Genomic DNA, 59,762 nt, shown 5'->3' on the forward strand with positions numbered 1-59,762 from the left:
AGACATTGGAGTAATTCATTAAAAAACTCTCGATAAATATATAGAATCAGCTCATTTAATCATTTATAACAAATACACATACAAACACATATATTTTACAAGTACTCAAACATATTGATTTGCATACTTCTGTCTATTGTGACCAATCTCACCACATATACTGCACTTATGACATAGCATCCTTTGGTGTTGTTTTTCATCTATTTACCTTAGGTCACCATGGTTTACACATCACTTTTTGTAGATAGACTGAAATAAAAGTCAATGGAGGGTTGTGTGGACATTATCCACCATTGGTATGATATGCAGGTATACACAAATCAACTTTGAAGTATTTGCTGCAATAATCTTCAGGTAGCTTGCTCTCATATAGAATGCACACAATTATATATTCGCATAGAATCTCGCTCACTTGTCACTCATTACATTAGCATTTCCCTTCTCAAGATCAATGCTGCAACCATAACATCAGTCTTGGGCCTTGTACCCCACCTCGATGGCAATGTATGACAACCACACATAGTTTTTGTATATTTTTTAGTGACTTTACCTTTTCTTTATCTCAAACACAACAACACCTGACATTTTATGCTCGATATTTTTTCTTTTCTTAATCAATGTCATCAACATGATACAAAACCTCTCAAGAAGAGGCGCTAGATGCTTGTCATGTATTGGAAGAGAATTTACAAATTGAAGCTCTATGTTAAACACTTATATATTTTTCCTAAAAAGTGAGATGTTGCCCAAAACTTTGGTTGCACGTCGGTGACAATATAATCATATGTGGTTTGATTTTTATTTAAAAAAAAATTAAGAAAATATTTACACTATTGATGTGTTGTTGCTCGAGTTGTGCTTCACCAAAGTGCACTAAGTTCTGTAACTTTTTAGCAAAGTTATATGTCAAGTACTTCATGCAATATCTAATATGACATTTACGCAATGTATGGAAGACAATATACAAGAGCCTTGGGTATTTGTTTGAGATAATTGTCAATTGTCTTATTTCTCTAAACTCATTATAGTGCATGAGTTCTTGCTTCATATTATCTAGAAACCATACCCATGACTTCTTAGGCTCTTTATCTATAATTATAAATGCTACAAGAAACATCTTACTAGAGGGATTAATACTATGCATTGACAACAATTTATCCATGTATCTTCCTTTTAAGAATGTGTCATCTACCATAAGAACTTGAGAACACCTCCTTAAAAAGTCATCAATGCATTGACTGAAGGATAAGAAAATATACTTAAATTGATCTTTCTTATCAGTCTCAATGACCCCTAGAGTTCTTGGGTTTGTCTTTATCAAATGATCCAAATAGGCAGAAAGCATCTTGAAAGACTCTTCATACGTACCATATAACACTTGCTTCATGGGTTTCTATCTACACCATGCTTGTTTGTAACTAATCTTCATAATTTTTTTTGTAAACAATGTCATTAATGAATTTTCTTGTAGCCATCTTCAAGTTATCATGCAGGAGTTTGTAAATAACACTTGCAATCTATGAGAAAGACACTTTTTCATTCAAAGGTTGCCCAATGAACCATCACATATATGCTATCTTTCATATATTTTTATTTGAAACAACACTATTTCACACACCTTTATGTAATGAATCTTTTAGAGGCAATCAATTATAGTATGCGAATTTTTTCTCGTGCAAACTGTCATTTTATTATTATAGTTCTTCAAGAATTTTGATTTATAGTGATGCTTGATTATATGATCTTTCAAAAATTGACAACAATGCTCTAGATTATTAAACCTTTGGCCTATAACAACGTCTCTACCATTTGAGTCTGTTGTTAGCCACCGAAAAGATTCTTGGTTATTATATTTTTCGTTACACAACTCATCACTCATTTTAGATGCCTTCGCTTCAATGATTTTCAATTGCTTTTCATTATTTGAGAATCTAGTGAATAAAAACCTATTTAACCATGTCTCATTGGTAGAAAAAATAAGTATACTAACCAATAAATGGTCATATAGCGTAAACAACATACCAAGGGTTCAACTTTTTAATCGCCATCTTTGCATTATTTGCATTCACCATTAATTGTCTCAGGTCATCTGTGCCTTAGTCCTCTCCTACCTTTGAGAGTCACCCTCATCCGACATGATATAGTTATTATCATTATTCAATTCTTTGTTGTGTGCATGGTTGTTGCTACCACTAATTGGTTGTTCAGATGCACAAACTAAATCATAATGCATCATATTTATCTTTTCATTTTCTTACATAGATGCATTATTCCTGTATTTTTTAAATTTCATTATTAACCATAAAATAACACTTACATTATAACACCTAAATCTAAAGCATAGATTACACAATCCAATATCGTGTACATCGTTATGTTATCTGCCTTATAAAATTGGATGTTATCCGTATGATTGCAGTGAACATCAATAGCACTGGTTTGCTGATGTAGCTGCACATTCTCTGATAATGTATAACATTAATTATTTATGCAAGTTGTTTATCGCCTACACATATGACATCTATATCCCTAATTGGTTAGGGCAACTGCATGCCCTCCACATGCATGTTATGAACATCTATATTGCTAATTATTTGAGGAAGTTGGATGTTCACCACATGACTACCCTCAACTGATATTGCCTAATATAAATACACATTTTTCATAGGTTTCTCATAATCTTTTGAAGCATTGCTTCTTTTGTGGCTAATTTGTTCATCAATTGCTTCTTGAAAATCACTTTCAACTATTTATTGTTTAACTTTGTCATGTAGTATGATGAAAATAATTAAGTAAACATCACTACTACATGACATAGAGTCTACAACATCATCATCCAATACAAGTATAGTTATCTTTTGGCTTTCCATGTTTGCAAAATAACTATACCAGAAGCTCGTATATTCTTTGATATGTCTAATTTTATGAGACATTAAAGCAATAAATTGTTTAAAGCTACTATTTTTGGACACCATTATAGATCTCCAATGATGACCATCAATGAGACAATAATATACTTTAACCCTTTCTGAGGGCATCATTATCTGCTTGCACTAACCATACAACATATCATGTATTAGATGAAAATAACATGTAACTAAAGGCCATCTATATAGCCTTCATACATTCAATCAACACAATTGTCTATACTGACTACAATTGTTGTCTTACATTTAAAACCAATCAATTCAACTTTAAGCTCATTACCTTAATTGAATACTTGTGCACAGTCAACCCTAACCCTATTATCCCAAAATAAAACAACCATAAATATATATAATCCAGTGCCAAATATTAAATAAAATATAAGCAAACAAACATAAATCATCTATGGCAACAACTAAACACAAATATTATAAGACTACCAAATATATCTATAAAAAAACTTAATTCAACAAGAAAAGATATGAAACTCACTTTTTGTCTTAAGTTTTTAAGGGTTAGAAAATAGAAAAGGTTGACAAAAAAATTTTCGTAACCTCGGCAGAATGTTGTAAGATAAAATTTTCAGGAATCAGCATAAGGAAAAAAAAAAGGGTTAGGGTTTTAAATAAAAAAAGGCTAGGGCTCTAAAGAAAAACAAAAAGCCAAAAAAAAACACCAATGACTTTATATATGAATTAGAAAGCATGCAAAGGTAAACACATTTACAAAATAACATTCACATGTTAAAATAGGTTAACATATAATATTATATAAATTTACGCCATACATTTATGGACATCATGCCTTTATACGATTTTAGTTCAAGGTGGTTTGCATGTTATCTGTGCGAAGGTTAGGTTATCCACAAATGTATGACATGAACCCGCTGAGTTTAAATTAGAAAACATGCAAAGGTAAGGACATTCACAATACATATTTGTGAATGTCAGAAACGTTTGTGGATGCAAGTCTAAACTTTATATGAGTTTTTAGTCAAAGGAGGTTTACATGGTATCTGCGTGAAGGTCGTGACATTTGTAAATATATGACGTGAACCTGCCATACTTGAATTAGAAAACATGTGAAGTTACAGACATTCGCAACACACATTTACTTAGTCATACATTTGTGGACGTATATCCTGACTTTAAATAAGTTTTTCATTAAATGAGGTTTGCATGACGTTTGTGTAAATATTAGGACTGCCACAAATATATGGAGCCAACTACCAAGCTCGAACTTTTAAATTCTACAAGGTTCGCATTGAGCTTGAGAATATCAGAAGATTTACCCATTTTAGATGCAAATATCTTGTGTTGCGATTCAAGTTAACTATGTTTGCAAATACTTTATGCAAATTTTATAAGGTTCATGAACTATTCATGTGAATCTCCTTTTTATTGAGATGTTGTGACCTTCGAACGACATATATATCTATATGCAAACATCAACAAGTTCACTTGTGCGAAGGTTAAAAATATCCTACAAAAGTCAAGAATCGAACATTTTGGTTATGAAAAAGATTTCAACAAATTGTGAGGTATTTTCGAAAACACGTTATTTTACAAGAACAATACCATCATTTTCTATTTATATTTACCATTTAAAATTAGTTACCTCCACAAAAAGTTATATGGAACTGTTCAACCATTGGTAATGGTTGAGCTTAAATAGTTCAATCTTGATTCACTCGAGCAACACCAAACTTGCACAAATGAAATCTAATCTGCACTTTGTGTGACGTAAGTGCTGCCGTATATGCCTTCTGATGTGACGTCAGCAGTAACGTATGAGTCAAGGCACGATCTATTTTTTAAATAAGGATGAAATCAATGGGATATTTGATGCTGATCCAAACTGTATCCATCACCCCACATTGTCGGATTTGTGTATGTTAAATTCGAATTCGGGTCAGATCAGGAAGAGACATGGATGAGTCTGGTGAGATTAAGATTGGGATCAGATAGACATGCAAAATTGAGTTCAGAACTAGGTTTGACAGACCCAGTTTCAGTTTTTACATAAAAATCGATAGATTTTATATCCAGGAGCAAGGTTGTTGCATCGCCCCACGGAGCTTACCTGCCTTGTGCTGCTGGCATTATATTTCTATTAGGGTAGGGGAGGGTCAGCTCAGTATGGAGTGCAAGCGGAAGGGAGGTGAGGATGACGGAGGGAGCAAGACGAACCCAACAATCCAACCGTCGGGGAAGATTCAAGAGATATTGTCAGATCCTTCAGGTGATACTTGCTATGTCCAAGATATTTTCTTTCTTTTCTTCTTCCCTTTCTTATTCTTCTTCGTGCATGCTCTCTTAATCTGGTTCTGGATAAAGGTTGTTGTTCGTTAGCGATGGTGATTTTCTGTTGTTATTTGTTGACCGGTAAAGCATTTGTGCGTGAACATGTCATCGACTTTTCATGGACAAGGTTTATGAATTTCTGCTCGTTCCGTTTGTGGGCGTTTGCTTGTCAAAGAGACTAAATCTTCAGAGAAAATAAATCTGCAACGTTTCTAGTTTGTATCGTTTGCTTTGCTCAGGGATTATGAATGCCATGCTTGTTTAGTAAGGGGACAATGGTATCGATAAATATTAGTGTTTGCAAGTGCAGAGAAGAAAAATTTTCAGAGCATGACAAAATTAGATTAAGAACAAATGATAAGAACCCTTCTTGAATAAGAGTGCATCTATTCGTACCCTTATGCAAGTAATTAAATAAAAAATACCGAATCTGCATTTTCTTTCCAAAGCAAACAAAAATAAACTGCCAACATATTTCTGCTAACAAAAATGATGCCAATGAAGGATAAAATTGGCTCATTAGTAAAATTCGTCAAGAGCAAAGGAGTAAACTCAATTTAAAATTCCGAATTTCCCTGCTTCATCACTCTTAAGAAATATGAAATAAATAAATGTGAAGTACTGAATTCCATTAGATTTACACAAAATGGATAACAGCAGCAACTCCACACCTAATCTCACAACTTTTCAGAGATTTGCCACAACGGGCATTCAACTATGATCAACCCAACAAAAGGATTAATAAATTACAAAAAAAGGTTAATCAAGAGAAACAATAAAAGAGAGAAAAATAAATGATCGCTACATCTTGCAATAAATGTGATTGTGCAAGAGCGAGATGAGACATGAAGAAGGGTCAGATTGGAGCTCAGATGGAAGAGAATAAGCCAAGAGGTGGTTGTATTGTTGGATGGAGAGATATTAGGTGTTTAACAGTGTGAGAGGGAAGATGCGATATATGAGACAGGTTTCATGGGAAGAAATAATATGAAAGGGAAAGAAGGAGGTAAGGTGGAAGTGGGGAAACAAGGGACGGGAAAGGGGGTCGATGGGAGGACCATGTGAAGTTGAAATGGCAAGATAGGAAGGAGAGAGGGTAGCTGAGAGAGGTGAGATAGGGCTAGACAGGAGGGAGAGTGCTTGGTGGTGAGGAAAAGAAAAGCACGGAATTGTTTCCCGATGGGGGGAGGACGGGAAGAAAGTCTGTGCATTTTGGGCTCTTCAAACAAATAAAATCCTCCCTTGAAGCAAGGATTTCACTTCATTCATTTGCAGATGATCACAGAAAATGTACTATTTTCTGCTCATTTCCACAGAAAATAAACATTTTCTAAGACAAGCAAACTCCCCCTTGGTGAAAATTTCCCAATTCCTGGCAACTTCTCTAGAGTCAACGTCATCATCATCATCATCTTTGCCATGGAAATCAATAATTTTGTATGATGTATTTAGCTGGAAAAAAGGAATAAATGCAGTATTGGATTCTACTGCATTCAATCATTAGAATTCCAAAAAGTTGGGTTTTTTGGTATACTTTTAGCAGATTGGGCAGATGCACCGATATTGTTAAATAGCTTGTGAGTTTCTTCCTTGATATATTGGAAATGATTGGGTGAAAGAAAATAGGATAGTTTATTTGTGATGCAGAGTAGGTCCGGAACGTCCCCGACGTCACAGACCCAACAGCAGCATGAAGAATGCTCCAGGTCCCAGACCGGACCCGAGACCCGGATCCAACTGAACTCTTTAAATACCCATCCTAGGGTTGCGTGCAGGGGATGGAATTCGGAAAAGAAAAGCTTTATCTGCCATTTTGTTTCAGCCGCACGTTCTTCCTGTTGCTTTATTTCTTTAGCATTATCAATCATTTGTGTAATCCCTGTTAGTCTTTGTTTTTATTTTAATGTTATCATTCTCAACTTGTGAAACGTTATCAAACGTTTAATATATTGTGGCTCGAGGAAGTTGATCCGAGCATTCCTTTCTTCAAGCGTGACCATTGGGTATCATATATTGCACAACCCTGCGTTGGGGAGGGCCATCCCCACATCAGTCCATTAACGGACAGTCGACCTCCGCACTGCACCAACATATCTCCATCAACACCCATTAGGAGAAGGTCAGCCTCGGTCCCCCCCACTGCATCAAAATGGTATCAAAGCCCAACCCCTCTTCCTTGGTCAACGACATGTCGTAAGAAGCGAGGGATGATCCTACGAGCGGGAAGGTGCGAGAGGAGACCGACAACGAAGATCTGATGATGCAGATGATGGACATGTTGACAATGATCCAGGAAGATCTGCTACGCCTAGACAAGGAGGTAGCCGGTATGTCGAAGCGGATGGATGGGATCGAGGCGCGAATGGGCGTTCTTGAATCGTCGGTAGGAGCACCCGCAAAGCCAATAAACCAGTTATGCGAGGGTGCAGTCCATCCAGCGAATACAACAGTTGTCGATCCAACCCAATTGAATGTCCAGCATGCTGCGTGACGTGAGGGCATTGAGGAGGCCCTGCACAGGGATGCAGGTTGCAACAACCTCTCATAACCGGTACCCTTTTCTCACCCAGGCATGCTCGCAGCTATCAATTCCGGAGTGGGGGTCGTCCAGCCGAACCCAGTGTTCGCTGACGGACCCTCCAGCTATGGAGTGAATGCACAGGCCCAACCTCGAGCCACGACCCCAGGTCCGCAGGCCAGACCCGGTCTGTCGGGTTCGAGCGTGGCCCAGGGTCAGGGTGTTGGCACTGCAGCGTCGGCCAGGCTGGGGGTTGATCAGGCCCAATTTCCCGAGACTGCGCGTGGGGGCGCTGCTGCAGCCCACCAGCGCGCAGGGGGTCACGGACCCTTGTGGGGGTCCGAACCCGAGAGGGTCCGGCCCAGAACTAGGTGTAGCGGGGCCCAGACCCGGGTCCCGGGGACCGCCCTTTGGGTCCCCGGGATCGGGTCCTAGCCTCAAACCCCTTCGTCCAACCTACCCAGTTGGGCCCAGTTCGGGGTTTGTCCCGGATCTGGCCCAACCCAACCGTTTTGACCCTAGCATGAGATCCGAGACCAACCCAGGCCTGCATCGGACCTGGATGAAGCTCCCATTTTACTTTGAGCCGGGTCAAAACTAGACCCATAATCATATGGATCGAGTTCAAACCAAGCCTTTTACTTCCTCAACTCGATCCCAGATCCAACCTATCCAAATCTGGGTCCAACGATTACTTTAGGGTCACACCCGATCCAAAACCAATCGGGTTCAAATTCAAATTACAATCAACACCAAATCTAAAACCCCTACCCAAACCCAAATCCAACTCAAATTTGAACCCATTATTCTACCCAAATCCAGACCCCTATTCCAATCCAAAATCCAACCCCTATACCCTATCCACATCTAACCCCAAACTATTATCCGAACCCAAACCCTAACCCAAACCAAACCAAACCTATCATCCAAATCCAAACCCTAACTCTATTACATACCCAGTCTATCCCCCTTTGTTGGGACCACCTCCCCCACCAGAACCTCAGGAGCGATTTCAACCAGTTCATCCTCCTGCTCGGAACCGACTGAGACCGCCTCCAGCAGCAACAGTACTGGTACAGCGTGAGCCGGCACGCCCAGAGCGCCAGCCACAGGGTGATAGAGATCGACGCCCTCAATAGGTCACGAGGCACATGCTGATGATAATAGACAATGAAGAGTTTCATGAACAACAAAAACCACTAACTTTGTAGGATGTCAAGACCTTAATAATCATTTTGAAGGAGGCTTTGTGGCATCTCCTATGGGTGGTTCCTCTAAAGAACTCTACAAGACAAAAATCTACTGCGAATCTTTCCAGTCACAAGTGGCTTCAATAGCTTTCACATCATCTCCTGTAAGAATGATGTCATCCACATATACTACCATAACAACTATGCCAGAGCTAGTTTTCTTTATAAAAAGTGTATGATCTGTTGCTGATCTGTTAAAACCAAAGCTTGACATCACTTCAAACAACTTTTGAAACCATGCACGAGGACTTTGTTTCAAGCCATAAATCGCCTTTCTCAATTTGCACACCTTATGACACTCCCCCTCAACCTCAAAACCTGGAGGTTGTTGCATGTAAACGGTCTCAGAGAGATCCCCATAAAGAAATGCATTTTTCATATCTAATTGACACAAGTTCCAGCCATGCTGAACAACTACTGAGAGAACAAGACGGATGGTACCCATCCGTGCAACAGGAGAAAAAGTTTCAAAGAAGTCAATTCCATATGTCTGGGTATACCCTTTCGCGACTAATCTGGCCTTGTACCTTTCAATAGAACATCAGATTTGTACTTTATTGTATATACCCATTTATAACCAACAATGTCAGCATCTGCTGGGGAATCAACTAGATCCCAGGTATGCTGAGATACCAAAGCTGTCATTTCTTCTTGCATAGCCATCTTCCAGCGATTATCAAGTGCGGCCTGTTGATAGTTCAGAGGAATGGTTTCAGCAGACAAGGCTGAAATAAAAGACTTCATCTGATGTCCAATTCTGGCATGGGAGACAAAATGAGATATGGGATATAAGGTGCATTGTCTTGTCCCTTTTCGTAGAGCAATAGGCCTGTTATCATCATCCTGAAGATCATTATTGTCAGTAGAACTTACCTCAGGAGAAGAAGAAGATGAAGGCTCTTGCGGAAGTGGAGCTCTACGCACATATACCGATGGAGGATTATTAAATCTGGAAGAGGATGGAGTTTGGTTCGGTAAGGAGGGCACAGATTCCAAAGGAAAAGGAGGTATAGGTAATGGAAAAGACTCAGCTGGATCAACCTGCAGCGGAGAACCGGAACTAGAGTAATATGGAGAGGATTCCAGGAAAGATACGTCCGCACTGACATACTCTCGGCGAGAAATAGGATCATAACATCGATAGCCCTTTTGATTTTTTGGATAACCAATAAATATGCATTTTGTAGCTTGAGCGGCTAATTTATCACGGTCAGGGCCAAGTTTGTGGACAAAACAAACACATCCAAATATTTTTGGTGAGAAAGAAAAAAGTGGGGCATTAGGTTTTAGGATATGTAATGGAATTTGATCACCCACAGAAGACGAAGGCATGCGGTTGATCAGATAGCAAGCAGTGGTAATCGCATCACCCCAGTATAACGCAGGAACATTGGATTGAATCATAATGGTCCTGGCAACATCAAGGAGGTACCGATGTTTTCGCTCAGCCACCCCATTTTGTTGAGATGAATAGGCACAGGAAGTTTGGGGTTGGATGCCATGATCTTGGTAAAATTGTAACAGACCTTTTGATTTAAACTCGAGAGCATTATCAGTGCGAACAATCTTGACAATAGATTCAAACTGAGTTTTTATTTCAAGAATTAGGGATTTGATAAGACTTGGAACTTCAGATCGTTCTTTTATTAAAAATACCCATGATAACTTAGAGAAATCATCAACAATAACAAGATAATACCGACACTGAGTCCTAGTAGGAATCTTACTAGGACCCCATACATCTGCATGAAGAAGTTAAAAAACTTTATTAGTAGACTGACTCTGACTCAAAGGGAACGAACTTCGATGATGCTTGCCCAACTGACATGCTTCACACTGAAATGATGTGGTGGAAGGAATCTGAGGAAAGACCGATCGAAGCTTTGACAATGAAGGATGACCAAGACGACGATGCCACTGAACAGGACTGAATGAATGTTCCACTGCAGCATGAACAGAACCCATTGGATGATGTAGGTAATAAATTCCATTTTCTTCATAGCCTCCACCAATCTTCTTCCCCGTCAGCAAATCCTGAAAATGACAACCCATTGGATCAAATATTACTCTACAATTTTATTCTTTTATAAGGCAACTAACAGAAAGTAAACTTTGAGGAAAGTTTGGAGCATGAAGAGCATTTTTCAACTGTAATGAGGAGGATATAGAAATATTTCCCTGACCAACAACCGGGGAGGAGCTCCCATCGGCTAATGAGACTCCAAGTTGAGCCTTAATGACCTTTAGATCTGAAAAAACACGTGAATTTCCACACAAATGTCTGGATGCACCAGAGTCAATAACCCACTTACTATCATTCGGATGGAGATGATTCCCGGTTGAATAGGCAATACCAGCTACAGGAGAAGTGGAACTCAAAGGTCGAAGAGCAATCAACTCATCATATTCCGCACGACTAAGGGTGATACTACTTTCATTTGCAGTGATATTCTCTTGTGCATTTGTTGCCTCAATAGTAGTAACATGAGCTTTAGGGTTATATGACTTTGATGCAGAAGAGATTGGCCGACCATGCTTATCCCAACAACGATCTTTTAAATGTCCAGATTTTCCACAGAATGTACATTGAAGCTTTCCTCTGCCTCCCATACCACGTCCACGTCCTCGTCCTCTGATATTCTGAATATTTCCACGGCCATAACTAGATGGGACAACAAGAGCAGATGTCTGAGTCACAGGTTGAGATTGTGGCAGAGATATCGCAAGTCTACTCAGACGATTGTAAGCGTCAGCAAGAGTGGGAACATCTGAACCAGTCAACATTTGAACTTTTGCAACAGAAAAATCTGAAGAGAAACCTGTAAGAAAACGAGCAACCATGGTTTGTTCTTGATGATCCTTTTGCTTCGAGCAACACAGAGGCCGGTGAGCATTAAGTCTTTCAAACGCAGCTTTGACAGAGGCATAGTACTGGGCCAAGGTCTGATCTCCCTGTTGCAAGTTATATATTTCCTGTTCGACTTATAGGATACGACTCACATTCGTTTCTTGTGAGTATGTATCACGAAGATTGTCCCACATTAGTTTGGCTGTATTATAGTAGATCAATCCATCTGCAATATGGGGTTCGACACTGTTCATGATCCATGACATAACTATGTCATTATCTTCATCCCAAGTAACATATTTTTCCAATTTCTCAATGGGTTCGCCTTCCAACAAAATATGTTTTCGACGATGTCCAGATACCGACATCATAAAAGTTCTGGACCACCTGGCATAGTTGGTTTCATTCAACCTAACAGAAGAGCCATACGAGAAGGGGTTGGCAAACACCTTATACTCCCCAATATGTTCCATTTTGGAATCACCTTTCGACGTTTCAGCCATACTAAAAAAAACTCACTTGAACAACAAGTGTTCAAGAAGAATTTTTTTTTCTTCAACTCAGCAGGAAACCACACCTGCTGTTCCACAAAATAAAGTTCAATCCAGCAGGAAATCACACCTGCTATTTTCCATGACAGAAGAGTAACTTCAGCTTCCGTGCTTCCTTAAAAACAACATTCGACACAACAGGGAGTCACTGAAAAACACATTCTGAAATAAACCAACCCACAAAAAAAAAACTAAATTTCAGTTGCTGTAGATACCACAGAAATCCCGAACATTGCTGCACCCAAACACATCACCACACATGATAGAATGCAGTCGCAAAACACAATGTTCACTAAACCTGCTGTTCTCCAACATATAAGGCATGACATCCAGTAAATATCACACACAATCAGCTTCTGCAAGAACTCAACACTTACGGCCACACAGAAAAAAAATTTTTGTTGCTCCCAAACAGCAGGAACACACCTCGACAAGAATTCAGCACTCACGACAACAGAAAAAAATTCTGTTACTTCCAACCATCAGGAATACCCTTCGACAACTCATGAACCAAAAACAAAACTCGTCATAGCAGCAACAAAACTCGGCACCACCAGGTCGCAACAGGAAATCCAGATCCAGATGAGGAGAACTGATTTAGATTTTCTCCTAAGATCTGAACCGCAATCAAACTCCCAACAACGTAGGTAGTCACGAGGAGAGAAAACAAAAAGAAGGACGAGGAGATACGACACCCACAGCAGGCATCCACGACCAGCAGATGATACGACACCCACAGCAGGCATCCACGACCAGCAACATGCCCAGAAAAAAAAATTTAAATTGCTGACCTGATTAGAAACATTACTCAGCGTGATCGAAGTTTGATCACGATCATGAAAGCCTCCACGATCGACTGTGTTCTGGTAAAACACGATCACGCTCCCACGTCACAGTCGATATCTCGATCACGCTCCCACGTCACAGTCGATCACGTTCCCACGATCGGCTGAGCTTTGATACCATGTAGAAGATGAACCGAACCCTAGAGATAGAGATAGAGAGAGAGAGAGAGAGAGAGAGAGAGAGAGAGAGAGAGAGAGAGAGAGAGAGAGAGAGAGAGAGAGAGAGAGAGCTGAACTTGAAAACAGAAAACTTAATTCATCATTAGGGCTTCTCTCTATATTAAATAGAGAGAGGCAAAATAGAGAAATTACATCTAAGTCCTTATGAAATTAATATTTCAGAAAACCTCTAATAAAGAACAACTTAACCTAAAAACCACCTATTCTCAACAATTTTCATAAATCATTTTGCAATGCATAAACAATTCTAGCACTGGAACAACATATGCTCCTAGCTTACTTAAGCTCACAATGGTTCACACATAACCACTAACACATTCTCAAAAAATGATTCATGCCATTGCAAAATTTTAGTGAACATAAAACACACAAATTCATAATTTATGTTCACAATGCACATTCATAACACAGAAATAATGCACATTTAACCAAACGCATACACATGCATATAGAAAGCTTGCAGACCACACTATTTATGATCAAATTTATGCATATGATTAGTAAACATGCAAATGATCTACACAAGATCAGATTTATGTATATTATCAAAGACATGCAAACGTCTAATTAAAATCATATTCATGCGTATGAACAATAAACTGATCTGTTTAGAATCAGATTTATATACCTAATCGACTGACAATAATTTAGCTGACAAAAAAATATATATTCCGATCATATTCATGTACATGATCATCTGACTGCAGACATGCACATGACCAACTTCATGTACATGAATTGGCTAATACATATAGGTACATAATTCCTGATCAGATTCATGTGTATGATCAGCTGACTACAAACTGTATATGATCAGCTGACTGCAGACATGCACATGACCAACTTCATGTACATGAATCGGCTAACAGATATAGGTACATAATTCCTGATCAGATTCATGTGTATGATCAGTTGACTGCAAACTGTACATAATCAGTTTCATATACATAAATCTGCTGACAAAAATATTTGTGTTCTGGTCAGATTCATGTACATGATCAGCTTCATGTACATGAATCGGCTAACAAAAATATATATGTGCTGATCAAATTCATGTGCATGATCAACCTCATGTACATGAATCGGCTAACAAAAAAATGTATGTGCTCATCAGCTTCATGTACATGAATCGGCTAACAAAAAATATAAATAAGTGCTGATCAAATTCATGTACATGAACAACTTCATATACATGAATCGGCTTACAAAAAATATAAATAAGTGCTGATAAGATTCATGTACATGATCAGCTTCATGTACATGAATCGGTTAATCAAAAATATAAAGTGTGCTGATCAGATTCATGTATATGATCAGCTTCATAGACATGAATCGGCTAATCAGAAAATATGTAAGTGTGCTAATCAGATTCGTGTACATGAATTAACTATCAACAAAAATATGTATATCTACTGATCAGATTCAGAATCAGCTACTCAGAAAATATAAAGTTTGCTGATTAGATTCATGTAGATGATCAACTTCATGTACATGAATAAGCTAATCAGAAAATACGTAAGTGTGCTGATCAGATTAATGTACATGATCATAAGGTATGATCAACAAACAAGTAAAACACGTCTATTCAGATTATGCACATGATCAACAAACATTACTCATGTCTGATCAGGCCCTGTATATGATTGACCGACGTGTAAAACAATCTGTCCAAATCATGTATATGATCAACAGACATGTAATCTGCAGCCTGATATATACATATATTAAATTCAATACATGGTCTAAAATACACACACACACACACACACACATATATATATATATATATAAATCAGATTCATCATTGATCAATAGTCTAGAAATATATGCTTGTACATATATGACTCAAACTGATGAAATTTAAATGCATATAGGATTCATGCTCATGAAATCGATAAACTGAAAAATAATTATACCATGTTTCAGATGCATGAACATGAAATTGGCAGAACTGAAAATAAAAAAAAAATATACTTGAAGCATGCTCATGAAATCGACAATCCATATATGATTAGATTCATGCTCATGAAATTGACAATCCATATATGATCAGATTCATGCTCATAAAATCGACCATTGAAAAGAAACACGTAATTCAGATGCATGAACATGAACTCGGCAAAACTAATATATATATATTTTGTGGATGCATGAACATGAAATCGGCCAATATGAATATATATATATATATATATAAATCTTTGTGATCAGATTTCCCTTTTTCCTCTCTAAACCCATGTAAACCCATGCTCAAATTGATTTACACTAACTTCGTTCCCGTGCGGATTAAGAGAGAAACTCGTACCTGATGATTAAAAAAAACTAGAGGAAGGATGAAATATCGTCAGATGCTTCTCTTCTTTTCCTCTTTTTTTCCTCCCTTTCCCTTTCTCATGATTTTTTTTCTTCCTCTCTCTTTCTTTCTTTCTCACTTCTCTCTCTTTCTCTCTAGAAATCGACTTCTAGAGAGAGGGGTTCTAATATATGTGTGCATGTGTGTATGTATATTTTTTTTATTGTTAGATTGTATTTATGTTTTTTTATTCTTTGTATTTTTATTTTTGTATTAGAGTTATTTTGGTTATTTTGACTAGGCAGCTGTTGGGATCTCCCCAATGGCTATATTGGATCTCTCTCTTCTCTTTACTTTTTATATATATATATATATACCCATTTGTTTAATGCATTGTTTGTGCATTTTATGAATTAATAAAATTATTTTATTTTAATTGAGTGTGTGCTCTTGTGAGTACCCCTTTGTGGGTTTGTGTTTGCGCTCTTATCCTTTGTAGGCATTGTATCTTTGAATCCTTGAGGATTCATTACACCGACACCCAACAATCACTAGGTGAGAAGATCTTACATCCACAATCGAGATTTGAGAAACTGAAAATAAATTTAAATCTAGTTTATGTACTATAACATTTGGAACATTAAAATCTTGGGAGTGTTTGAAAAAATCTTTTAAATTTCCTAAACTTTTAATTTTAAGAGAAGTTCCATCAACAATGGAGACATATGAATCAAGTGAATTAGAATGGCATTCAGATAAGATAAATTCATTTGGGGTCTTATTGAAGGATGCTCACGAATCAATAATCTAAGAGATCTTACTTGGATCAGAATAGGTAGAGATCACGACTTCGGAACGAAAAGATGATTAAGCTTTGATGAGTCGTTGTAGAGCCTCCATTAGTTGGGAAAGAGACATGGATCCAATGGTTTTGGAGCTTTAACCGACACCATTCTTCTCATCATGAGTTGGTCCAACGAACACGACTCTCCTTTCATCCTTTCTTCTCTTGTGACAAAAGGGTTTGATGTGTCTCGGTTTGTTGCATAAGTGACAAATAATCTTTTTTGTTTATTGTCATATTCATTGGCTTGTTTCTTAAAATGTAAAAGTTTGTAAACCCAAGTGTTGGACCCCGACGTAGACATGGCCAACACTGAGTTATCATTCTTGGAGGATTGCTTTAGTTTATTCTCTTCCATGCTTAAGTCCTCTAAAATTTCTACAATATAGGGAATACATCCTCTATGAAGAAGGGCAGCCTTTGTAGTCTCAAAATTGGGTCTCAACTAGAGTTGCCAGGCAGGGAAGCGGGAGTGGGAAGCGAGACACTTTTAAAATTTTAGGAAGCAAAAAGCACAGAACGACTTAGAAGCGAACTAGAATCGATATAGGAAACGAGGGGGAAGCAAAAAAAGAGAAAAAAGTAAGAAAATTAAAAAAATAAGGGGAAGCACGCTTCCCAAAATTTTTGGCACTTCCCTTCATGTTTCAGACGTCATGTTTCGCGCTTCCAAAATGCGCTTTGGGAAAGTGCGCTTCTCTATATTATATGACACTTCCGGTAACTCTGGTTTCAATCCATTAATGAATTGATAAAAATGCTTCGCCTTTATTTGCTTTTCGCAGAGTTCTATATTTAAGGGACAATGCCATTTTGGTTCAAGTAATGCAAGCTTGTCCCAAAGGAAAGATAGATCATTGCGGTATTTCCTAATGCTCATGTCTTCTTGCTTCACGATTCTCATTTTGTCTTGAAGGTTGCACACATGTGCAATATTCTTGAGGGAGTATATATTGCAAAGATAATTTCATGCTTCATTGGCGAGTTCAATTTTGCCAAACTTGAACACTTGTTTATGTCTACACTATTTATGATCCATGACATAATCCTTGAGTGACCCACCTTCCCTTTTCATTCCTTCTCATACTTGGCTATGGCTTTGTTCATCCCTTCTCCTTGTAGAACAACCTTCTTTCCGTTTTCACTCTTGGTGAAGACTAGTTTTTGGCTCCCCACTCCCTTTCGATGCCATCAACTAATTCCCATAATATCTTTTCCCGTATGCTTCACAATTGACACCCACATCACATAGTTAGAATCGTTGAGTTTAACAAGATGGTCTCCTCGTCCTCCATAGAGACAAAGACGTAAAGATAATAGAGGAAGAGAATGAAGAAGGTAGAAGGTGAAGACACTCAAACCTTGAGCACTTGGATAACGAACCCATGCACGATAGACTCACTAGCACTTGAATCTCCAAGAAAATAATTGTCTACGAGTCGAGTCTAATGGCTCTAATACCATTTCATGAAATTGTCCTCAAGAGAATAGTAATCACAATGCCACTAAGGCAAATACACCAAAGCCACTTAAGGGCAATTAGCACACTCGCAAACACAATTAAAAATATTAATTTTTATTAATACAAAATACACAAAATATGCATTAAAGATACAAGCGACATAAGTCCCATTTATGTACAAAAGAGAGGAAGGCTACTAGCCAATGGGAGCTCCCAACGACTAGTCTGATCAAATGACCAGAATGACCTTGAGTGAAAAAATACAAAAAACAATAAAAAACAAAATTACACATCCTAAATACATTCTAAAAAAGGAAAATACCTATATATATGTATATGCTACACATACATACATATGTGTACAGTACACACACACACACACACACACACACATATATATATATATATATATATATAAAGAAAGAAAGAATAGGGTGTAGCTGCCTATCCCCTACTGGAAAACAGCCAGTGGATGCATGTGTATCAAACCGCCCCCGCAAAAAGCCATTTCTTTTTTAACTACAGCAAGTGGATACACGGAAAGCATGCATGTCTGCCCGCTGTTGGTCCACCAGTGGGGTAGGCTGCTACTCCTTGGTGTGTGTGTGTGTGTGTGTGTGTGTGTGTGTGTGTGTGTGTGTGTGTGTGCATATATACATATGTATGGGTTAACATTTGGTTCTATTGAAGGCACAGTCTATAGAGTATAAATCACCTTCTTTTCATATTTTTTAGATTTTTTTATAGATTGGATCCTGTTAATGTGATTTAACAGGTTTGTTTAATAGAGAAAGAGTTTTGAATCATGTGATTGTGACACATAAGCAGGTTTTTTAAGTGCTTCACAAATCAATGACTCAAAATGACTAAAATTTCATGGATTGAAAAATCATATCTTTAGATTGAAATAACATTATCCAAGGTTTGCCCCTTAGCAAATAAACCATGTTGAACACACCAGTGTGGTCAGATTGAGTCAATAAAGCTTGAAACTATGATTTCCAACTTATTAGTTCTGTGCCTTTATATATATATAGATGATGTTTGACAATGGGTTGAGTGGTGATTGTCCTTTCATAAATAGGCTTTTCTATTTTTTTTAATTATATACCTGGCTTTAATGGAGATTTAGATGGATGGGATACATGTTGGGAGCAAGGACTGACACCTTGGGATTTAGGACAGCCAACCCCAGTGATTCTTCATCTTGTCCAGACTGGATCCCTCCCAAAAGGCAGCGCTCTTGTGCCGGGATGTGGTAGGGTAAGTCACTGTTCAACTTTTATCCTTTCAAAAGTTTAATGTGATTTCTTTTTTCAGAAATTTATGTTCTTTATATATTCAATTTTATGGTGCAAGTCATTGGACACTTCTGTGGTGTCATTTGAATTTTAAAATTGTAGACCAGTTGGATATGAATTCTAAAATCTTGCATCTGATTGGTCATGCCTGGTAATCTGCGTGTCTCTTCACAATACCTATACATGTATAAAATAGCCAAAATACCCTTATTAGGTATTTTGGTTTACATGAATAGAATATATATATATATATATATATATATATTAACACCCCCCCTCAAACTTACGATGATATTACCAAAAGTTTGTTAAGAATAAAAATAAACCAAAGTGTAACAAGAGCTTTAGTGAAGAAATATGCAAGCTGGTACTCCTAGTACGTAATGACAATCTTGCATCTGATTGTAGACCAGTTGGATATGAATTCTAAAATCTTGCATCTGATTGGTCATGCCTGGTAATCTGTGTGTCTCTTCACAATACCTATACATGTATAAAATAGCCAAAATACCCTTATTAGGTATTTTGGTTTACATGAATAGAATATATATATATTAACACCCCCCCCTCAAACTTACGATGATATTACCAAAAGTTTGTTAAGAATAAAAATAAACCAAAGTGTAACAAGAGCTTTAGTGAAGAAATATTCTAGCTGGTACTCCTAGTACGTAATGACAATCCATCTCTGTGTGTTTAGTTCACTCATGGAAGGTGTGGTTGCTCGCAATGTAGATTGCACTCTTATTATCGCAACACATCTTTGAAGGATTTGAGATGATCACTCCCATATCTTTAAGAAAACTTCTTAACCACACAAGTTTCATTGTTATCGTGGCCATTGCACAATATTCAGCTTCAGTTGAGGACAAAGATACTTTTTTGTTGCTTTTTGCACCTCCACGAAATTATAGAATATCCTAAGAAAACACAAAAACTAGTAGTTGAGATTCTATCATTAGGGTTTCCTACCCAATCAACATCAGTATGGGCAAGCAAATTTAAAGAGGAAGATGAGGATAAAAAAATACTTTTGCTTATTGAGTTTATTATATATCGAATAATCAATAACATTGCACTCATGTGCATGGTCGTTGGGGCATGTCGAAATTGGCTGACTGCATGGGCTATGTCAGGTCTGGTAATGGATGGGTAGGTGAGGGATCCGATTAACTGTCTATACACTGTAGGATCTTTAAGAAGAGTCACATGTTCAAGTCTTATTTTTGCATTGACAACCTCAGAAGTCTCCACCTTCTTGTTGTCAGAAATACCTGACTTGGCACAAATATCAGCTGCCAGTTTCATTTGTGATAAGATATATTCTCTGGAAGAATAGACAACCTCAATACCTAAGAAATATCTCAAGAAACCCAGGTCAAACATATCAAATATTTCTTTTAAAACAAATTTAATTTCACTAACTCTCTTTTTATCACTTCTTGTAATTATCATGTCGTCAACATACAATAACAATATCACATTATTTGTACTTATATTCTTAACAAAGTGAGTAGTGTTAGTATAACAGGATCGAAAAACCCAAATTTATCATAACATTACTAAAACGGTCATACCAAGCCTTAGGAGCTTGTTTATGACCATATAAAGCCTTTTTTAATTTTAAAAATTTTTCTTGTTTAATCTTAAAACCCGGTAGAGGATTCATGTAGACTTTCTCACTTAGATCCCCATTGAGAAATGCATTTTTCACATCTAGTTGATAAATAGGCCAATTTTGGGTAGATGCAACAACTATGAGAGTTGTAACAATAGTCATTTTGGCTACAGGGGCAAATGTCTCTTCATTGTCAATTCCATATTGTTGTGAATAGCCTTTGGAAACTAACTTAGCTTTGTATCGTTCTAAGGTTCCATCACTTTTAGTTTTAATTTTAAAACCCCATTTGCATCTTATAGATTTCTTTCTAAAAGGTAAATATACAATCTCCCAAGTATGTGCTCTACAAAGTGCTTCAAGTTCTTAGCCTCAATCCAATGAGGACAATCTTTGGTTTCACTATATAATGAGAGGGTTCATGATAGAAATGAATAGTTAGAAGACATGTCTTGTAGTTTGATGAAAAGGATTCGTAGGATACAAACCTATTAGGTGAAATGGAAGTTCTATCGGATTTCTTAAGTGTGGTGTCTCTATTTGACAAATCTTGACCAGGGGTTTCATCTAATGAAAGGTCTTGAGAGTCTCTCATAAACATTTGTTTGGTTTTCTTGACTACGTCGGGTATAAACTTGAATATTTTGAGAGGGGTTCTCAATTAAATTATCATTATTATTATTATGAAATAACTCTAAATTACTATTATTGGGATCTTAATCATATAAGTATCATTCAAAGAGATATCATGAGTCAATTCACACATTTGATTTATGAGAATCAATTTTATGCCATGGCAAAAAATCAAACAAGAAAGCATGGTCTACTTCTTTGTTATTTTCTTTATCAAAACCATTTTCTTTTTCTAAGAAAGTCACATTCTTGGACAAATAAAGTTTGTTATTCTTAGAATCGAAACATCTATATCCCTTTTGCGTTTCTCCATATCCCATAAAGACACATTCAATTTCCTTTGGAGAAAATTTATCATTCTTGTGGAAAAGTACAAAACATTTACCACAAAAAATACGTAATCGTTTGAAATTAGGTGCTATTTTGAATAATTTTTCAAATGGAAAAGTATTTTGCAAAATCGAAGAAGGCATTCTATTTATTAAATATGTTGAAGTTAAGACGACTTCGGCCCAAAACCTTTTGGGAATATTTTTACAAACAAGGTTCTAGTGGTTTCCATGACATGCCTATGTTTTCTTTCCGCCAACTTATTTTGTTGAGGAGTTTTAGGGCACGATCTTTGATGACAAATACCATTTTTCTTTAAATGATTTTGAAACTCATTTGACATGTATTCTCCAACCAAGTCGGATCTAAGGATAGAAATGTTACTTTGAAATTGATTTTTGACGATCATATGAAATTCTTTAAAGAATGAAAAAATATTTAATTTTAAATTAAGTAGACCCCTGCATTTCTTGTGAAGTCATCAATGAAAATAACATAGTAAGAGTAACCACCTTTTCATATGATGGAAGAGGGTCCCCATACATTCGAATGCACCAACTCAGAAGGCCTTTTTGAAATAAAAGTTTTTTGAGGAAAAGTGATAGATTTCATTTTTCCAAAGATATTGTTTTTACAAGTAATATCTTTTTCATTCCAACAAGTCTCCGCAAATGGGAATCTTGGAAAAACTAGGATGTCCAAGTCTTTCATGCAATATTTCAATATCCTTTTTTTGGTCAAAATTACAAAATGACTTAGAAGGAATAGACAAAAACTCCAACAACAACTACGCCTTCATCCCAAAACAATTGGGGTCAGCGATATGAACCAAAAAAGAAATTCATTTTGGGTCTTCCACACGAATCCTTTTCCTCCAATCATTTCTATCCAACGCCATGTCCTCGGTGAGGTTCAAAGCATTCATATCCTTTCCTATCATCTCCATCCAAGTCTTCCTAGGCCTACCCCGACCTCTTTTAACTAATATATTTTCCCATTTCTCCAACCTTCTAACTGGAGCATCATTAGGCCTTCGCCGAATATGTCCAAACCACCGTAAACGATTCTCTCGCATCTTATTTTCAATGGGTGCAACACCTACCTTCTTACGTATCTCTTCGTTCCGAATCTTATCTTTTATTGTATTTCCACACATCCATCTAAGCATCCGCATCTCAGCTACACTCATTTTTTGAATATGATGTCTCTTGGCAGCCCAACATTCCGTACCATATAGTAAAGCGGGTCTAATAGTCGTCCTATAAAACTTTCCCTTCAACCGCAATGGCATTCTACGATCGCACAGCACTCGAGTAGCACTTTTCCATTTCATCCACCCAACCTTTATCCTATGATTTACATCTCCATCAATTTCTCCATACTTTTGAATGATGGATCCCAAATATTTGAAATAATCATTCACCGGTATATCTTGCTCACCAAGCTTCACTACACTCCCATCACTACTTCGTTGCTTACTAAACCGACATTCCATATATTCAGTCTTACTCTTACTCAACTTAAAACCTCTAGCTTCCAATGTCTGTCTCCATAATTCTAACTTAGCATTAACCCCAGCTCTAGACTCATCAATCAAAACAATATCATCAGCAAACAACATACACCACGGTACATTTTCTTGAATTGATCTCGTAAGCTCATCCATCACTATTGCAAATAGGAAAGGGCTTAAAGCAGATCCTTGATGTAACCCAACCGTTATCGGGAAATTGGTTGTCACCCCTCCACAAGTGCGGACATTGGTTACTACTCCTTCATACATATCTTTAATTATACTAATGTACTTGAGAGAAACACCTTTCTTCATCATTGTCCACCAGAGAACGTCCCTAGGTACTCTATCGTATGCCTTCTCTAAATCAATAAAAACCATAATAGACTGCCGGTCCCAAGCCCGGATAAAGGAGGAGGGTTGCGGTAGGCCTGTGACAGCCAGCATAAAAACTTTGTCATATCCTATGAGAATAGACAAAAACTCCATGTAATAAAAATCTCCGCTTCTAGTTCTTTGCCCAATCTGTTTCCCGGGTGTGAGATCCTGCTTGGTGCAACCTTTTAATAAGAAAGAGATTTCACATCCATAATCGAATATTTAAAAAATGAAAAAATGTTTAAATTAAGTTTAGGAACAACTCTTATTTTTGGAACAAAGATTTTTTTTAGAGGGATTTGAATTTAAAGTCCCGATGCTTTTAATTTTTAAAGAGGCCCCATCGGCGGTTGAAACAAACAACAAATTTGTGTTGGTGCATATTTCGAAAAGAGAGTCCTTATTAAGTGGTCATATGAAAAGAGGCTCCTGAATCAAGAACACATACCTGGAGGAGAAAAAGTGGCAATAACGACACTGGATGTAGATGATAATTTGAGTATTTGTTAAAGTGCCTTCGATAGTTGAGAAAGAGAAAATGTGTCTTTAAAGTCTCCTCCTCTTTTGCTTATTTCCTCCCTTTTGGGTATGAATTCTTCAATGAAAGCTACTTTGTTCTTGAAATTATCATTGAGCTTAGGGTAATTAGGCCTTATGTATCCCGACTCATTACAATAGTAGCAAATAGCTTTTCTACCACCATAGTTACCACCACTATAGTTATTATTAGGACTATAATTATTTTGCCTTCCAAAGTGTGGAGGCTTGTAAGACTTCACATGATTGTTGGGCTTTGATACCGCCAACACTTCATTTTCTCCTCTTTTAGACATGCCAAGACGAGTTTCTTTTTGGCATATTTCGACAATGATATCCTCTAGGGGAAGAGGAGTAGATCTATGGAGAAGAGAAGATATCACTTGCTCATATTTGGGTGGAAACCATACAAGAATTGAAAAAATTGCTCTCTTTCCATTTGTTGGCGCCTAAGTTTCACATCTTATATGGCAACCCATTTAGACTCCAAAAGTACCAACTCATCCCATAGAAGGGATAGGGCACTAAAAAAGTCACGAACATTCATGTTCTCTTGCTTGGTAGTTCTTATCTTTGATTGCAAAAAATATTGCTTCACAAGATCTTTTTGGGTATACATACCCTTCATAAATGACCATGCTTCATTGACCTTTCTAAAATTAGTAATTTTGGCATATATTTTTCATGTCAATATTGTTCATAAATCAGACAAGAATTTTTGCATGGTTGCTCTCCCAATCTACTTTGGATTGATAATCACTAATGGCTTTAACACGATCATCTCCTTTAAGAATTTTGACTTGTTCTCCATCTTTCTTGGTGAGCAAAAGTTAAGGTTCGAGAATAGTGCCTATCACGTATCTCTAAAGCTTCTTTCCTTCAAGATTATTTTTCATGGCAGAAGCTCATATCATATAATTTGTACCATTTAATTTCAATGAGAGGTCTATCTTGGAATCATGCTTCATTTTGAATGTGAGGAAGAAGAGAGAAATAACGAAGTAAATATACAATACCTCTCTTTGAATCACCTCAATTACCACGAGTACACAAACACTTGATTACCACTCTCCACAAGTCCAATAACACTATGGCTTTGATACCATGTAATCAAGTATGCGAAGACAAAAAAAAAGTGCACACACACTATTACAAACCCGGGATAATACACAAAGCACAAAGGCATATACAAAACCTCAAAGAGTAAAAAAGATCAACACAATAATGTAAAAAATATATATTTTATTGCACATAACATACTTAAAGAAGCGTAAACAAAAGGGTACAAGTATCCCTATATATACATTACAATAAAGGAAGAGAGAAGAATTCCCAACAGTCATAAGCTCCCAATGGTCACAAATATGACTATTGAGAGCATCTCCCAACAAGTCATATTTTTTACTGTTATGACTGTTGAGAGCATCTCCCAACAGTCACCTTTTTGATTGTTGAGAGTAGCTTCCAACAGTTACAAATATGACTTAGAGGCAGACCCTTTTACATAAATACAAAAAAAGTAAAAAAGAAAAAATATAAAAAACTGTCGCTAGTGGACAGTACCTATTACATGTATGAAATAACCAAAATACCCTTATTAGGTATTTTGGTTTACACGAATAGAATATATATATATATTAATATATATATATATATTAACAACCGTGCATGTATCGACTTTTGAGTAGAGATCAAAAGGGTGTCTGAGAGCACATTTAGAATACACACAAAATTGTCCTCCCACTTTTTGCTTTTTCGATTCTCGACAATATTGTTGTTCTCCTATTCTTCTGGACATGATTCTGTGAGCACGTACACCACATTCACAATTATGAGAAAAATGTGAACCTTGTGCTGACACTTTTTGAAGTTAGTGCCATCGAACTGGGATAGCTTGGGAAGCTCTTGTTTGCCAATCTTAACAGTAGTTGCCATTTTGCAGAATTATTGCTTGAAAATTGTTGAAAAAATTAAACTCAGTAGTTATGACAACTGAACTTGAACCATGTATGCTCTTGATTACCAATCTTAACTGTAGTTGCCATTTTGCAGAATTATTGCTTGAAAATTGTTGGAAAAATTAAACTCAGTGGGTATGATAACTGAGCTTAAACCAAAGTTACCAGAAGCTTCTTAGATAGGTGGGAAGCCCACTTCCTAGAAACTCGCTTCAGAAGCGCAATACTCCTCGCTTTCGAAACTTGATGAAAATCTCGATTCTCCCACGTTTCTCTTATTCTTATGTGTTTTCTCACTCTACTTTTCGTTTTTTTTGTATGTTTTCTCTCACGCTTCTTACTCACTTTCATGTGCTTTCTCTAAATTGGCAATCATCATTTTTATATTTTGTTAAAAATTTAATTCTTACACTAACTAAACATAAAATTTAAGAATAATTACTTTTATTTTATTTTTTATTTGTGTTCCATTTCGATTCCCGTTCAATTCTTATATTGCTTTCTTTTTATTCCTCGCTTCTTGCTTTCACTTCCTGTATTGTTTTCTGCTTCCGCTTCCTAGTTTGGCAACCTTGGCTTGAATCATGTATACTTGGAGGCACACATTAGACTTTCTATCTTTCAAGCGATAGTTTTCCCATTGAGGATTAAGTTCTTGGTGCAATAGGTATTCGTGCAACTTTGCTCTCAAGATACAATTGAGTTTTCGCCTACTTGCGAAGGTCGGCCCATGCCCAACATTTGGTGAGACCGAGCAACTCGATACAAACCACCTTGAATAGCCTCTTGACTCGATTAAGTTGACCCTAGGCTCAACTTAGGCATACCCTTAACTAAGTCAAGGTCTGAACTCATTTGAGAGAGGGGAGAACTCGTATGAGCTAAAGAGCGCAAGGGAGCAGGAAGCCCGTTGGAGAGAGGGGACAACAAGAAGCTCGCGGGAGAGCGAGGAGAAAGTTGAGAAGAGACAAGCACGAGTGATGAGAAGAATGAGAGAGGGCTGGGGTATATATAGGCCCCAACCCAAAAGCTATCAATAAAAGGCCTGGGCTAGCAAACGGTAAGTTATAATGACCCAAACAACTAGTCAAGAAAGGGGTACTGGTTGTACAGTTAATGGACCAAAAGTGTAAAACCCTGATCCAAAAGGACCATAGGAGGGTTAAGAACTATGTCGCATAGGTGCGGGTGCGACACTTTCAAAAAACTTGGGTGAGGGGGTGCGGCAAAAAAAAATTATATATATTATATATATATATATATATTATATATATATATATATATATATAATTTTTAAGTTTTAACAGTTAACAACATTAACACTAATGAAATAAAAAACAATTATCACAATATCATCAAATCAATTCATCATCATGCATGCAATAAATCAAATTAACAATCTACAATTCTATTCTACATCATAAAAACCAACACTACAATTATAAAAACAATCAAACAAGTAAAGCAAAAAAGAAGTAAATTATATAGTATACTAACAAAAGAAACAAAAAATGCATAATTACATACCAAAAGTATATCCTACACAATGTATATGACGATGAGGTAATGAATCCTAATAATTTTCTTCTTCATCATCAAATGCATCGGCAGAAGGAAGACTGGGCTCTGATAAATCCATGTTTATAATGTTGAAATCATGCTCTCTCTAAGTCTCACTCTTCTGGGTTTATATCCTAAAATTTGGATGATCCTTGTCTGCATTACAAATCCAATTTGAAAATGTTAAATACAAGTATATTTAAATGAAAAAACTAAGAAATAGTTAAATAACTAAGAGAGAAAATTAGTACGTGTATTCATCATTGGTTTGCGAAATTAGTCGAAGATTTGAATGAACATATACGAAATCCTCTGCATACTTGCTGGTGAGTTTGTTTCTCTTCATGTTGTGGATTTGAGAATATGTGCTCCAATTTTTTTCACAACATAATGAACTAGCAGGTTGGGATATCAATCTCAATGCAAGACGTTGGAGAAGAGGTGTTTCTGATCCAAATGTTGACCACCATGTAATAAGATTTATATTATCTTCCTCTCTCGCGAGTAATGTTTGTCCATATAATCTCGAATATGCAAATTTTACAAACTCTTGTGTGACTTGATTTAGAATATGTGATTATGGATAAAGTCTTGTCATACACATATTTCTATGCCTTGATAGCTTTGAGTCTAAATTTGGAGGGATACGGCCAATACCACATTCTTGCCACTTTTTTGCATAATATTTTAGATTAAGAGAATGTGTCATGCAATGCAAGGGAGTATTGCTCTTATCCCATCTTTTGACTAAAACTGAATGAATATAGTTAAAAAATTCTGAATCATCCAATCTAGGATTTTTTTCTTTATGCATGAAAACTACAACTTATATTTTTTCAATCATATTATCTCACATTTCATAAACTTTATGAAGGATAGGCTCATTCTTATTAAATTCTCTCAACATTTCCCAAATAGGTTGAGTAAATTGAAGGAAATATACGACCCTGTCCTAAAACTCATCATCAACAATAAATTTCTTAATTTCTTAAGCCTTGACATCATCATCATCACGATACAATGTCCAATTCTCACCAGTCACCATGCTAACCAAAGCATTTTTCAATTCCTTAATCCTCTTCACCATCACAATGATAGATGCAAAACGTGTTTCGGCGACCTTCAATAATTTCAGGTCAGAATGGCTATTAAATATAGCATTAGCATGATGATGGTTGACAACAAAATTCTTAATGCTTTTGACATTTTTTCTAATTCTTCAATCCATGAACATAGAGCATATGTTGGTGAATTTTCTTCTTCTTTGGGGTTGCAGATGCTCTTGAGGGCCAAATTCAAGCTGTGTGCTATACAAGGAGTCCAAAAAATATGAGGATACTCACTCTCCAAACTCAATGTTGCACTTTTACAAACTGGAGTATTGTCTGTGATGATTTATATTACTTTCTTATCACCCACTTCCTATGTCACATGGGTGCGGGTGCAGGTGCGGGTGCGACACGGGTGCGGTGCAATTCCAAAAAATTTGGACACGGGGACTCAGCTATATATATATATATTAAAAAATATATATTATAAATATATATATTTTAAATATATATAATTATATATATATAACAATAAATTAACACATAAAGATTGTAAATTTTAAAGCAAAAATAAAAAAACAATTCTTAACAACACAAACTTACCAAAATATAACACATAAAGAAGCTTGTGAGTGTGATAAACAACAAAACTTATCATAAATCTGCCTCATCGTCTGAATTAGAGGGAAGAACAGGATCGAGGTAGTCTATGTTGAGAGTATATAAATTATGTTTTCCCTCCAAGTCAAAATCTTCTGGATTTACATCCCAATTCTTGGATGGTCCACAACTGCATCAAAAAATGACTATATTAGTATCTAACTTAAAACTTTGAATGCAAATATTTAAATACAAACTTTGAATACAAAAAAAAAGTACCTATACTCTTCTTTGGTGCGGCGAGAAATTAATTGTAGATTTGAGTGAACATAAACCAAATCCTCTGCTCATTTACTAGTGAGTTTGTTTTTTTTAATGTTGTGAATTTGAGCATATGTACTACAATTTCTTTCACAACAAGATGATGTAGGATGTTGGGATAACAACTTCATTGCAAGACGTTGCAGATTTGGTGTCTCTGATCCATATGTTGCCCACCAATTAAGGGGATCTTCCTCGTCCCTTGCCACAAGTGGCTGCTAAAGAATCAAATCTCCCAATAGAAAACTTGCCAAACTCACTATTTATAACCTTAAACATGTGAGGATCATTAAAAAGTCTTCCCAAATATATCATTCTATTTCTTGATATCTCAGGATCTTCATTTGGAGAAACACGACCAACACCTGTTGTCAACCATTTTTTTGCGTAGTATTTTGGATTGAGAGAGTGTGTCATGCAATGCAAAGGTGTATTGTTTTTATCCCATCTTCTCACTAAAACTGAATGCACATGATTGTAAAATTCTGAATCATCAAGTGCAATATCTTTCTTCTCATGTTTAAAAATGATACTTTGAACTTTTTCATTCATATTGTCCCACATTTCATAAATTCTATGAAGCATGGGTACATCTCTGTCAACTTCTCTCAACATTTCTCAAATAGGCTCTGTAAATTCAACAAAATATGTAATTTTATCCCACCAAAAATCATCACAAATGCATTTTTTGATAGCTTGAGCCTTGACATCATCTTCAGTACGATAAAAATCTCAATCTTGATCAGCCACCATCATCATCAATGCATTCTTGAGTTGCTTAATTCTTTTTATCATAACAATGAGATAAGCAAAACGAGTTTCAGCAACTTTCAGTAACTTGAGATCAGAATGCCTATTAAATATAGAAAGGGCATGATGATGGTTTACAACAAAATTTCTAATATTTCGAACATCATGTTCTATTTCCTCAATCCATAAGCACATTTCATGTGCATCATCTTTTGATGGATTACATATACTCTTAAGTGTCAAATTTAAACTGTGTGCTGCACAAGGAGTCCAAAAAATATGTGAATATGTATCTTCACTTGCCAAATTCATTCTTGCATGACTGCAAACTGGAGCATTGTCAACAATGATTTGCACCACACTTTCTTCACCCACTTCTTTTATCACTTCGACAAATAATCGCTTTAAATATTAAACATCTTTATACTCTCCAGATGCATCAACAGTCTTCAAAAAGATTGGCCCATTAAGTGAGTAAGCAATAAAGTTTATCAGTGGTCGCCTTTGTATATCAGTCCACCCATCAGAAACAATCGACACTCCATGTCGTTTCCATGCAAATTTTTGAGTCTCTAACAAGTCTTCAATTCTATTTTTTTCCTCTGCAAGAATGATTGTTCTTAGTTTTTCTGAATTAGGAGGCACATAACCACTCAAATTGCAATTAGCCAAAGTTGTAATCATATCTTTCCAGTATGGACTTCTAGCTACATTAAAAGGAATTGAGCTTGAGTAAAAGAATCGACCAATCTTTTTATCAATTTCTGCTCTTGCCATGTTTTTGAACGATGCTTGTATTGTTTTATTGTTTTCCATCTTTCTTTTCTTTAAAAGCTCTTCTTGTATATCACTAGCAGTAGGAAAAGTCAAATTAATCGAATCGCTTCTCATCTCTGCAATTTTCTTCTTTTCAGCTTCCTCTTGTTCTTTTTTTAATTGCTTTAACATGTCTTTGTCAACCCCAGAACATGCCCTAATTCCTTGACCACGAATATGCAAAAGATGTGCTTTCACACGCGTATAAGAACCTGTGAAAACAGTCTTACATAGATTACAATGAAACTGCACATTCCCACCACCACCACTACTAGCTTTTACCCCTTTTGTCACAAGCCTCCAAAGTGGTTGAAAAACTTCTAATTCAAGGTTAGAACTTGAACCAAATGTATTGACACTACCGCTAGAACTCGCCATTATATCTGAAAAGTGAAAACTGAAAAGAAAATAAGTAAATAAAATAAAGTTAATAAACACTTCAAAATAATAGTAATAGGAGTTACCCCCTATCTAACGCAAAAAAGGAGGGGCAGTGCAAGCCCCTGCTGAACCTTATCCGTGCCAGGGGCTTCGCCCTTGCCAAAAAGCCAAAGGCAGTAGGGGAAACGAGGAGGGGACGAGCCGCTCCTCGTTTTCCTTTTGTTCGCCAGGGGTAAGAAGGAGTGGGGGAAGGAGGGGGCTCGGCTGATAGGCCGAGCCTTGCCACGCCGGACAGAAGGGAAACGAGGGGCTGAGCCTTGCCACGCCGGAGGCAGGACCCCACCCATCCCCCTCCCTGCACCCTCTGCTCGCAGAAGAGGGGCTGAGCCCCTCCCTTTGCCTTCGATTCACAGAAGAGGGGCTCGGCCCCTCGTTTCCCTTCTGTCCGGCGTGGCAAGGCTCGGCCTATCAGCCGAGCCCCCTCCTTCCCCCACTCCTTCTTACCCCTGCCGAACAAAAGGAAAACGAGGAGGGGCTCGGCCCCTCCTCGTTTCCCTTGTTGTTCGGCGTGGCAAGGCTCGGCCTGTCAGCCGAGCCCCCTCCTTCCCCCACTCTTACTTCTTACCCCTGCAATAAAAGGGAAACGAGGAGGGGCTGAGCCCCTCCTCTATGAATCAGACGTACAGGGAGGGGCCGAGCCCCTCTTTTGCGAGCAGAGGGTACGGGGGGAGGGGCCTGCCTGACATAAGCAAAACGAGGAGGGGCCAAGCCCCTCCTCTGTGAATAGGAGGCACAGAGAGGGGCCGAGCCCCTCTTCTGCGAGTAGAGGGTGCAAGGGAGGCTGCGAGCAGAGGGAGGGTTGATCGACATACCTGTTGATGGAGGGGGAGACAGTGGCTGCCTGTGCGTACCGTCGTCGGAGTCTTGATCGCCGGCATGGGTGTAGGAGAAAGCTGCAGGGGCTGAAGGGGAGAAGCAAAATCAAGAGGGTAAGCCCCTCCCCCTGTCGATAAACCCCTTTTAGGGTTCGACTGCAAAAGAAAATTGGATCTAGGTCGAGTCCGGACCCGACCCGACCCAGATCCAAAATGTAATTTAAAAGTCGAAATGGACATTTTTGGACTCAGTCAAAGTTGACCGAGTCCAAAATGTGGACGGACTCGGCCTGGACTCGTTGACCGAGTCCGACTCGGCGTTGACCGAGTCCGGGCCGAGTCCGAAGCCGTACCCGTGTCGGGGCGTGTCGACTCGGGTGCGACACCTCCTTAGCCGAGTTCGTGTGACATAGCCCACTTCTTTTATTACTTCTATAAACAACTTGTTCAAATACTCAGCATTTTTATATTTCCCCGATGCATCAACTGTTTTCAAGAAAATTGGGCCACTAAGCGAAGAAGTAATGAAATTGATTTGTGGACACATTTGAATATCTGTCCACCCATAAAAAACAATGGAAACTCCATTTTGATCCCATGAATATTTTTTAATTTCTAACAATCTCTCAACATTTGCCCTCTCTTCTGCAAGAAGTGTGGTTCATATTTTTTCTAAGCTCAGAGGTATATAGCCACTCAATTACAATTTTTCAAAGAAGTAACTAAATCCTTCCAATAAGGATTTCTAGCTGCATTAAATGGGAGTGAACTAGAATAAAAATACCTCACTACTTTTCTATCAATCTCCTCTCTTCCATATGTATTGAATGATGCTTGTATTATTCATCTTTCTCTACCTTCTACATTCACTTTTCTTTTCTTTTTTTAGCATCTTCTTGGTGGCTTAAAAATGACACACTAATTGCACAAGAATCACTTATTGTCTTCCTTTTTTCATATTCTTCCTGTATTTTCTTGTATTGTTTTCGGATTGCCTCATCAACTCTTCTGCATCCTGAAATGCCATGTCTTGGTATCTTCAACAAATGAGCCTTAACTCTTGTATAAGACCCCAAAAAATCTCTTTCACAGAGCTTGCATCGAAATCTCTTGTTTCCACCACCTCTTTTTCCAGTTTTTGCAAGCTTATCTACATGTACCCATAGTGGCCTCACATCATCACTCTCACTACAACTATCGGCAATATTAGCAGCAGAACTCACATGTGAGGATGACGCAAGTTCTTTCCCTTTATCCGTCATTTTGTTCTGAAAACACAAAAAAAATTATATTAAAATCAATTATGCATACAATCAAGATTTATAATATTGAGTGCAAAGTCAATAACATATACAATAAGTTCTAAAAAGTAGAAAAAGGGAAATGAAAAATCAAGTGGATAAATAAAAGAGTAAAAGCAACGAGACAATGTGATCTGACACCATTTTGATGGCAATAGATGAACCATCCTCAGAAACTCAGTGAAGCTAAGCTCTAACTCGTGCTTTATATGAGAAGAAGCGGAGAACTATGAAATTTTTATTTTTGACAGTTACGTGAATGTGCAAATGTAATGCAGGGGAAGGGCCGAGCCCCTCCCTGCGCTCTCTGTGTGCAGGGGAGGGGCTGAGCCCCCTCCCTATCCTCCCTCTTTGTGCAGGGGAGGGGTCGAGCCCCCTCCTTGCGCTCTCTGTTTGTAGGGGAGGGGCCGAGCTCCCTTTCTGCGCCCTCTTTATGCAGGGGAGGGGTCGAACCCATGGTTGTCAGTCAAGGAAGCAGGAGCGGGAAGCGAGGCACTTTCAAAATTTTAGGAAGTAGGAAGCGTGGGACGACTTAAAAGCGAATCACGAACCGTCTCGAAAGTGACCTAGGAAGCGATCCGAAAGCGACTTAGGAAGTGAGGGGGAAGCGAAAACAGAAGAATAAAATAAAAAATAAAAAATAAAAAATAAAAAATAAAAAATAAAAAATGAAAAAAGACGGAAGCAAGGAGGAAGTGCGCTTCCCATAAATGGGAAGTGCGCTTCCCATAAAAGGGAAGCGTGTTTCCCATAAAAGGGAAGCGCGCTTCCCATAAATGGGAAGCGTGTTTCCCATAAAAGGGAAGCACGCTTCCCAAAAAAAGGGACGCTTTCCCACACGTTTCGGAAGGGCGACATTTCGCACTTCTGAAACGTGTATCGGGAAAGCGCGCTTTTCATACTGTATAGGCACTTCCAGTAACTCTGGTTGAACTCCCTCCCTACGCTCCCTGTTGGTAGGGGAGGGGCCAAGTCCCCTCCCTGCGCCCTCTTTGTGCAGGGGAGGGGTCCAAGAGGAGAGGAGGAGAGTAGTGGGAGTCGGAGAGGAGAGAGAGTACCTGAGGAGGAGAGGTCCGGCAGAGCGGTCAGCGGCGGCGTCGGGGTCCGGCGAAGAGGTCGGTCGACATCGGCTTCAGGAGGAGAGAAAGGGACGATTAGGGCAAAAAAATTTGCCCTAATCCTCCCCTCTGCAGCCCATTTCATCAAGCAGTTTTTAAAAAAAAAATCTAAAAACTAGACAAAAATGACCCTGGGTGCGTTGACCGCACCCAAGGTTGGGTTGACCACACCTGCGTCGCATCGCGTCGACGCGGGTGCAACACCTGGTTGGCCGAATTCCTGTGACTTAGGTTAAGAACGTTCAAGAAATGAGGCGCGGTCAGCGGTCAACAGGACAGGGCAGACATGGAACATTAGGCACTAAATGGGCTGCATGTAGGAATGTTGGACCATGTCAAGGGCAACTCTATCGTTAGGTTTGACTGGGTCTTAGTCAAAAAATGGACCGTCAAAGTTCATTAAATGGGTCAGTTAAGGCTTGGGGATGAAACCGTCCCAAGTACCAAAAAAAATGGTCCAAGGTCAAGACCAAGACCAAGACCAAACCAAACCGAACTGAATTGAGTTGGGTTAGGCCGAATCAAACCGAAACCTAAACCCAAATCCAAGTTCAAAGCCAAAGTCAAAGTCCAAAGTCCAATTGACATATCTCTAATATGCCTTTCCCATAAATGCAACTCTACACTATAATTATAAACCCACTAAGAGAGCACTAAACTTTTGAAATAAGTGATAAACTCACTAACTTAGGTGATGTAGGAAAATGAACAGGCAAACCTAGGTTCTAACCCAATAATTTTGAGACAAAACCCCAACAGGAATGTCCAAAATATCCCTGTTGTGTAGTAGTAGTACTAAGTTTGGACTTGGTAATGGCAGTATGCCTGCAGATGTTTTAAATCCATGCTAGATGGGGTTTTCAGTCATGATGAGTAATACATACTTGCTAAGACACAAGCTTAGCCCGTCCTCATCTTGGATGTGTCTTTCATCTTTTAAAAGTTCTCTGGCATGCTTTCTGGTTTCTTAAATTGCAAAAGTCAGCTATCCGAACTTATGAAATAGAAGTTGCTGCCTTATGGCTCTCATTTGATTGTGATAGACTAACTTCTATGTTGTTTACTTATGGAAAATCATTAATACTGTTGGGTTTGGGTTGGGCCCATCCTCATTTAAGTGTCTTCAGTCTTTTGTAGAGAGTCAAACATGGTTTGACTTATGGAGGCATATTTCTGTTCATGTTTTCAGTGGTGGTTCTAATAGTCTTGAGCCCTACATTGTTAGAGAGAGACATGCGGTGAGCGATATGAGTATGTGGTTCATCTTCATTGTGAGAGAAAAGACCTAAGGCTTCTTCTACCACTAAGAGAGCACAAAAGGAGAATTTTTGTAAGCAAAAGTGTACATTCTCAAGCTTGGGTGCTTGAGAAGAAAGCATTGTAATCTGATTTTACATGGTGGATTCTTTATGGCAGCCCAATGTTTTTTCTCTCTTCTTTTGAAGAGAGTTTTCCATGTAAATTGCTGTGTTCTTTCCATGTCAAATACTCGGGAAATAATTGTGAATTGGCTTATAGCAAGTTGATCAGTTCACCCAAATTGCAAATTTCTAAGCCATTTTGTGGCATGTTTTTTCTTTCTTGTGCCTGGGAGTTCAATTTGTCTTCCTATAACTATCTTTTATAGGTTTTGTATTTCCAATTTCAACTTATCCTTTTTTCTTTCCATGTTTTTGCTTTTCTTTCATAGGGTTATGATGTAGTGGCTCTTGCCAGCCCTGAACGCAATGTTGTAGGCTTGGACATATCAGAAAATGCCATGAGATATGCTAAAGAAGTAAGTTTTCTAGCACATTCCATGTCATCATTGCGATTTAATTGCAAAAATGCTATTAAAAAAGTGACCCAACTTCCTTTTTTTAAGGTGACCTTGGACATATCAGTAGTTACCATGCGCTTAGTGAACTCACTGTGCAAGAAGTATGATTTTGTTTTTTACTAATACAATTTTCTCTTTTGTAACATTATGCAGCTGTTTTCCTCAGCCCCAAACTTGGATAACTTCACCTTTGTTGCTGCAGATTTTTTCACTTGGAGGACAACAAAATTGTTTGATTTTATCTTTGATTATACGTAAGTTTCTTGTGTAACACTTGTTTCGAATCAGCTTGATTGAGGTTCTGTTCTATTGGTGATGAATTTGCTGTTGTCTTATTTTTGTCCATCCTGATCATTGATTTGGAAAATTATAGGTTTTTCTGTGCTATTGAACCGAGCATGAGGTTAGCTTGGGCAGAACGCATGCAGGAGCTTTTGAAAATTGATGGCGAGCTTATGACTTTGATGTTTCCAGTAAAGTTTGAACCTCTTTGCTTATTTCTTTTCTTGTTAGTGGATGCCTGTCTTTCGAGCTACATTGTCATGGGGTCACCAAAAATTTCCATATGCCTTTTAGTTTCTCAATATATGATGATGAAGGGCACACTGGAAACATTTTGCATATAAGTTTTTTCCTGGAATTTTAGGTATTATCAGTATGCTGTCAATATTTTGAAATTATGTTAGGTGATGTTGGCAAGTTCTGCTGTGAAGCTATCATTAACTTGAAATTGTATAAGGTTTTCAGGATGAACTGGGGTGTTAAAGATATTCTTTTTATTGGTAGCAGAGGTTTTAGTAGGCTAATATATGGCTTATGTCATAATTTGCATATAAGAATTTTCCTGGATTTTTAGGTATTATCAGTATGCTGTCAATATTTTGAAATTATATTAGGTGACATTGGCAAGTTCTGCTTTGAAGCCATCATTTACTTGAAACTGTATAAGGTATTCTGGATGAACTGAGTGTGAAATATGTTCTTATGATAGCGGAGGTTTTTGTAAACTAATATATGGCTTCTGTATTTGTCAGGTTGATGATCACATGGGAGGTCCACCATTTAAAGTTTCTGTGACCGAGTAATTTACAATTCTTGATTTCACATCAGACTCTTTAATACTGGTACATTTACTAGCATCATAGCATCAGAAAATAGAGGAAATGATATTTTGCATGGCCATCTTCACTCTGCAGTTACGAGGAAGTGCTACATCCCTTTGGTTTCAAGGCAATTACAATTGAAGATAATGAATATGCAGTCAAGCCTCGCAAGGTTTGTAAAAATTTCTCCATTTCTTTTGCTTTTGTCTTTTCATGTTATCTAACGTTTGCTTGATAAAACCATAAACTAGTGTATCCAAACCAGAATTATCCAATTTAGGTTACAGCTAACTGCAGTCTTTTTGAGACAGTTAGCTGCAGTTAAGCCCTCTACGATGCAGACACGAATCTGCAATGTTTATTTGAGAGGCACTGAGCTGCCTTTCTGCACGGCCACACCTACAGTATTGTCATGCAATAGATATTTAATTACCTAGCTTGCGGTGAGTTGGTGTGGTTCCTGGACTCCTAGGACACCAGAATATCAAACAATGAGTGAAGAAAAACATTGTAATGTATGGGCCAGTGATTGTGAGCCCAGATTCTTGGCTGTGACAAAAGGAAACCTTCCTCTTCCCTGAAAGCTAAAGCTAGTGTATGATCTGATTTAGTCACTTTGATTTGGTGAACCTACTGTGGGTGCTAGTTGACAGCTTGTGCAAATAAGCTATTTCACCAACTTGATGACTCTGTGTTTCCAATGTAAGGGCTACTTGATATGAGCTCTAACAAGTACCAAGTTTGTGTTACTGCAACTCAACTGAATTGAACTCACTGTGCAACTAGGGACTCTGCTTGACTTGTTTAGGCTCTCATCAATATACTAGTTCAGGTCCATGAGATCAACATTACTATTGTTCATTCCGGCTTCTGGTAACATCTAATAATTAACATTTATAGAGAAGTTTCTAGCTCTCTCTTTAGACATTCAGTTATGTCATTATGGCCACTGTCCACCTTCATAGGGAGGGATGAGCTTGTGCAGCATTTTATTATGATGCAATTCATACAACTGAGTCATTCTTGAAATATGTTAGCTTGTGAGTTTTGAAATTCTCTTTGAAACCATAAATTCAATTGTTAGGTGGCCTTAAACGACCCCAAACTGACCCTCGAAAAATGCAGAAATTTTATTTTTATTTTTTTTTAAACAAATGCGAAAAACCTTCCAAAGATTAGGAATGCATCACATATTTAATATACCCATTCCATCAACCATTTCAAACAGAGTCAATTTAAAACAATGAATTGAACTTTGTTGAAGTCGGCTGGGGTTTCAAGTAAAACAAGAGAGAGAAGGGAAAATAGTTAACCTTCATTAGGTCTAATCTCACTTAAATAGAGAGATTAGACAAGAATAAATTATGTACAATAATACCCTTTGCTACAATAAGAAAATACGATAGACCCGACTTATTAAATAGTTACCAAATTACCCTTAATGAATATGCATAGATATGGTGACTGCTTCTCAACACTCTCCCTCAAGCTGGAGCATATATATCAATAATGTTCAGCTTGTCACAACATTTTGAAAAAATTGAACTAGCTAGGGGTTTAGTGAAAACATCAACAATTTGGTTCTCTGAAGGTATGTGCTTGGTACAAATGTACCCAGTCTGTACCAGGTCACGTACATAGTGACAATCCACCTCAATATGCTTTGTCCTTTCATGAAACACTGGGTTATTAGCGATATAAGTAGCAACTCTATTATCACATATCATCTCCATAGGTAATGAGACTTTCACTTGGAGATCAATCAACACAGATTTAACCCACATCATCTTTGCAGCAGTCTGAGCCATAGCCCGATACTTTGACTCAACGCTCGACCTGTCAACAATAGTTTGTATCTTACTTCTCCAAGTAACCAGATTTCCTCCAACAAACACACATAATCCAGTTGGCGACTTCCTATCAACAACCGACCCTACATAATCTGCATCTGAGTAGAGAGTAAAATCTAGAGAAGGGTTTTGTCTAAACCATAGTCCTTTACGAGGAGACAACTTTAGATATTTGAGAATCATCATTGCAGCCTCCCAGTGAGCCTTTATAGGTTTGTCCATAAACTGGCTTATCTTGCTCACGGCTAAAGATATGTCAGGTCTGGTTACAGTCACATATAGTAGCTTGCCAACCAAGGAGCGATAACGGCTATTGTCCACGTATTCTAATTTTTCATCAAACAGATGAGCCTTAGGATCCATAGAAATCCTTGCAGGTTTGACACCTAACATCCCTATCTCCTTCAGTAGGTCCAAGACATATTTTCGCTGTAACAAAACCAATCATTCTTTACTCCTTGCAACCTCTATGCCTAAGAAATATCTAAGTAAACGATTCTCTCTCATCTTATTTTCAATGGGTGCAACACCTACCTTCTTACGTATCTCCTCGTTCTGAATCTTATCTTTTATTGTATTTCCGCACATCCATCTCAGCATACGCATCTCAGCTACACTCATTTTTTTCACATACACATCGAATTTAAAAAAAAATATCCATAATTAAATCAATGTCATGACATTTGAATTTCAATAATAACAGTACTTTAAAATTAAATAATAATAAGTGTCTTGAGCATTTATAAATGCTTGCAATCCAAAACAATCGAAAGAGTGGGAAAGGCTTGTCTCGGACCCTGTCGCAACCTCCCGCCATCGCTTGATCCCTCATTCGCTACCTGAAAATATTTAATTTTAATAGGGTCAAACAATTAGGTCCTAGTAGGGCCGAGCTATTCAAAACACATAAATTAAAATAAGTAGATAGGAATTAATTCAATTTTTCATACACCCAAACAAAATTAAGCACATCAAATTTACTTGCATGAAACTCTAACAGGGCATTCAAGCATATATTTACAAAATTTCTCTCAATCAAGTATTCACTTAGCTATGAACAATTAAATATGCATGGACAGTTCAAAATGTATGCACTTACCATTGCAAGAGTCGACTGTATGCATGAGTCATTTATTATCTTTAGTTAGGTTTTCTTTCTTAGATGATGCATGCCATGTCTTAACTAAATGCGCAATCACTTTAGGTTTCAGTTCTTAGCCCTACGGGTACTAACACAGGCTTAAACTTGGATCAGGGCCATGACTCAAGCAATGTTTTTATATAATTGTGGCTTTGGCCTGGCCGAGTACATTTCACCAGACTTGCGGGTGAGGGACAAGTATATTGAGAGAGCGCTCCCAACACCGTCATCCTGATGCATAATTTTTTTACTCATGAGTTTCTATCCTCTACGTTGCAGTCTAATGCAGAGGTTTCTCATATCTTTATGGTTGGGGAGGAGCAACCTTCTATGCTCAAAATAAAACTCATAAATTTTAAATTAATTAATTTCATGCAACACTCACATATGAATCCAACTTAGGGATTCGGTCTCTTCAGGGCCCATGGATGCATGTTTTTAAAACATATGTTTCAAGTATCATTGCACATGTTATTCTTTTATTTCAAACTTGAACACACATGCACGGTAAAACAATGATTTTTAAGGACTAAATGCATTCAACCATTTGCATTATTATGTACATGTCGTTCATATAAAAGTAGCATACATGAACCATTAACAATTGCATTTGATTCACAAGGCAGACTCTATTTGTCCCCTTTATTAGCGAGAGGCCACAAAGGCAAGCTAGTGCATCAACACTTTATTCAATGTATGCCTCATATTTGGTACTTAATTTCCTGCAGAAAATTGATATTAACAGTTCATATATATTACGATATTTATTCGCAAAAGCGCACACGAAAACACATAGAAATTGCGAATACAAGTTAATCAAATCTTGGATCAGTGTAGAACTTGTAAAAACTCAATTATGTCTGACTGTTACAGAGGTCACAAAAAAATGTATAGTCATTGGATAGAGTTGATATTTTACAGGTTACAGATAATTTCGTCAGCTTTTCGATGTCACAAACCGTTCATAAAAATTCTTTCGGATGAGGGAGATACGACCGGTTTAGTGCACGCCTATACTTTTTCGTTTTGACTATTACGGTTCAGTGCTCAGTCCGAAAGCAAAGCTCAAAATTTCACAGAAGCTGTAAAATGTTTTTAGCTTTCTAATGCAACAAACCGTTCATAAAAACTCCTATAGACGAAAGAGATACAAATGATTTACTGGTCGGATGTCAGGCTGAAAATGCGTATTAACGATCAATATGCATTCGGGTGAGCCATAATAAGCCACCTGAATTCATATTTTCGTTTTTCTTTTCACATGAATACTCTAAATAAAATTCCACAAATGACAACACATGACTTCTACATGATCTACGGTGGAAAAATCCTATTTTTTATGGTTGTTAGGCTGGAAAATTGATCCGTCTCTCTGAAGCCTATTTCCTAAAAAACAGTTTTGGTATTTTTGCAATAATAACACACATAGCAATGCATAATTTTCTGTGATAAAAATAACAAAAAACATGCTAATCACCATAGTACAATTACATGAACATTAAACTAATTTTTAACTAATTTTTTTGCAAGAAATAAATAAACATTACATCAAGTTCAAGAAATTATGATTTTTGTTTTTGACAAATCTATAACATGTATTACATAGTTTTTATGTGTTTTTAATTTCAGAAATTTGATCACTTTAGGGGTGGAATCAATTTCTTCTTGGGGAAATCAGAATCAGCCCCCTTTCATCAATTAAATTTATATTTTACGAAAGCACTTCCTTTTGACAATATCTTAATTCGGATTCAAAAACCCGATTTTGACAAAAACGATTTTTGAGAGGTTTTTTTTTTTAAAACCCTCTCTATTAATTTTTCGATAAACCCAACACCAATCTCACTCATGGGGGTTGTGGTACAGGGTTTGTTCTTATTAAAAATAGAATAACTCGTGTCTAAGAGTTTTGATTTACGTGTAGAGAATAGAACCCCTACCTCTTTTGCAAAAATATTTCTTTTGGTTGCAAAACGAACTCTGCAAGCGAATCGGTCACCCGCTTCATATGGTGACTGCGTCGAGACGATTCACACGCTCCACTCACGTACGTAAATGCACCTCTTAGTTGGGCAAGAGGGAAACCACAAGAGAATGGAGGAAAAGGAAGAAGGGGCAAGAGAAAGCATGAGGGAGAATGAGAGCCAAATTCCAAGAGATGCAAAAGAGGGAAGGGGGGTTGCGTGAGCCCCTCTTCTCTATTTATAAGGTTTAGGGGTTAGGTCAAGGGTTGAGCTAATCTCAGCCCTTGATCTAATCTAAGTCTCCCTTTCCTTTCTTCTACCTCTTTTAGTTTCCTTTTCTCATATTTTTTTTTATTTATTTTGTGATTTATTTAGCTTATGTTATTATCTATCTCATATATATTTTTTATAGTATATAGGATATACTATATCTAATGAGAGGGAACGGGCTGGTCGACCTTGTGGGGTTTCAACCTTTCCATATTCCAAGTTTTCAAACTTGCTTGCTTGGCAAGCAAGTTTGACTAGTCAAGCTAGTCAAAAATGTATTTTATTTTCCTTCTTTCTTTCTTTTTCTCATTTCACCTTTCTTCTTCTTAATTGTTCCAACCTTCTCATCCTAGAAGTCTCTAGGATGGGAGCCCCCCCCCCCCCCCCCACAACCTTCTCAACCTTCTCATCCTAGAACCTTGTGATTTTAAAGCTTTAAATTCATTTTTTAGTTTTTAAAGTTGAAAAGGAGGTGCTGACGGCTCACTTATGGACTCCTACCTATTCATTCAATTTAATTGAATTATATTTTTCATTACAAATAAATAAATTCTTTAATTAATTAAATTTAGTATTTTGGATTTCAATTCTTTCAAAAACTAGAATTTAGATTTAAATTGAATGACTCTAAATGCAACTCAAATTATTTTCAAATGTAGGTGAATGTCTCTAAACAAAAAATTCAGCTAGTTTAAACTATATTTTTTCTTTCTAACAAAATTTCAATTCTTCATAAATGTATTTTGAAAGAGAATTTTCACTAGGGCCGATCCCTTTGGCGTTTGAGTGTATTTCCTATATATTTTTTTAAGTCTTAATATATGGTATAATACTTAGTATATATTAGCATTATCATTTTATCATATATATAAAGACATTTTAAAAAATTAACAAAAATTTCTCGAAAAATCATAGGTATTACAACATCAGTCCAATTATAAACGGGAGTGGGTTGAGTCCGATCCAAATCGAAAAAGACCAAAAAATAGAGGTCGATCAATTAAAAAATGCATTTTCTTAATCAATCGATATCCGAATTCGATAAAACAGATCTCTTATGAGATCTATGTTCCGAATCGGATCTAAGTATAGTCTTAGATCTATTTCGCTCTTGAATTTTGCTTGAATTTAAAAGTTAAAAATAAATAAATTCGCAGAGTTTTTCTTATAATATATTGATCTTGTCAATGGACCCTAGACCATGTCAGGCCCAGGTTGATGTCAACTCATATTTAAATAATTTTCATAATTTTATCATATTAAATATAAATATTTAATTAATACTATATTTTTTGGCTTAAAAATTATGAAAAAATTAGGAGATATTACATGGCCTGTAAAGAGTGATAAAATTTATTTTCAAGGGTAGTATAATTCTACATGAATTTGATGACGGTTTGCATATCGTTTTTAACATAAACTAGCTGATTTGGGTTGAATTGTGTACTAGTCAATATGGATCCTGGATTGGGTCCAGATCCATATTAACATCAGTTGAATTATAAACGGAGCAGGTCAAGTCTGATCCAAATAAAAAAAGACCAAAAAACAAAGGCCGATCAATAAAAAAAATGCATTTTCTAAATCAACCAATATCCGAATTTGATAAAACAGATCTCTTAGGAGATCTACATTTCGAAACGGATCTAACTATGGTCTTAGATCTATTTCGTTCTTGAATTTTGCCTGAATTTTACTTTATTTTAACCTAAATTTTGCTCAAATTTAAAGGTTAAAATAAATAAATTCGCAGGGTTTTTTCTTATCATTTATGGATCTTGTCAATGGGCCCTTGACCATGCCAGACCCAGGTTGACGTCAGCTCATATTTAAATGTTTTTTATAATTTTGTCATATTAAATATAAATATTTAATTAAAATTATATTTTTGAGCTTAAAAATTATGAAAAATTAAGAGATATTACATGGCCAGTAAGGAGTGGTAAAATTTACTTTCAAGCGTAGTATAATCCTACATGAATTTGATGACGGTGTGCTACGTTTTTAACATAAACTATCTGGTTTGGGTTGAATTGTGTAATTTTGTTTTTTCCCAGATTTTTTTTTATCAGGCTTCTTCTTTCTCTTTCTTTGGCAATGGAAATAGTCGAGTTGGTGAGTAATTGCTATAGAAATGATTTACCTGCTGCTATCATTAATTGACAGATGGTGTGAGAGCTTGACAAATTCTAAGTTACAATGTGCTCCTTGAGACGTATGCCCTAGGGTTTGTTTTAGATTTAAGAAACAGCTTTTCGTTTGCAGTTTTAGGGGGGTCAATTGTTGCATTCTTACCGGCACATGAAATCTGTCATTCATTCTTAAAACCTTAGGCCATATGTGAGGCAAACACTCTGTTAAATCGATCTGTATAACTTCTAGTCATGTCTCTGTGCGAATGCTATCTCTGATCATTTGGTTCGCTTACCATACAACTGATTGTTTTTTTTTCATTTTTTGGAGAGAACGAGATGTTCAAGTATTACTTGGTTGTGATTGTGCTGATATTTTTACGAACTGTCCAGGGAAGAGAGATACTGGGAAGGTGGAAGAGGATTTCAAAACATTGTCTAATGTGAGAATAACAGAGAGCTTCAATCATGTACTCATGAATTTAATGACGTTCTTCTCATATGCTTGAATTGTTCTTGTGAGTTGTATTTGACATTTGATGTCTTATGGCTGACCCTTCAAAAATAAAGGTTACAAATGATCTCTAAGAATAAATTTGTCTTGCTGAAATCCAGAAAATAGAATAAATTTGTCTTGCTGAAATCCAGAAAATAGAATAAATTTGTCTTGCTGAAATCGAATCTCTCTCATTTTTTAAGCCCTTATTCACAATGGCGTATAGATATCCCTAGTTTTTATTGGAAATACTATTGCTAAGCTCGAGTTAAAAAATATAACAAACATGGTCAATTTATTGTTTACTTGACACATTTTCCCTTTATTGCCTAAAAATTTAGGCGCCTGATTTTTCAGGTGACAACTTACATGGCGGACTGATTTTTCTCAGGCGACAATTGACATGACGCCTGATTTTTTCAGGGCGATAATTACATGACCAAGGCAAAAGGGTAAAACTGTTAAAAAAAATCGAGTGGCCATATTTGGCATATTTTGAGTAGTGAATTGGCCATATTTGATATATTTCTCTAGTCTTTGCCAAAACGAAGAATGATGATGCCAGAAGCGAGTACCATCTACTTTTCCGGCTCATTAAGAGAACCCTAATTCTCCTAGAATTATCGCCATAAATCTGGTGTTAAGAAATACTGGGAAGAACTCGGAAAGAATTGAAGAGAAATAAGAAAGGCAATCAGATTTTAAGGAAATGTTTACAGGGTAAAACTGGGGGTTTATGCAAATATGACAGGATTACTCGGATTTCCATGCCTTCGTTTCAATCAATTTTGTTAGGACTAGCTCAAGTAACTAATCATACCATACTCACGGGACTTCAATCCAATTAACTTGGCCACAATCAACGAAAGCCATTAATCAGTTGGATTCGTGTTAACTGGGTTGGTTATACCCGATCTAACCCACATCCCAAACCAATTAGACCTGACTCAACCCATCTTAGTAGAACCACGAGTTTGGGTCAGGTTCATGATACGACCCAAGTTCCAGGGAGGTTCGGCCGTACAGGTCTGGGTCCGCAGCTGATCAGGGCAGGGATACGTCTGATAGTAGATCGGCACACAGCAGCCATGCAGCGAGAGTGCAGTTGTGCAGCCTGCAGAGGAGGTGGCAGCAGCGAGGTAGGGAAAGCTGGGGCGCGTCTGTGGTGGAGGAGGTGCTGCAGCACCCATAGCGTGAAGGGGTCATGCTGCAGGCCGTGGCCGTGTCACAGGGCACGTGGTCATGCAAACCGAGAGGAGAGGGGCATGTCCTGGGCTGGGACTAGGGGTGGCAATTTCTGACACGATAATAAATGGGTCGACCCGCGTAACCCGTTTATTAAACAGGTCGGGTTCGGGTTGGGGGTATGCCAACCCGCCAACCCGGCTGACCCATTTAATAAACGGGTTAGGCGGGTGGGTCAACCCGCCAACCCGTCTGCCAACCCGTCAACCCGACCCGCCAACCTGACTACCTGCCAACCCGATCCGTCAACCCGTGAACCTGAAAACCCGTTTACCCGACTCAACCCATTCATTAAATGGGTTGGCGGGTCGTGTCGGGTTACCCGTTTATTAAACGGGTCGGGTTCGTGTTTGCCACAGCCGACCCGTTTAATAAACGGGTCGGGTTCGGGTTGAGGTATGCTGACACGCCGACCCGCCAACCCGACCGGATTGCCACCCCTAGCTGGGACACGTTCACAGAAAAATGCAGGGAGGGAGAGAGAGTTCTCTCTCTCGGCTGGAAGGCGGAGGCGGGATGGAGGGAGGAAGCACACATGAGGAAGAAGATCCTTCCCTCAAAACCATGCACAAACCTTGAATGAAACTTAGAGGAAAACTCTCAAAAATCTCATTGAAAAAAATAACTAACGAAGATACATATATATAGAAACCTACAGAGACAAAAAGAGTAAACTAAACAAGCAAAATCTGAAGTGGACGTGAATCCCTAAGCAAACCCAGTCTGGATGGGAGTCCAGACTTGGTGGGTCTTTCCCAGGATCGGATCCTGGGCTGGGAGGGGTTTCGCTGGGTTGGACCTGCGTAAGAGAGGGTCCGTAACAGTCCAAAACATACATCATAAGAAAAGGGCTCGGTTCTTGGGTACAGTGAATGTAGATCCAGATATGTTTGGATCCGACCCAAATGTTTTCACACAATGTAAACCTGAATCGAGATGAACCCGAACCTGAACCCATTATATGCCCATACTCGGAACCAACCCAAACCCAAGCCCGTTTAGGCTCGACCCACTGTTAAAACCGATTCAAAGCTAGAGTTATTTCACATCCATTTTGTTAAAGCAACAATTGCATGGGTTTTCTTTGATGGATAACTTTCTTAACAAAAAGAAAAGGAAAAAAACAAGAAGCTGTCCAACAAATCAGGGATCAATGGGAGGATCAGCTTGGGCACATCACTTAATTGTGTTGTCCTCCGTTGGTGACTGTTGCTAGCCTGATAGAACCCATTGATTTTGATTTCTTTTGAATATATGATATAACATTGATATCTTTCTTTTTTTTGGGTAATCGATGCTTTTTTATTTTCACTGATATAACTAATGGACTTTGAATTTATATATATATATATATATATATATATATATATATATATATATTAAGATTTTGATATACTTTAGAATAGTTAATAAGCTTTTCAATTTGAGTGTTTATAGTAAAGTTTGTTAGCATATAATCTTCTTAAAAATAGTCGCTCCATTAGTTTACATATTTAAATTTTGATTAAGGGATAAGTGGGTCTACAATATCAATCATAAAAAAACCTCAACTAAAACCTGAAGCTGTTACCACCTAACATGATCATACCTTAACTTGTTAATTCATGTGGGTCTACATTCTTTGGCCATACGGCTCTCATTCAAACCCTAATTTCCAATTGACTTGTGATTGAGAAAGAGAAATTAAACAGCCCTATTACAGGCTTTCTTTGAATCCAAGCAACAAAGGTGGCAAGTGGTTTCTTTTAAGGGCCAGTTTGTTTCTTAGATTGAACGCAGAAAGTGTTCCTTATAGAAGGCATGCACTCCAATTTTTTTTGTGGGAAACTTAGCTGTTCGTTTCACTGATGGTGGAAAAATCACTCACGTTTATATAAAAAAAGGCCATCCTTCAACAACTTTGGGTGAAACAAACAAGCCGCAAGAGAGTTTGCATTTCCTTAAGAATGCGTTTGTTATTCTTTTGCTCAAGGGAAGCCACTTTCCTGTCAAAGGGATGCGCGGACAGGAAAATGCTTTCCCATGGGAGGGAGGTGTGGACCCCCCATTTTAATGTCCCACCACATATTTCTCACAAAGATGTTGGCTTCTCCCTCCTTAGTTAAGAGGCTCTATTTCCTGTGAAAAAGGCCTTCATAGAAAAGGGCACGAAATAAACGGCCTTCTTCATATCCTGCTTCCTGCTTTTCGTATCTTTGTAATGGTAGTTCAGAAGGGTTTGGTTTAGATAAGGTGTTGATTGGATCGGGATCTTCTTTATTATTCTAATATGAAATTTTTATGAAGAAAAAAAATTGAAAACAATGTTTTTACTTACAAGAAATATAATATGGATATTATTTGATTAGCTGAAGTGAGCATTCATTCTAGAAGAATTAAAAAAAGCGAAATTCTTTACCATTGGGGATACTAATAAGCGATGATAGACAATCATTAACGATGGATCACACCTCTACATCTATGTAGTACCTAACTATTTAAGGTACCATGCGCATGCCATACACAATATTCATAGCATCAAAACAGACGAAATAGGGTAGCAGTATAAAAAACAACCATGCAACTAACCACGAGCTTCACACACAGCAACGTGTGTAGTCCACACGCAGAGAGCAAGTAGATTTGAAGAAAGTATCGACACACCCACGCCTCATAGGCACCTTAGGTTTGTGGAGGTGCCTATGGACTTGTATAAGGTTTATACATACGGAGTTTTCATACAACCAATTTTCATGGTTGCTTCACAGTTAGCGGAGACTGCATGGATTGTTACGGGTTGTTGATAGGGAAGTGCATTGGTGGAGGTTGATTGATGGTTGTAATGACCAAACACGAAGCCTTTGTAGACAACTCCCCGACAATAGATTGTTGGGATACACCACCACATTGGTGGTGGTTACCCATGATGTGGATAACGCTCCCCCACGAAAGGTGTTCCTTCCGTTAAACCTTCACAAAATCAGGGGAGAACGGTTGCACAAACCGTTCCTACTCTGTGCCTATAAAGGGGTATCATGAGCGACCTCCTGATAATCGGCAAATACAGAGTGAAAAAATAGTTTTTCATATATAGGGAAATACAAGAGAGGGTTTAGAGCCTTACCTCTCCATTCAGAGTATTTTCATCCGGTCGCGAGAATCGGTTCTGCTCACCGACTGCATCTGGCAGCCTGCGCTTATGGAGGGCCGCAGTCCGACTAAGGAGAAACCACTCCTTGCTTCGATCAACCTCTGCTCCAGCTGACCTCCACCACCACCAGAAGTACTCTTATGGCTGCCTCAGGCACGTAGTCTTCTCCTATTGATTTATTGTTTTAACATAGTGTTTGCTTTGTTGTGTTTTCTCTGTCTCAGCGCAGGGCCACCGCCATTAAGGGAAGGTGTTCCTGGGATGACCCAACATTGGGTTATGGGCCCACACCCCACATCTGTTGCACGGGGTGTGTCCAAGTCGTCCAACAATGCAGGTCATCGTGGGGCGACACTGCAGCTGGTCGTCGGCACCGGCGGTTGTCGCCGTAGGGCGACAAAACAAAAAAAAGGGGGGGGGGTCGGGTTTTTACCTGTGGTTGTTGGACTGCAGGAGCATCAACCATCACTGGTGGAAGTCGCAGAATGATGCCAACTTTCTGGTCGGCATCTAGCCAACAACACAGCACAAGGGTTTCTTGTTTCTTTTACCGTCGGGTGAGGAGAGATGTTGTGTCGGTCCAGGCTCCGTGAGGGTCGCCGACAGGTATGGCAGCTCGCCGATAGGCGACGACGATCGCCGGTAGGTAAATGGCAAAACCCCCCTTTTTCGGCTTCTTTCACTATTTTTATAAGCAGAAACCCTCAGGTTTCTGTTTTTTATTTTTAAAATAGTGAAATTGGGTCCGAATATTGGGTTTGATCCGGTTCATTCCGGATCTTACTTGGATTCGGCTAGTGCCAGGTCTGACCCGGATACAGCTTCTAACTGGGTCAGACCCATATCCGGTTATATACCAGGTTAGACCCAGATCCGATTATATACCGAGTCAGACCCAGATCAAGTTAAAACTGAGTCAGACCCAGATCCGGTTATGTACCAAGTCAGACCTGGATTATGTTAAAACTGGGTTAGACTCGGGTCCAGTTATAAACTGGGTCTGACACAGATCTAGTTAAAATTAGGTCTGACCCGAATCCAATTGAAACTGGGTCAGACCTGGATCCAGTTATATGTCGGGTCAGACCTAGATCCAGTTATATGTCGGGTCAGATCTGGATCCAGTTCAAGATGGGTCTGACCCGGATTCAGTTAAAGTCAGGTGCAACTCGGATCCAGTTTGAATTGGTTCTGACCCAGATCCAGTAGGGTCCAGGCACTATTTGGTCTGAACCAAATCAGGGACTGATTTGACCCCTTTCAGGACCGATTCAGAGTCATTTTTGACTGGTTTCTTCCAGTTTCTCACCGGTTTCGAGTTGCTAAGACTCTATTTTTATAAATATAAAAAAATACAAGGATTTTGGCATACAGTTATAGGGTTTTATGAACCTTTGTTCATACTTGACATCGGTTCATAAGGTTCTGACCCTTAGATAATCGATTTATAGTGCTTTCAGACCGGTTCCTGGCTAAGGACCCAGAGTTTTACCCATTTAAGCCAGTTTTTGTCATTGTTCATGCATTTATATAAAATTATGCATGCGTAAATGATTATTTAATATTGGCATTAAGGATAGTTAGATGACTTGGTGTATTCATGTAACCAAAGTGACTGAATACACGTATGTCGTCAAAGAATTTCAACACTATCATAAAGTTTAAGTCGATATTAACATTGTACTTAGATTCGTGAAACAATAAACGACCCAAATGTAGTTTTATCATGTTTGAAATTTAAGTATGGTGGAATAAGGTAAATGTGTCAAGATACATCACACATGTATATCCAAAGGTACCTTGTGTTGATGGTCTAACTTCACAAGAACCTTAGTTTTACTGAATATGATCGGTAGGCGAAGTTTCGCATGTCGGAGCTCTTACCAAAGTAGGACTCCGATGACCCCATTCACTCGCATGAAAATAAGCATATTAAGGGTCTTTATTCTTTTGCTTTTTATATTAAAGTTTTAGTCTCGTACGAATGCCTTTTTGATACATGTCTTTTGTCGTGCAGTTTCTAGTTCTGTGATTTTAGATGGCTCTAGCTGTATACCTTTTCTAGATAGATCAAATTTTAGTGATTGAAAAGTGACTGTACTTTTTATATTAGGGTATATGGATCTGGATCTGGCTCTAAGGATAGAAGAACCCGCTGCTCTAATTGATCAAAGCATTGTTGAACAAAAGAGTGCTTTTGAGAAGTGGGAGCACTCGAATAGACTTAGCCTATTGCTTTTGCAATCTAAGGTGGCTAAGAATATTCAAAGTGTCATCCTGCAATGCAGGACAGTTAGAGAGTTTTTAAGTGCTATTGAAGCACAATTTGTGAGTTCAAACAAGGTCGGAGCCAGTATCCTGATGTCTAAACTCATATCTATGAAATATACTAGACGGGAAAACATTCGCTAGTACATTTTGGAGATGAAGAACATATTATCTCAGCTAAATGACATGAAGCTCACCATCTCTAATTCTTTCTTAGTGCATTTAGTTCTAGCATCCTTACCCTTGGAATACGAACCTTTCAAAATCTCTTACAACACATATAATGATGAATGAATGTTCAATGAACTTATGTCCAAGTGTGTTGAAGAAGAAGAGCGGTTGAAAGGGGAGAAGGTGCAGAGTGCACATATGGCTTCTCATGCATCCAAGGTAGCACAAAGGAAGAATGCATTTAAAAAAAAATGCTAGGAAGAAGCCAACTGGGGATAAGTCATCTCAAGACAAGCAATCTGACTCTGTTCCCATAAAATGCTTCTTTTGCAAGAAGAAGGGATACAAGAAGGCAGATTGCATAAAATACAAGAAGTAGTTGAAAAAGAGAGGTAATTTGTCATTTATTTTTCATGAATGTAATTTATTACAAATTCCTGAAAATAGCTGGTGGATTAATTCTGGTGCTACTGTTCATATTTCTAACTGTTTATAGTTGTTTCTGAGCAAAAGGGAACCAACAATGCATGAGAAGAACATCTATTCGGAAAACAAGATACATTCACATGTGAAGGGTGTTGGAATCTGCATGATTACTCTAAATACAAGCATAATTTTAAATCTTCATGATGTCTTTTACATACGATCATATAGTAGAAACTTAATTTCAATTTCGAAATTGGATAAATTTGGATATTGTTTTAAGTTTGAAAATTTTAAATTGTTCATTTATAGAAATTCAATTGAAATTGGTTCTGATATGAGTGAAAAAGGCGTTGTAGACGTAGGCCCTTGTACTGGCCGAACCACGTTAACTCTGGTGTCCTCTTCATTCCTCCTTCCTTCCTCTCTTCGATTCAACATGGTATCAGAGCCTTCATAGGATCCCATCTCCCTCCCTTACCTGTTATTCATTCCCTTCGTCATGACTTCAACCAACGAACCCAGCAACAACAGCTCCGTCATCGCCCATAAGATGGTCATTCAGGAACAAACCAACCCAAGTCTGAAAATCACCACAGTCCCCCTAAACGAGATTAACTACCTGCCATGGTCGAAGTCGGCCACCTTATTCTTAAGCGGCAAAGGGAAGCTGGCCTATGTTAATGGGAAGAAGCCTATGCCCGGTCAGTCAGACCTGATGTTATCTCTCAGCATACAACTTATAGGAGCAAGGGATAAAAACACAACCTGAGGAGATAAAGCAAATGAATGCCCGCCGAGAGAGACGCGCGAGATATCCCAAGATATCGCAGACGGTTGGACAGAGAGAGAGCCGGAAAGATAAGGCTTGGCAGTTCCAACAAATAGTAACTGGTGGGGTCTGCCTAACCCTAGCGTGCCTTTCAAAAAAAAAATTGAAGGTTTGCTTGTTTGGTAGGAGCTATTAATGTTGCAAGTTCAAAACCATACGTTGTATAACTGTGCCTAACCCCAGTTTGCCTATAAAAAAAGGCGTTTAAACTTAGTTTGCCTCACCCAACGTTTTACAAGATCCCCTTAAAAAAAAAAGAATGGGAAGGTTTAATTCCAAACAGATACACATCAAAAGAATTTCATACACATCTCATTGTTAACAAGAGGCCAACTCACCTCATCCTCCCTTTGCGAAATGTGGTAGCCTTGCAACATCGCCATAAGCTCAGTCCACTCTCTAAAAACCAAATCCAATGAGTTCATTCTTAGGACGATATCCCATACCACTTCTCTATACAACCAAAAGTCACATACCTTGCCATATTTGGCTAAGGCTGTGGCATAAAGGTAAGGAAAATCGTCTCTTAGCTTCACTTTCTCGCACAAAACATCTTACCAAAACAAGGTACTTTAGTCATTACCAACTTTGACTCGAGCAACCAAATTAAATTAGTCTAAGGACATGACCCAACATTTCCAAATCCCAGATCTCTTTTCCACGTGATTTTCATGCCAATTCCATGACCAACCCACCAAATCATATTTTTCGGAGAATATCAAACTAAGTAGTCCTTCTTTTATAGAGATCCTCCATAGCCATTTAGAAAGGAGTGCAATGTTGAATCTCTCAAGATCATGAATTCCCAAGCCCCCAACTCTAAGAGGTTGAGAAATGAAAGACCAATTGAGAGGCACTTTAGAGTTTCCCTGAATAGACCCTTGACAAATGAATTTTTGAAATAATGCATTTATGTGCTTCTCAATTTTCTTGGGAATTTTGAACACTTGCAGAAAATGTAACGCTATAGAAGAGATATTGAATTGCACAAGTTTGATCCTTCTCCCTCCATAGAGTAATCGAAAAGCACAAGATTGAACCTTTTGGCAAATCTTGTCCTCGACTCCACTCCAATGAGATTTGGTAAAAACCCCCAAGTGAAGAGATAGGCCGAGATATTTCATTGGTAGGAATCAAGGATCATTAAGCACCATAATTTGACATTTTTTTTTTCATTCATATGAAGATCGTATATTTTGAAAAAATATTTTAGGACCACCCAAAGTACCTACATATTCTTTTCCATAGTTTTACCAAAAATAAGTATGTCATCTGTAAAAAGTAAGTAAGATATAGTTACAGATGCAGACACTTTACACCCCTTGAAGACACCTTATAGACATTATAAAGAGGAGAGGAGAGATGGGGCCACCTTGCTGCGGCCCCCTTTTTGGTTTAAAAAAATTGCCTCTTTCCCCCATTTAGAGAAACCACTATCGAGGATGCGGAGAGTAACCCCTCAATCCAATATCTCTACTTCTCTCCTAACCCCATCATATGCAAACAAGATAGAAAACATCTCCAATCTAATGAATCAAAGGCCTTTTCAAGATCAATCTTAAGAAAAAGATGGTGTACTTTGGGTTTTTATGGAATGGATTGCCTCATGTGCAATGACACACACATCATGAAGCTGGCGGTCGGGAATGAATGCACTTTGCCTTTCAGAAATGAGATGCCCAATGATACCCTTTATTCTTGATGCCAAATTTTTTGAGATGATTTTATAAGTTGAATTCACCAAAGAAATAGGTCTAAACCTTCCAATGTCATCGACATGCGGGTCTTTTGGAATAAGAACCATGGTAGAGCGACCCATGACATTTGGGATTTTGGTATTTGAGTGAAACTCCACCATCATTTGAAGAAGATCATCCTTAACAAACTCTCAAGTATGCTTAAAAAATTCGATAGGGAATCCATCAACACCCAAGGACTTTTTGTTAGGAAGAAACCAAGTAGCATTCTTGATCTCCTCTAAGGTAAAAGTGTAAGAGATGCTTCTCCTTCCCTCTTTGCTTATGGATTTGAAGCCCATACTAGAGATGGCATAATCCACTTCCACCACCTTAGAGAAGTGATTCTTGAAGAATTCAGTGGCACTTGGAAGGATAAAGTGACCCTCTCTACTAGTCTCATCAATCACCAATGACGTAATACCATTAACCCTTCATGGTTTCATTACGAAAAAGTCAAAGTTGTAATCGATCAACATACAAATATTTTGCTTTGTTCAGTCAACATACTTTCTGCAATCCCCCAAACAATGGAGGCTTTTCCTTTGAGGATGGTAAGTCAGTCTCAACTCTCAAGTATCTTGGGACCAAGCTAGAGATGGTATGGAGCTCTAGGAGGGATGCATGAAGAGGCTTGGAATGTAGAAGTAATTTTTTCAAAGTTAGAGAATTCAAAATTAATTTGGAAACCACCATGGATGATTGATTATGAAACACCTACTATTTTGCTTCCCAAGACTATCCACAATGGTTTTTATAGGATATGATTTCTTTCCATATTAGACAAACTAAAATCAAAATCCATTTTAACATATTAAACCTTCTAATCTTTCTCAATAGGACCTTTTATAAATTTTCTTGGATATGTTGAAGATTCTTTTGCTTTGCAATTTATTCCTTTTTTCCTATCTACTTTAAAGCAGCTTGATATGATTTTTCTATTTTCCATCTTCAATCTATTCTCTTTCCACCTCTCCCCTTTTCCATAACCAAGATTTTATCAGTAATACAACAAACAACAACAACGACTATGCCTTCACCCCAAAACAATTGGGGTCAGCGATATGAGCCAAAAAAGAAAATCATTTTGGGTCTTCCACATGAATCCTTCTCCTCTAATCATTTCTATCCAATGCCATGTCCTCGGTGAGGTTCAAAGCATTCATATCCTTTCCTATCACCTTCATTCATGTCTTCCTAGGCCTACCCCGACCTCTTTTAACTAATATATTTTCCCATTTCTCCATCCTTCTAACTGGAGCATCATTAAGCCTTCGCCGAATATGTCCAAACCACCATAAACGATTCTCTCTTATCTTATTTTCAATGGGTGCAACACCTACCTTCTTACGTATCTCCTCGTTTTGAATCTTATCTTTTATTGTATTTCCACACATCCATCTCAGCATACGCATCTCAGCTACACTCATTTTTTGAATATGATGTCTCTTGGCAGCCCAACATTTCGTACCATATAGTAAAGCGGGCCTAATAGTCATCCTATAAAACTTTCCCTTCAACCGCAATGGCATTCTACGATTGCACAACACTCTAGTTGTACTTTTCATTTCATCCACTCAACCTTTATCCTATGATTTACATCTCCATCAATTTCTCCATACTTTTGAATGATAGATCCCAAATATTTGAAACAATCATCCACCGGTATTTCTTGCTCACCAAGCTTCACTACACTCCCATCACTACTTCGTTGCTTACTAAACTGACATTCCATGTATTCTGTCTTACTCTTACTTAACTTAAAACTTCTTGCTTCCAATGTCCGTCTCCATAATTCTAACTTAGCATTAACCCCAGCTCTAGACTCATCAATTAAAACAATATCATCTGCAAACAACATACACCATGACACATTTTCTTGAATTGATCTCGTAAGCTCATCCATCACTATAGCAAATAGGAAAGGGCTTAAAGCAGATCCTTGATGTAACCCAACCGTTATAGGAAAATTGGTTGTCACCCCTCCACAAGTGTGAACATTGGTTACTACTCCTTCATACATATCTTTAATTATACTAATGTACTTGAGAGAAACACCTTTCTTCATCATTGTCCACCACAGAACGTCCCTAGGTACTCTATCGTATGCCTTCTCCAAATCAATAAAAATCATATGCAAATCTTTGTTCCTCTCTCTATTTCTCTCAATAAGTTGTCTAAGAAGATGTATAGCTTCCATAGTTGATCTTCCAGGCATAAAACCAAATTGATTCTTCGATATCATTACAACCTTCCTCAACTTAGACTCAATCACCCTCTCCCAAAGTTTCATAGTAAGACTCATGAGTTTTATACCATGATAGTTTGTGCAATCTTGTATATCACCCTTATTCTTATATAGAGGCACCAAAGTACTATTCCTCCACTCATTAGGCATCTTATTTGTCCGCCAAATCTTGTTAAAAAGATTTGCCAACCATTCTAAACCTTTCTCTCCCAAGCACTTCCAAGTCTCGATAGGTATACCATCTGACCCAACTGCCCTTCTTGATTTCATTTTCTTCAAAGCCTCTGCAATTTCGTACTTTTGAATCTTGTGCATGAAGTCACAATTCATCTCATGAAAAGAAATGGAGAAGTCTCCAAGATCCTGAGCATGACTTTCATTAAATAGCTTATCAAAATAATCTTTTCATCTCTCCTTAATCTCCTCATCTTTGACTAAAACCCTTTGTGTTTCATCTTTGATACATCTAACCATACCCAGATCCTTCGATTTCCTATCTCTCATCTTTGCAAGCCTATAAATATCTTTCTTGCCCTCTTTGGTATCCAACTTGTCATAAACCTCCTTATATACCTTATCCCTCGCGTTCTGAACTACTTTTTTAGCTTCCTTCTTTGCTATCATATACTTCTCCAAATTCTCATTATCATGACTCTTACTTAGATTTCTATAACCCTTTCTTTTAACCTTAATAGCTAATTTGACATCTTCGTTCCACCACGATGTATCCTTATCTAGCGGTGCACCACCTTTAGACTCACCCAATACCTCCTTAGCCACCTTTCTCATGCCACCCGCTATCTTATTCCACATTGATTCTGAATCCTCCTCGAGACACCAATCAACTTCCTTAACTACCTGCTCTACAAACATTCCTTGTTTAGCTCCTTTCAGTGCCCACCACTTAATTCTAGGATCTATCCTATGTCTATCCCTTTTGATGCATTGTCTAATTCTAAGATCTAAAATTAAGACTCTATGTTGTGTAGCTACGCTTTCTCCCGGTATAACCTTACAATCGATGCAACAACCCCTATCTCTCTTTTTAAGTAAGAAAAAATCTATCTGACTCGTATTAACCCCACTTTTAAATGTTACTAAGTGAGACTCCCTCTTCCTAAACCAAGTGTTTGCTAAGATCATATCATAGGACAAACCAAAATCTAAAATCTTTTCTTCACTTTCGTTTCTTTCTCCTATACCATATAGCCTCCATGGATACTCTCAAATTCATCCCTACTAATGCCTACATGCCCATTAAGGTCACCGCCGATGAAAAGTCTTTCTTCATAAGATATCCCTTGTACTACTCCATCTAAATCTTCCCAAAATTGGTGCTTAATGAAATCATCTAGACCTACTAGAGGTGCATAAACACTAATAATATTAATAATATCTGTACCTAATACTAATTTAATAAGTAAAATCCTATCACCCTTCCTACGGACCTCAACTACATTATCTATAAACTCACGACTCATAACAATCCCTACTTCATTCCTATTCTTATTTATTCCTGTATACCAAATCATATATCCCCAAGGTTCTATCACTTTTGCTTTTTCACCTACCCATTTGGTCTCTTGTAGACATAAAATATCAATCTTTCTCCTACACATAGCATCTACTAACTCTACCAACTTACCAGTTAAAGACCCTATGTTCCAAGTGGCTAACCTAATTTTATGGTCTTAGACTAACTTATTTACCCCCACCCATCCAACAAAGTGAAGGAACCCTTGCCTATTTGACACCACACCCGGGCGTCGGTGTAACGCGTCGCTTCCGAGCAACGACCTAGCAACCCTTGCCCATTTATCACTGCTTCTGGGCCTATAGAGTACAACGCGTCGCTCAGTAGGGAACGCCCCAACGA

At 37.8% G+C, this 59,762-nt stretch overlaps 1 protein-coding gene across 4 annotated transcripts; it reads left to right on the forward strand.

Moving 5' to 3' along the window:
- The first annotated feature begins 4,863 nt into the window (after positions 1-4,863).
- Positions 4,864-45,975, forward strand: LOC149842395 (putative thiol methyltransferase 2). 4 transcript variants are annotated; one of them, XM_090001416.1, is made up of 8 exons: positions 4,864-5,166; positions 19,205-19,282; positions 36,749-36,835; positions 37,031-37,131; positions 37,251-37,350; positions 37,912-37,958; positions 38,074-38,152; positions 38,292-38,829. In XM_090001416.1, exons 1-8 carry the CDS (start codon positions 5,092-5,094, stop codon positions 38,415-38,417), a joined length of 693 nt encoding a protein of 230 aa, XP_089857542.1. In that variant the 5' UTR covers positions 4,864-5,091; the 3' UTR covers positions 38,418-38,829. The 4 variants fall into 4 exon arrangements, with proteins under 4 accessions (XP_089857542.1, XP_089857540.1, XP_089857543.1 ...); XM_090001414.1 differs by having other exon boundaries at positions 4,865-5,166; positions 19,152-19,282; XM_090001415.1 differs by lacking the exon at positions 38,292-38,829 and adding an exon at positions 45,731-45,975 and having other exon boundaries at positions 4,927-5,166; positions 19,152-19,282.
- Positions 45,976-59,762: the final 13,787 nt, after the last annotated feature.

This window comes from Nuphar pumila, chromosome 3 (assembly GCF_984573655.1).
Source record: "Nuphar pumila chromosome 3, dmNupPumi1.hap1.1, whole genome shotgun sequence".
Classification (NCBI taxonomy): Eukaryota; Viridiplantae; Streptophyta; class Magnoliopsida; order Nymphaeales; family Nymphaeaceae; genus Nuphar; species Nuphar pumila.

What these genes read in the sequence shown, in the direction of transcription:
- LOC149842395 (XM_090001414.1), top strand. Translation starts at nt 5,064, where the DNA reads ATGGAGTGCAAGCGGAAGGGAGGTGAGGATGACGGAGGGAGCAAGACG. An exon ending in GATATTGTCAGATCCTTCAG is followed by an intron (nt 5,167 to 19,151) that starts GTGATACTTGCT and finishes ATGGAGATTTAG; the next exon opens with ATGGATGGGATACATGTTGG. An exon ending in TTTAAAGTTTCTGTGACCGA is followed by an intron (nt 37,959 to 38,073) that starts GTAATTTACAAT and finishes TTCACTCTGCAG; the next exon opens with TTACGAGGAAGTGCTACATC.